At 35.9% G+C, this 65,000-nt stretch overlaps 3 protein-coding genes across 7 annotated transcripts in view; 1 reads left to right on the top strand and 2 right to left on the bottom strand.

Annotated features, from left to right (window-relative positions):
- Positions 1-10,611, top strand: part of LOC125679106 (uncharacterized) — a 27,333-nt gene extending 16,722 nt beyond the window's left edge. The window contains exons 5-10 of the mRNA XM_056153916.1: positions 366-547; positions 1,606-1,759; positions 1,991-2,047; positions 2,131-3,649; positions 3,742-3,833; positions 9,919-10,611. Coding sequence (XP_056009891.1) covers positions 366-547; positions 1,606-1,759; positions 1,991-2,047; positions 2,131-3,649; positions 3,742-3,833; positions 9,919-10,028 — 2,114 coding nt within the window. The 3' untranslated portion in view covers positions 10,029-10,611. The remainder of the gene's footprint in view (positions 1-365; positions 548-1,605; positions 1,760-1,990; positions 2,048-2,130; positions 3,650-3,741; positions 3,834-9,918) is intronic.
- Positions 10,612-14,637: 4,026 nt separating this feature from the next.
- LOC125679104 (PDZ domain-containing protein 8-like) lies at positions 14,638-40,032 on the bottom strand. Of its 2 annotated transcripts, none has more exons than XM_048918053.2 (22): positions 39,765-40,032; positions 38,776-39,042; positions 37,082-37,200; positions 36,060-36,138; positions 32,958-33,044; positions 31,887-32,144; positions 31,285-31,498; positions 30,646-30,755; positions 30,141-30,227; positions 29,976-30,058; positions 29,697-29,781; positions 27,820-28,197; positions 27,611-27,706; positions 27,105-27,248; positions 26,221-26,327; positions 25,838-26,059; positions 25,448-25,523; positions 25,209-25,303; positions 23,688-23,818; positions 23,036-23,289; positions 22,405-22,602; positions 14,638-19,619 (listed from the first exon to the last, which is right to left on the bottom strand). In XM_048918053.2, exons 2-22 carry the CDS (start codon positions 38,923-38,925, stop codon positions 18,885-18,887), a joined length of 3,708 nt encoding a protein of 1,235 aa, XP_048774010.2. In that variant the 5' UTR covers positions 38,926-39,042; positions 39,765-40,032; the 3' UTR covers positions 14,638-18,884. The 2 variants fall into 2 exon arrangements, with proteins under 2 accessions (XP_048774010.2, XP_056009890.1); XM_056153915.1 differs by having other exon boundaries at positions 39,522-40,026.
- Positions 40,033-48,671: 8,639 nt separating this feature from the next.
- On the bottom strand, positions 48,672-55,995 carry LOC125679108 (heat shock 70 kDa protein 12A-like). Of its 4 annotated transcripts, none has more exons than XM_048918059.2 (5): positions 55,827-55,995; positions 52,507-52,842; positions 51,306-51,527; positions 50,658-50,811; positions 48,672-49,942 (listed from the first exon to the last, which is right to left on the bottom strand). In XM_048918059.2, exons 2-5 carry the CDS (start codon positions 52,819-52,821, stop codon positions 48,888-48,890), a joined length of 1,746 nt encoding a protein of 581 aa, XP_048774016.2. In that variant the 5' UTR covers positions 52,822-52,842; positions 55,827-55,995; the 3' UTR covers positions 48,672-48,887. The 4 variants fall into 4 exon arrangements, with proteins under 4 accessions (XP_048774016.2, XP_056009888.1, XP_056009889.1 ...); XM_056153913.1 differs by having other exon boundaries at positions 52,507-52,920; positions 55,774-55,970; XM_056153914.1 differs by having other exon boundaries at positions 52,507-52,920; positions 55,781-55,970.
- Positions 55,996-65,000: the final 9,005 nt, after the last annotated feature.

Genomic DNA, 65,000 nt, shown 5'->3' with positions numbered 1-65,000 from the left:
TGTATGCTGACTGTAATTCAGATTATGATGTGTAGCTAAGCATGATAAACATACATGTAATTAAGAGTTCAAGTTTAAGAAAATCAGACGATAGTCTATAATGTAGAAGCTCTGAATTTGCTCAGGTCTGGTTATTTTCATGGTTTCTTGTCTGAATCAATTTTCTTACAATCTTTATTTCACGGTTTGTTGTATTCAGTCTGTGTGAATATGTTATTTTTCACTGCAAGTTTAATTTCACTGTTTTCGATTACAGTGAAAATAATAAAAATTTAATCGCAGTGAAATTAAAGCTGCATACAGTAGTAGCCAAGACCTTGACAAACTCACTAATTGTAATGTAATGTTGTTTACCTGAAACTTAGGTATAGAGAATGGTCTCACCTTGACTCTGAACATAGAACAGTACGAGTATATGCCAGGTCCTCACGACGCAGCAGGGATAAAAATGCTAATACATGACCACACGGATATCCCAATGGTCCACGCTCTAGGTCAAGCCATCTCGCCAGGATCCCGCGTCTTTGTGGGGATGAAGATCATTGAAGTAAACTTATTATTGATAAAAGCTTATTATTGATAAAAACTCATTATTTGAATGAAAATTATAAGTTTATATGCCCCCGGTATTGTTTTTCGCTCAGTTTGATCGAATTAATTATTTTTATGTAAATTATAGTTTTCTGATTTATTTGTGGATCCATTTAAAGATAGGAATTAATGCTGAGGGGATTGAAAATATCGTGAAACATTCCTGTTTTACTACATGTATATTCTAGTCAGTAATTGTTAATTCAGTAACCAGCAGTCGCGGGCGCTCGCCTCCAGACCGGGAGGTCCCGGGTTCGATTCTCGATCCCGGCGCTGCATCAAACCTAATTACGCTTAACATACAAACGCCCGACATTAGTGGTAAAAGTGACGGGTCTTTCAGATATAGCCTTAAAAAGAGAGGTCCCGTGTCACGACAGGCGTTGGCACGATAAAGAACCCTCACTGCAACGGCCTTATGGCATCACACCGGCCCAATCAAAATGAACTTAGTCAATTGAAGTTTCATATATTTAAAAGATTTTTTTTCATGCGCGATTTTTCTCATTTCCTCTTTCTTTTCTTTTAATTTTTGTACCCCTGATTAGGAAATTTTGTGTAATTTGTAGAAATGACCAAGTCTATACAAAGGAACTAATTGATGTAGGTACATGTAGCTGAGGCTACTTCCTGAGATGCACTCCGTCTGTTTACACACGTGAAAAACACGTGAATTTGAGGATAGTCTTGTTTGCGGGTATATATTTATTTTTTCGAAAATGCCGCGTAGGGTGTTGTTTTTCTGGTGTTGGCAGACGAGACGGGTGACACAGAACATTTCCGACTGCGTTATTTGGCATCAATTCTGCAAATTACATGTAATCTCTAATGAGTTTTCCCCATCTATAGTAATATGCAGTGAAAATAATGGCCAGTGTGATACCTTAAGTGCCATGTATAGGTCTAACTTTGTAGTACTTCACCTACAGCTGGTTACGTCTCAGTATCAGTAGAAAATTCTCGACGGGACGTAAAACAACGAACAACACATCAACAACTAATATTGTATTGCAGTTAGAAAATCTCCCAAAGCCTCATGGAACCTGTCAAGATAGATCTTTGGAGTACTTGGATACATATAGCGCCGAGGGTTGCCGTTTAGAATGTTTGACGAAAAGAGCACACCAAATTTGCGGATGCCGCGCTCTGTATATGCCTCATAGAAATGGTTCGTGATAACTAATTGTATTATATCATTTCAGTAATACAGTTTTAAACAAACAACCCAACACCGCTATGGTGTTGAAAGTCTGAAATTATTTTAATGTTTATTACATTTTAAAATTTTTCGTACATGTATGTTTTTTAATGGTCTTTCGTTATTGAAATGTCTTAAATCCGACCCTGTTTTAAATCGATCTCTACAACAAAATCTACATACTTTTCTTTTCAATTTTAGGAGAACCACCCGTATGTGATTTAGATCAGTATTATAGATGTCTCAAAAATATAACAGGTTTGTATATGAAATACTAAAACTTTGTTGAAAATATCACTTTAATGAATGTTTGTACCATAATGATTTTTTTTTCCTTTCAGAAACCTTCCCAACTATTTTCCATCGTATATGCTCCTGTCCTGTTTCATGCAATTTCCGTGTGTTCGAAACAGATTTATCATATGGCACCACATCAGACTATAGCCTGAGAAAATACCTTTCTTCAAATGATACTTCCAAATTGGCCGTGGATCTCTTAAAAGCAACTGAAGTTACGTCTAGATATGAAGATTCAAAATTCTCGAAAGTTAAGGATTTTTATGTAAAATTATCACAGAATACTGAAAGTTTATCACGTGTGTACGAAAGACTTGTGAACATGGTGGATTACTTAATAGACAGAACTGGTGCTATATTCGAAGACATAAAAAATCATTACGACTTCAAGGGGTATTTATATAAATTTCAAATTTACAATATGGAGAAAAATTTCATGAGGGCTCGTGATGCAATGGAAGAGCGTCATGTGCATATTGTATCGCTAGGATACGCAGAATATATATTAATCATCGAGAAAACCATTCGAAAGCTTTCTGATCCAAGATTTCAAGATAATTCCTCTCGGCTTTTTCTGTACGAAACACTGAAAGATAAGATAGACTGTAGAATTGAAATAATTGAGAGGGTCCTGGTTAATTACACGTCCTTAAAGAACGCTTATAGCTCAAGCGAGAGAATATTTAACTACCGGTTTATGGACTCACCTCGAAGCCATAATGGCCCTGTGACGCCGAAAAAACTGATTACCGATTCCGTATACCACAATGATTATGCGAACAAATCAACAGAACGATATGAAGAATATTTGAATGACACGGTAAAAGCGTTAAATTTGTGCAAGAATTTGGCGGAAATTGCGTATGTAAATGGCATGGTCAATGAGACGACGTTGGGTCTATGTGTGGAAGATTTCCGTTTCTCTATGCGTAATTGGGTGTACATAAAGAGTTTATTCTACTATGAAATTGTCGACAGGCCTAAGCGAATACTCCAGGAACGGCTTGAAAACTTTGAAATGATATGCAATGACTTTCAGTTGATGTTTCAAAATATTAATCAGAGTCTTTACTCAATACGTACTGAAAACACAGATTTTGGTGCAAGTATATTGAAGCCGATAGAAAACAGGAATCGCATTCTCCAGCGGTACCTGAATGCGACCGCAACAAAACTGGAAGTGTCCGAAGTGTTTCTGTCTAACACTACAGAGAGCATACTAGCGAAATTTCAACTTTATTTTCAACTGTTGAAGACAAGGCAGACAACTCTAACAGACTGGGTAACACAACTTCATTACAATGCTAAAGGTATTTGGGAAAGTATTATAAACGACGAAGATTCATTGGATTATTACAATTTTGTTAATAAAAGTGAATATTCAAGGAATATTACGGAGGTTGAAGTTGATTTGAATGACAGCTTCACAATGGTTATAGACGCCGTGAGATTTTCTGACGTCATAGGAGGAAGTGATGCCCAGCTCCTGTCTACTTTTGATAGAATTGTAGATCACATGACAGAATTCAAGAAATCCTTGAGAATTGATAGTAATTTTATCAGGTAAAGATCGTTAAGTATTAATCGACTTGTATAAAAATCGATTTTATATGATTTCTTTTGAAAGATTTTTATAACTTTCAAATTACTTTCAGGGACAATCTCCTACAGATAAACATTTTCTATCGAGAGATGAGCTACGAAAAAATAGACCAGCAAATTGCTTACAACATGTTTTCACTATGGTGTAAGTATAACGTATAATGAATACAACAGTCATTCACAAAGCATTTTCTGAGTAGTTTTTGAACTACTGTTGTTTCATATTTAGTTACCCGGTACAATCACGTGATACATTGACAGCATTCAAACGTTTATAGCGAAGGTAGATAATTTCAAGATTTACTTCATAATCAAATTATTGAAAATGAAACAAGATAATGAGCAGTTTTGTCGATCGTTATACCAAAAACGTGCATTTGCTTGAAGATGAAATATTAGTTTCACAGTTGCATACAAGCTTGACCATTAACGAGAATCAAATGACTCCAGATAAATATGTAGACACATACTGTACAGCTGAGAATACTGTAAGCTACATAATTACATTTTGATGGAAGATAGTTTGAGATGAAGAGTTTTATTTTTTTTTTTAAATTATCGTCCATGATCAATAGTATGATTTTGTTCTTGTAACCAAAGTTTCTGAGAGACTGAAATTATTGACCGATGAGTTTTTCAATTCTCTATTGTTCTTGAGTTATACAACTCATCGGAATACATCTAGTACATGTACATGTATATACACAATATATATAATTGTATAAGGTAACGAGTGAGTGGACAGGAGAAGGTGAGTGATGTAACAGTATCGAACAATTACAATGAAATCTGCATAATTACAAGGATTTTCTTACATAATGTGAATTTTCCTACAAATATATGTAATGAACAATTCAAACACAAATGAAAACCTTGGAGGATCATTCGAATTCAACCAATTACAATTATTCATATTACCCAATCACGTGTAGCATGATGGTCCTTGCGTTAATATATATGCCATACGAACTATCAGGAACACTTTGTTTTGGGGAAAGTGCGCATGCTCAGAGATAGCAGTTAAAGCATTGTATCAGCAGAAATCAGGGCTCCCATCAGTGTTATCCAGGGTCTGTAAGTTAACATGATGATGAATCAATTGGCTAAAAAATGAATGAATGCAGTGCAGATTACATACTGACACGCAATCTCCAATCTTTCGGTAATAATTTTATCATTTCATTCCAATAGATCATTTAATATTTACAATCGAAGATCCACACTTATTCTATTGGATAACACAATGAATTCGGAGTTAACCATCATGGTTTGGCAACAAATGCCAAGGCTAAAGAGCTGGTAGCCATTTGAATTTTCTTATTTCAATAAATGAATATTTGCTTCCTGTTAGAATCTGTTGCGAATTCTGCGATGAATAGACTTTGTTACACGATATATTTGTGCCATAGGGATGTTCTGCCATTCTTACAGAAGTGGTTGACGCAAAGCGGGTAGGGTCTCTGATGGATTTGGGCGCGTTCGAGTGCGTCGATCTAACATGTCCTACACGTGATATTGGCGAGAGACCGGACTGTATGGGGTTAAGGTAGCATGTCAACATTGTTTTGGTGAAGATAGCCCATTGTACGTCACGTCACCTAATGCTACATAGGAAGTAGATGGTGCCGTGTACTTATTCCTGAGCGGTAAATACTGAATCTCGACTCGTCAGGAATAAGTACAGGGCACCATCTATACTTAGAGAATATGCAGGACGGTGCCGACCCAACTATTGGAGTCTGACGTCACGTCGATGACATTTAAGGAGCATTTCCACTGCAACACGACGCAGCTTGATGCCATAGGAGCAGAGATGCTCAGCACAGTATCTCGACTTATTCTAGGATCATGTGTCCCTGGTGTCTCATTTATAAGTGCTGCAACCTTATGAAACGATCCCGACGTACAATGTAACCTTCGGTTAACCAGTTCGAGGGCGGTTGCAGGGGCGGATCTAGGAATTACGGTTACGGGGGGGGGGGGGGGGGGCACTTTATTAGGCAGGGGGTCTGGGGACCGCCTTGAGGCCCCCAGTGGTGGGAACCCAGGGTGCGAAGCTCCGGGATTTTATAGATTTTGTAGGGCTTGAAATATGTATCCTATTTAGTAATTTGTACTATTTTCTATCATTTCTAATAAGATGAAATTAATAAAATGACGCAAATTTTAAGGGTTTTGGGAACAAAATTAAGTTCTCTCAATAATGTAATGCAAGAAATCATTTGTTTATTTCTCCGGGAGTGGAAGAAATTATTGCTTCTTTTATCGTTTAGTACATTTTTCTAAACAAGATACTCCGATTTACCTTAAATTTGAAGATTTAAATCCGCCATTGGGTTGCCAGTTGTTCCATCAATATAAGACATTTAGAGACAATATATTTTGCTTTTGTGGACATTCAGAACACTTGACACAGGTATACATGTGTCTCCAATCCACAATATTTACATTCACTGAATCTTTTTTCTATTATTTCCTCTGAAATTGACATTGATTTCATTGACAATGAATACATGTTTGTTGCAAACCATTTAATACCACATGTTTGCGTAATCATGACCAAATATGGTTTATATGGAGCGTCATCAAGGTCAAAGGGTGCATTGACTGTTCCATTTAATGTGACGAATGAGTCCAACCATTTGATATTTAAGCACTTATATCTAGTTTATATCTTTCAAAAATGTATAAAAGTATAAATATGAATTCTTTGTTGTTTCATCGGGTGATAAAGGTAGCAATCATTGCAGGGGGGAAATGCATAACCCGCTTTATGGATTAAATAACTGTACATGCCCTATTCTGTACATCCTTTACGCGATTTGAGAATCGGACTAAACCGTTGTTACGTGTACATCCGTGCACGTGCTAGTCGGATTATGTATTAATGGGTGCGTTCAGAGTAAACCCAATGGTACCATCACCGATTTGCCAATGGTAAATATTTAAGTCATTGGTACCATTGAATCCTTCTGTACTCTGAACGAGTTTGGGTTAAAAATGGTGAGAAATCCAACAGTGGTACCATTGGTATACCACAAGCTGATCAATTAGTACAAAATGTCGAAAATTCCGCTCATATTATCTTTAATGTGAATAATATTGCATCAAGAAGATGCATTTAGAAATATGTTTTTAAGTCCTATTGATTACGTTCAACTGCAGATTATTTTCTCCATCTTCGCTAGCCAAGAGTTTTCGGTCAGTAAATGCGAAACGAAGTGGACCAAAACTCTTTGGCTAACGAAGATGTATTTTCTCTTGTAAAACATCATGAGCCACGGTATGGATCATCTGACGAAATGGTTAGACTGGGAGATTGCTACACCATATCACTTACAACTGATGTTTTTAAAACCCATTTCCGTCTATGAAGTAAACAAGTATGAAGCAATATGTCTGAAATTGTCTTTAGTTGATGCTTGCGAAGATCTATAAGGGGGAAAGATGTGATTCTGTCAGTGTGTACGCGATGCCCGTCATTTTGGATTACGTCATAAATAGAGTTACCAACGCTAACAGAGCTCTAGGTTGTCTGTAGAAATGTTTACCATTGGTAAATTTTATTGGCAAACATTGGTACCATTGTCGTACCAATGGTAACAAATTTTGCCAATGGTAACTTATGTCAACCAATGGTAGTACTCTGAACGCACCCACCGATGTCTCGCGGACACGAGAACGCGTAGTGTTATCGAGTTCCATAAACCATGATGTGTATGATGTCATGAATTTCCATTGCAAACAATAAATTAATTATCAACGTTAATTGGGTTGTGTTTCCTTTGCGTGTCAGTATATAATCTGGGATGAAGTAATTATATCAACCGAGTTTTTACTGCGTGTAACACTGAAGTGCCCTTTTTTGTATCTACTTTATGAATCTGCTGGTATTTCCTCTATTTTGGATTTATTTTTACTGACATTCACTTACAAATTATCGACAGGCAACATTTACTCTTCGTACACTTCGGTCTTCATGCAGGAACAGGCTGCAATAAATCAAATCACGACTTCAACACATGAAACCTACTCACACGCCTGTTCCAGTAGCCGTATCCCAGTATGTTTTCAGGGGTTTCATTGATTAAGGTGAAGCAATTTGCGATACATTAGTAACACAGTTTGAATCAAATTAAGTTTAATCTCATAAAGGAGTATTGCTGTGACAATCATACTCACGCTCCTCAAACGTGCTAAGTAAAACTCCTGATGAAGGTGGATTAATTTATAATTATCAATCAATAATAATCAAACCTCGCAGCACACCGACGAAACACTAAATCTGTGTCGCGGGAATACCTCTGAGGTACGCCGCTCTCTAGAGTCATTTTCTTTTAAAAACACAATTTGTCCCCACTTTTACTAATACTAAACATGGCATTTGATGATTGGTACATCGTATAATGGTCATTGCTACCAAACAGTTCAGATGTTTTCTCTTTTCTCCTCAGACCTTTGAATTTAACGAAATATTACAAACCACCATGGGGACTCCCCCTTCCATTGAGATATATAGGACATGACTTAAGATTTTTTTCCTTATTTGTGCATGCCGACCAAATAATTTTCCACAACAGATTCGGGGATGACGGTTTAATTTTATCTAATGGTTGTCCTGATAATAATTTTAAACAAGAGTTCCGCCAACGGTACATAGTACGCCCGTGAAAAACTAATATAGATCGTTTTTCTTACACCATGATTTGTGGAACTTGCTTCAAGTAGTATCACCAATCATCAGGGTGTGACATACTTTCTTTGCATCATAAAAACAGACAAATCATGTACTCTCTATGTAATATTTTTACTTGGCATAAGATGTATGTGTACAAAGTTTTATAGTCCTAACCCCAACAGTTCGGTATCCTGCTACTAAGACTTTGACCTGGAGAAACAATAGGCATCCTCCACTTGGCATAAAGTGTATGTGTACCAAGTTTGATGGTCCTAGTCCCAACAGTTCAGTTTGTATACTGCCTATAAGGTTTTCTTAAGTGATACTGCGACCTTGCCCTTTGACCTTAAAAACAATAGGCATCTTCCTCTCACGATGGTGATCAAATGTACCAAGTTGCAATATCCTGGAGCTTACAGTTCTGTTTGTATCCTGCCTACAATGTTTTCCAACTAAGTAATAGTACGACCTTGACCTTTGACTTCTGACCTTGAAAATCAATAGACATCTTCCTCTCATCATGGTGATCAAATATACTAAGTTGTAATATCTTGGAGCTTACGGTTCGGTTTGTATACCGGCCTCAATGTTTTCCTACTAAGTGATACTACGACCTTGACTTTGACCACTGATCTTGAAAAACAATAGGCATCTTCCTCTCATGTACCAAGTTGTAAAATCCTTAAGCTGTATCCTGCCCACAATGGCCGGACAGACGGACGACGCCATACCATACCGTTTTCGACGGGCGTATAAAAAATCAAAGTAGGAATTTTTCACCGAATGTACCTGTGATTCCCCTTTAAAATATCAGAGCCGCTATCAGCTTCATGGGCATTACGCTGTATATAAGAGAACTAGATCTTTAAAATTAATGTACAGTATAGATGAAAGATGAATGCAATTAGACATCTGGGAAATATACATATATTTTCACGTAAATTTGACCCAAGGTACAAAAGACTGCCGGTGTTGTACAGTAGCCTTTACCCTTAGGGAGAAAGGCAACTACATGTATATACATGTAGCCATTTCCGGGTAGGGGGCTATGGGGGAAATGCTACTATACAACACCGGTCGTTCACTGAAATCCATGACACCATTGGTTGATTCTGAATTGCATTATGTTTCATTAAATGTCGCTATAAACTTACCGTTACGGTCAGATACTTCATCTACAGTTGATGAAGTTCTCCGATGGCAAAATTAAATTTTCATTGAATTTTCTGAACATTTCAAAATGCAATCGTGAAAAAAAAATTGCATTGGTTCCTTACATTATATTACCTTGTCCATATTGATTAAAAGATAATACATATATAGTACTTGACAATATGCGAAATGTGTTAATTGCAGATGGGTTGATTACGTACAAAGCGCACATCGTTACTGTCTTCATTTAACAGAAACAGTTTTTCCATGCATGAAATCGTGACAAATTTTCCCCTCCGTATCCAAACAATTTTTCCAACGCTAAACAATTAGTTCTGAAATTTCCATGGTTTATCTCGTATGATTAAATACGTTCTTGATTTTGATTCATTCTTTGCAGGCGACATCGGCGGAACAATGGGCCTGTTTTTGGGTGCAAGCTTTTTGTCTGTGTTGGAAATTGTGGACTTCATCATTCACAGAGGAATTGCTCGTGGAAGAACCGCGTAGATAAAAATTATCAATTTAGGATATTCAATCACGTTGATAGTTTAATTGATGGCGCCCTAGTCATGTTTGTGAACGACTTTATAGTGTCCCGGTGTTACAGCTAATTCGATCTACCGCAGAGATTGTCAAATTCTCATCAGAGATGAATGACATCATTATTAATGTCCATTACGTATGTGCAGCTTGAAGTATGAATTTACTTCCAAAGACGATTCATCCAGTATAATTCAAGTCCTTTGTTGCCTAGAGCTGGTAATATTAACACTGCATGTATACCAGGTCGGGGCTGTATTGATAATATATATGTAGATTATGATACAATAATATGCGTCAGATTTTTGTTACACAGAGTAACGTAATTGTGTTGATACAGCAGCCCGGACCAGAACTAATATAATAATACCCGTATATTCACCAGACCAACGGCAGCAAGGATACGTTTATGTAGAGGATGGAACGTACATGTATCATAGTTGTATTTCATTCTAAAACACATAATTACTAGATAATTCATTTATCATGATTCTCTTTCATTTCATCTCCGTCAGATATTGATATGTACAATAAACAAGATTCAAACAAAGTAACAATTGTTCATTATACAGCGTATCGGGAATCTTTGATCAAGACAGGGGAGGGGGGGGGGGGGGGTGACAGGTTTACAAGGGACTTCTAGGTACCTGTGATTTCCTGGGCCCGTGTTTGTCCACCTTCAAAATGTGATCACGTACCCTCCACACAAACACAGAGTTTTGACATTGTGAGGATGGGGCTTACCTTACATTTAATTTTATATTCTTTATTAAAATGAGATCGATCACTGTTTGTTATCGTCACCTTTTCATTGTGTATTACACCTTCACACATTTCATCAAATTGGACAAAATCGTGCTTTTTCCACAAATAGTGTAAACTATGTTCTTTTTGTATGTAACCCACAGTCCAGAATTAAAAAAAAAAATTGTTCAAAGATTATGGATCGCACTTCCATGGAAGAGCCCTATACGAAACAGTAGTAATGACAAACCAATTCATTACTCATAGTCATATTTCTATTACTAGTATCATTAATGTAAACGATGTTTAGAAAGGGTCTGTGCCAAATGTTTTTGAAAATTTATATACCATTATCCTAAGCAATATAAGATGGAGCATGACTTGGCAAATCAAATTCATATATAAAAGGATTGCCAACATACATGATGAAACTAATAGCACATTAGAGGAACTTAATTAGAAAATGTTGGGACCATAAAAAAAACCCATTAGGTATCTGCACGGAAAACATTACGTAAGGTATATGTTGTCATCGTGCCAATTTGTCAACAATTTTCAAGAAACCACGCAGCTGTATAATTTCGAAAAACTCAAGTGAAGAAACTGACGAAAAGAAATTACATATTTGATCGTATTTTAGATTTTTAGCCGAGTTGCAACGAAGTTGAACTCGGCTATTGGTTTGGTGATGCGGGCGGGCGGGCGTCAACAATTGGTTTCCGGATGATAACTCGAAAAGTTTACAATCTAATCAAATGAAACTTTGATATATTGTTGGGTACCAGGTAAGGAAGACCCCTATTGATTTTGGAGAAAAATGATCAAAGGTCAAGGTCACAGTGACCGAAAATAGAATGAAAATTTTTATTATAAGTATTAGTAGCGTCGTAGAATTTTAGAATTTGATACTTTTTACTGAAATTCTTATCACAGATATCGTCAAGGAATAATTACAATGCAAGGGGAAATTTATCATACAGAAACGTGCACCCCATGCTTTCATAACGCAAATTATTTCTTGATTTCAAATTAAAAGGTCTATCATTTTGTCGAGAATATAGTACTATATTAATATATCAGAATAAATTACAATTCTAAATTTATTAGATATAGTATATATAGAAATATAGTATATGATAGAAAGGATCTCGTAATTACGAGAAAAGATCTCGTATAATTACGAGATAATCATTTTGTAATTACGAGAAAAGATCTTGTAATTACGTGAAAATATTGGTCACATGATACTTTCTTTACATGAGCTCTCCTCTCTTCATTCCGTCGTTGTGTCTTGGATCTGTTTTAAATATAAGAAATTACTTTCCAATCAAAACATGCCAAGTAGACCATTAGAAATCTGAATAGTTAGAAAGTTAACTTACTGAGTGAAAGTCTATTCATGCATTTTAAATACAAAGGAAATAAAACGACGACTTATTATTGAAGGCTTCTGTACCACGAATTAATTAAATTTTACAAATTGTACGATACTATAAGCTAATAATAAAGTTAAACTATTGTAATGCTTAGTGTAACTGTGTATGAAAGTAAGTACACACTGTAATGGTATATGTATTGTCGTTTGGCACATATTGTCCTCGGCGATGATATGCACGTACCCTCGTGGTACATACATGTATCATGTTCTATATATTGTGGCCAACGATAATATGAACCGAGACAAGGCGTATTTTTTACATCATGGTAGGGCCTACATACTGTTGTCGGAGACAATGGACTATAGGAATATATAGTCTTTAACGTTTCGATAAAATTATTCACATCGCACATTTTCCCGTTTACCAAATCAAATGCTTCCAAGACTGTAAGTCGGCTCTCTCTCTCTCTCTCTAGATTTTCTCGTAATTTCAAGATTTTACGAGATCTTTTATCATTACGAGAACTTTTCTCCTCATAACGAGATCTTTTCTCGTAATTTCGAGATAATTATTGAGTAATAACGAGATCTTTTCTCGCAATTACGAGATCTTTTTTCGCAAAGATCTCAATTACGAGATCTTTTCTCGTAATTCCGAGGTAATGGAATGTGAATTTTTTTTACACGATACTAATAGGCTTTCGTAAATATTCGACTCTTAATGTTTTTAAAACAATTTTATTTTCCAGTTTGTATGAAACATACACATGTAGATTTCCAGACAATGACAAATAGAATGTGAAAACGGCTCTTCTCAAACTGCCAGGCTCGTGTCCTAGCGCTTAAAAAACTTCCATATTTCCTAAAGCAACATCTATTTTAACATCACAATAAACTGATATTGTAGACTAAGGACTTTGTACATCAGTTTATTAATATACAGTTCCAATCTAATTTTAAAAGCAATAGGTCTATGGGTTCCAATGCTCACTTGAGTCGCATTGGCCCTACCCTTCTTCTTAATCCCTTTTATTCCCACCCCATTCTGCCCCAACAAGGTCCCAACTTAATCGAATCCACAAATCATAGGGATGCAACTACAACAATATTACGAACATGGTCTTGCTGTTGTGGTCTGCAGAAGAATATTTTTAAAATGAAGTTTTTGTCTATAAATTTGATCCCCGATTCAAGCCTCACTCTTAAACCCATGGTCTACAATTTGAAAATAAAATAAAACAAATCTAAACTTGTGAACGTTTCTGTATTTATAAGATGGTTCTCGACTCTTGAAAAAAGTTTTGCAAAATTTTCTCAAGTAAAACTTTAAAACCATCCTAGCCTCAAGGGTCACGATTTGATAAATTATGAATCTGTACCACATTGGAATGCTTGAATATTAATATAACTAATCGTAGCCAGTGGTTTCTATATTCCCATGAAAAATTTTAATCCCTTTAGTGCCCGAACTTACCTCCTGGAATCAAGGTTGAAACAAACTTGAGTCTACACTACCTGAGGGTGATTGCATGCATACTACTCATCATCCTGTTGTTCTGGAGAAAAATATTCCAAAATCTTATCCCCATGTACACTGTACATGTACCTACTCCATGGGCATTGATTTGATCAAACTTAAATCTGCACTACCTGCATGGAGATGCTTGCATATTAAAATTACTAACTCTGCTGCTCTCAAGAATAAGATTTTTAAAGATTTTCTTCTATATATTGTTATGTAAATCGTTGATCCCCTATATAGGCCCTATCCGACAACCTTGTTCCTGTAAAGAAGAAGGATTTTTGCAGTTTCCCCTCACTTTCTTCTCCTATTGTAGTTCCATCCTATCCAACCCCCCCCCCCCCCCCCCCCCCCCCCCCTCATGATATGAACAAACTTGAATCTGTACTAACTGAGGCTGCTTGCTATTTTAATACAACTAATCATTGCCCTGCAATTCTTATTGACAATATTCAAAACGATTTTTCCAATATATCCCAATGTAAAATTTTCATCACCTATTGTAGCCCTACTCAACCCCTGGGGACTATGATTTGGACAAACTTGAATCTTCATTATGTCAGGAGACTTCCATATAAGTTTCATCTTTTCTGGCACAATGGTTCTCGAGATTAAAATGATTTGTCTTTTCTTGATTATCTCCCCTCATTTCAACAAACTTCACCTACAGCCTGTAAGGATACTCTATGTAAAGTTTGGTTGCAAATAGCCCAATGATTTTAGAGAAGAATATTGTGAAAAGTTTACAATGCCAACGAAACCACCGACAGTGACAGACAACAACAGTTTTTACCAGAAAACTTCACAGGAGAATTAATGACATTTCAACATTCGAAACCTAAAAACAAATTAATTAATGAAATGTCTAAAATCTAAAATACCACCAAGTTCTTTTCAAAAAGAAAATATCTATATTAACAAAAAAAAACCTGTCACTCCCAGTACTTGTTTATTCATACTTATATAGAATATACACAGTACTTAAAAAACAATGTTTGTACAATACAAAATGCTTCTCTTTGGAATGTTCAGTTTCACATAAATAGGTTCCAACATAATATACTATAAAATATCAACTACATTCTCTCGGTCCTTGATAAAACAATAGTTGTAAACTTCACAGAACCTGTATCCATGATCACTTTCCTATCTACATGTATCAATCTTGACATGTTAGTATCAGATATCAAGACATATAATTAAAAAAAAAAAAGGCTTTTAATACTGTTTTTAAAATATAATTTTACTTGATTGAATATTTTCATTGTACTTAATGTTATAATTTTTCCTGCAACAATATCTCTTTTATATCCCTCTCCTAGTTATATCTAACACATATGATTACTCTGCCTTACATATAACATCACTCTGTTAGAACTCCATTATTCTGCACTTTTAAAATGAAAATAATGTTTTTAAATCATTTGTTTTGTAAATATTGACTGTATAAATTATTTTAAAAATCCAAGAAATTTAGTGTCAATTGGTACAACTTGCAGATTTGAGAGGCTGTAAATGTGATGACTGGTAAGTCTTCGATACACTACTTGTAAAATAGATTAGAATACATGCATATGTACAGGAATATTATCTGTGATTCTGACATTAGGATAAGCCCCCACCCCCCACACATAGAAGAGGGAGAAAACTTTGTTGGAAATAGCTTATAATTCACGTAGGAAATATAGGAAAAATTGTCCCAGAATGCTGTTTCAGCTTCACTTCCCCTCCCTAAAAACTTTTGCCTCCTGCTTTTTGAAACTGATTTCTACACGTTTGTATTTCACTGTATACTTGTATTCATATTGTGATAAAAATATTTCCACATGAGATACATGTAAATATCAAGCATGATATTTACTCACTTACACAGCTTTAATAAATGTGCCATTTTTACCGATCCATAATAAGCACCTGATTCTGATATACATGTAGGTAACATATAGATATGATAGTGAGGAATATACAACAATATTAACATATCACATGAGAAGTCATATTGCACATAATATAATATCAAAACAGGTGAAAACAAAAAACAAAAAGTTTTGGGTGATAAACTACACAATCTAAATAAAATTAGACTTGTAAATTCCACTTTTCTGTGATACACTCCATACACAAATTTAAAGTGAAATGGAAATTACAATACTAGTTTTAATTAGATTGACAAACCAGAATACTTGTCTTTAGGTGGTGGCACATAAGATATTATACAGCACAAAAGTAAATCAAAAACATATATATCTGAGATCCACACAATGTGTATAGTATATAGATTATTACATGACATTCGTGTCCTATATATCAGTTAGACATTGACACAATGCATCAGCTCAAAAGCCACCAGGCTTGAGGCACCCAGGGCTGATGGTAATTCTTTTATTATATGATTGTAGAAAATGTTATACAAGATATAAAAATATTCCATTGATTTAGCATGATTGCCTCTCATAAAACCCAAGACTGTTGGAAAGGAATGTATAATACAGCTAAAGATTGTTTTTAAAGAGGAATATATAACATTTGCTATCGTAACTGGGAAGTGTACTTCTGGTATTTTATTGGCTTATAAGGAATAGGGCACAAAACAGAATATTTTCTGTTAGTACAATATACTAGCATAAAGTCAGCCTGGAGTCTTATAAGCTGGATTAGTTTTTTTCTTTACATTGCTTTGACCCCTAAATAGCTAATTTAACGCAACATTTTTCAGATAAGAATTTGAAAAATGTGGAATTAATGGCTAACGCTAATTCCTCATCTGAAGCTAGTATTCTTGAACTACATTGTATATGATTATAGATTTAAAAGGGGGCCGTTATATCCTACAGTACAGTGTACTTAAAAGTTGCTCTACCCTAATGTGTTAATCCTTAATATCTCATGTTTGTAGTTTGTATAATACTTTTCATTGATTAAGATTTAAAATTTCTTTTTAACATCCACAAATTGTCCTTCAAATTGGAATCTTCATTTATACAATTATTTTTTTTACATCCATGGAACAGGTTCTTCAAAAAGATAAAACAAACATGTCATACAATTCTTTTTCCATTCATGAAATTGTAATAAATTGTCTGAGAGTACAAACAAACGTAACCAGATGAAGAAATAGGACTCCTTAAAATTATTCTCAATCTTTACATAATTCTTCATATTCATTGAATTTCGATCAAAATGGCAGTGAAAACAAAGGTATAGCAGTAAACTAAAAAACGAACACTTATTGAATAGATAGGCTTTACATCTGTGGCCATTCAGAAAAATATTCAAAAGCCCATGAAATCTTTTTGACAGTATTACTTTCATATTTTGAAAATTAACATACATGTAATAACCTTATGCTAAAACAAAAATCACAATTTAAGTACGAATTTAAAGGGTTTGATATCTAAGTACCTAAACAACCAAACACTAAATAAACAAATATGTATGTATATGCTTTCATATTAGCAGCAAGTGCATGTACATATACAAAATTTATGGCAATGTGAGTATTACTGGCTCTTGGCTATACACTCTCAATAAGTCAAATTCTAGTGATGTAAAAATAAACTATTAGAAAATTATATAATACTGACCTATAACTAAATACATGTACATTCAGTGTTGGAATTGAGGACCAATGCTTGAGAGGAGAATCAACTCATTTGAATAAAAAAAAAATTTCATTTGCAAGTATGTAGAATCAGTGCTTTTTTCAGCTATTTATAATCTTGAACTTGGAAAAAATATATGCATATATAAACCCCCTCCCCCTTTTTGATGGGGGAAGGGTTCAATTTATTTTTGTGGTTTTATTGAAGAGGAAATCTTGTAAATGTAAAATACAAAGACTTTCTGAGAATTATTCTGTACCTTCTCATAAAGCATTTACTCTCCATCAAAACTATATTACATAGGTTCTTTTTAGAAATATGCAAATTCACTCCCCTAAAAACTGCACTCTGAAACACTTTGTCCCCTACAGTCTCCAATAGTTCAGTGTTATTTTACTTCAAACCTCATCATAAATACTCACATAAAATGTAAATCTAATCGTGAACTTGAATTTTCAACATGTCAAAGTTATAGTGGAATTGTCACAGTTACACTTAGGAGAGAAATTGACAGGATGCACTCCAACTGCAGAGTAAATTAAGAACAATCTGAATCAGAAAAACATGGTTGAAATTCACTGAACTGTAGTGTCAGATGAACAGGATTAAATGTATTTTGTAATTGACAGAAAAACACAATAGACCAATAAACAAGTGCAATTCTCCCACCAGCATTTGGGACACACAACTGAAAATCACTTAAATATTTCAAAAGACTTTATGTCCAAAATCTTGCTCTGAAAAATATACCAGAAACATAATTTTTAGATATGCTCATTTAGTTCATAACTGTTTGTGTCTACGGACTCAAATTCATCATGAGAACCTCATCAATTCGGTGAAAAATAAAATTCTCATGAATGATATGCAATTTTCAGTACATGTAAGAAAGAAACTTGGACAGTAAATAATTATAACTATTGGGTCTTCTAAATGGCTACAATATGGCTGTCACTGAATCACATTTGATATATCACAATAAGCTTTCAAATTAATCACAAACACTGACATACATATACAAGCCGGAAAAAGTGTACGCTTTTACCTCCAAATCTTTAAGTTTGTATTTCATGCGTTACACTAAATATCTTTTGAACAACGAGCCTAATGTACAGCAAATGATCTCTTAAGCCTAATGTACAGTGAATGATCTCTTAAGCCTAATGTACAGTGAATGATCTCTTAAGCCTAATGTACAGCGAATGATCTCTTAAGCCTAATGTACAGCGAATGATCTCTTACGTCTAATGTACAGGGAATGATCTCTTACGTCTAATGTACAGTGAATGATCTCTTAAGCCTAATGTACAGTGAATGATCTCTTAAGCCTAATGTACAGTGAATGATCTCTTAAGCCTAATGTACAGCGAATGATCTCTTTAGACTAATGTACAGTGAATGATCTCTTAAGCCTAATGTACAGTGAATGATCTCTTAAGCCTAATGTACAGCGAATGATCTCTTAAGCCTAATGTACAGTGAATGATCTCTTAAAAGATATACATTAACAGAGAGACAGCAATCATTTCATATTGAAGAATTTTTTGATCAGTGAGACATATACTAGTACATGTATATCAATTGATGGAATGTGTTTCATCAACTTGTGCAGCATCCTCTGAATCACTTGAATCTGTTTCCCCTTCAGATTTTTCAATGATTTCTGTAACAGTATTAATAACATCTGCTAAAATGTCTTCCTCGTCCATGTACACCTCTGGCTGTTTAAAGGAAGTAGATTGATCATTGTATGAAGATAAAAGTCTATGTTTACCCTCCATATTTGTTGCCTTTAATGTCTCTTCCTCTTGCTTTCGATCAGATCTTGAAGGATCCTGCATCAAATGTGAGGCATCTTCGACTTGCATCAAATCATCCACCACCCCCACGTGTACCACATCATCTTCTCTCTCAGGAAACAGAGCAAAGTCCTCCACATTTTCCTCTGGAGAGCTGGCAACTTCCACCGAGATAGCAGGGCAACTAATCTGATTTTCTTCCCTAATTAGACTCTTTGGGGAATTAGACTCGCTGCTCTTAATCTCCTCTACAGGCTGTTTATCATAGCTAGCAGATGACGATTTAGTACCAGCTCTTCTCTGCTTTTCTTCTTGTTCCTGATCCAGACAATATTGAAGTCCTGCACAGTAATGTAACATCATCATCATCATGGCTTCCACTTTCTCATCAGATTTTGCAATCTGATGACGTAACAATTCTTTCTGAGCTTGATCGATGGTCTCTTCTTCTGCCTTTGTTAATTCATTCTTGTTTTCAGATTCTTCATCTATTTCCCTCTGTAGTTTGGAAACCTGAAATGTAATACAACAAAGGTCAACTTATCAAATGATTCATTATTTTGTGACTAAAAATGGGTTTACACCTACATGCTGTATATTAAAATGTTTGTCATAAAATTCCCAATCAGTATAGTGTGTTTTATATTTCTATGCCCCTTTTGAAAAAGGGGGGATATTGTTCTGCACCTGTCTGTCAGTCTGTAGACCAAGTCTTAGTCTTATCCGCTCAATATCTTAAGAACCCTTTGCTTGACAGACATCAAACTTGGTACACTGGTGCATCCCAACGAGTAGATGACCCTTTATTACTTTTGAGGTCACATGGTCATAGGTCAAACCACTCTGGACATAGGAAGAATTCCTTCCTTGACAGATATCAAACTTGGTACACTGGTACTTCATAAGGAATATGAACCCTATTGATTTTGGGTTCACATGGTCAAAGATCAAGGGTCAATCCACTCTGAACGTAGGCAGATACTGTCAACTCAATATCTTGCAATGTTTTGTTACTACTATCAATTAAATGATACATGTGTATTTGTACCACAAAGGGGGGGGGGGGGGGGGGGGATACATGTTTCAGAAACATTCCTTGTTTTTCTAAAATCGCAGTTTGTAAAGGGCACAGAAGGCACACATGACCCAAGGTAAAAATGATGCAAATTACCTATCTTGATTTTTATTGTACAGGTTAGTACTTTATAAAATTTAATTATGATGTAACCACAACAGTTGATGTCATTTTCATATGTCTTTAATATCTGTTATAAGACCAGTAGAGGATTTATCAACACCAAAACTACAAGGAAATGTTCTTGAAAATGCTAGAGAAAACAACATCGGCCATCTGCATGAAACAGTGTGCCATTCTGTGTTAATCTAAGGAAAATGCTGACAGAGACCAAAAGAATGACCGAGGAAGCCAAAAATAATCAGAACATTTCTAGATCCTTAATCTACAAGTGGCATAAACATTTTTTTTCGATGGGGCATGTTATTTAGCTGACGCTGAAAGAGGTGGAAGGCCAGTGTTATGCAACAAGCAGATGAAGTCCCGTATTCATGACATCACCATGAAAGACAGACGTCTTATGGTTGTGTTGATGTGTTACATATACAAGTCGCTGGTTCACAATATTCTCACTGAAAACTTTTGTATGAGTCACATGTGTGTTAGGTGAGTAGTGAAACTCCTACCTGATGACCACAAGACAAGAGACCCACAGGCCTTATTGGTTACCTGAGTATTACTTAAAAGTATCACTTGCCACAAGTGTTATGAAATCTATAGCAATTCAACATTCAAGCAAAGGGTTCTTTAGATATTGTGCGGACAATATCTTATGTCCAGAGAAGTTTCACCTTTGACCTTGAAATCAATAGGAGTCATCTACTCCTTATGTTGAACCAGTAAACCAAGCATGATGTCTGTCAAGCAAAGGCTTTTCAAGATATTGTGCAGAAAATATTTTACTGTGTCCAGTTTGACCCTTGACCTTTGGACATAAAAATTAATAGGAGTAACTTCTTAGGATAAGTCAGTATACCAAGTTTTATATCTGTCAAGCAAATTGTTCTAAAGATATTGAGCAGACAATACTTTATCATGTCCAGTATGACCCTTAACCTTTGACCTTGTGATCTCAATTTGGGTCATCTACTCCTTCAGCAGAACCAATGTATCAAGTTTGATGTCTGTAAAGCAAGACATTCTTAAGATAGTGAGCAAACACTATCTTACAATGTTGCATTTGACCCCTTACATTTAACCTTGTGACTTAAAAATCAATAGGGGTCATCTATTATCTAGTAGTAACTACTTCACCTTGTAGTAAATGTCAAGAAAAGGGTTCTTTAGATATTGAGTGAACAAGACTTGGTCTATAGACAACAGACTGACCCTTGACCTACATGTATGTCCTTGTGACCTCAAAATCGATATTCTAGGGGCAACCACTGTGCCAAGTTTGGTTATTGTCAAGCAAATGTTTCTTTAGATATGGAGTGGACATGACTTGGTCTACAGACCAACAGAACGATAGGTGAAATGATATGCCCCCTCTTTTTCAAAAGATAAAAATGTTCAATTGTTAATGGAGGACAGATGATGACAGATGCAGACCAATAGCAAAAGGTCATCTGAGTTACTCAAGTGACCTAAAATGGTAGATGCCGTGCCGTCAAGTCAGGCTTTTTTTTTTGCTTAAAAATTCCAAGCTGGGGAGATGAGTGGCTTGACAGAATCCTTTCCACTAACAAAACTTGGTTACATTATTTTGATCCAAGAAAAAAAATAATCTAACATTTCAAAACACCAAAGAGAGTAAAGATCTCAAAATCTACTGGAAAACAGATGCACATATTTTTCACTGATCAACACGGGATGATTCTAATGCATGCTGTACCCTTCAGCCAGACAGTGAATGTGTCATACTACTCCCTGTTGGGTCGTATTTATAAAATAACTTAACTTCAAAATTTGATATTTTGAATTATTACCTAGTATATAACTATCCTTTAGTTTAAGAGACTTTCTTTATCATTCTCGCCTTTATCAGATTTTTCATACGTTAAAGTATGCTAATCTATGTTCCATGATGATAACAGAACTGAATCCATGACTAAACTTAAGGAATATGTAACTTTCAACATCGTCGGATACCCACAGCTGATTTCGTCTTCTACTCATCACAAGTAGAAGATGAGATCACCCGTGGATATCCAATGATGACTTTCAGTTCAATTTTTCTTTCCAAAATTTTACATTTTTATTAGGAAAACAGAGCAAGGTTACCATGGCATCTAGTTTAGCTTTCCTCTCCTCTAATGACAATTCTGCATACAATTCCTTCCCCATTTCTTTAGCAGCCATGACCACCATTTCATCCAAGTTCTGTCCCTTCTGCTTCTTTCTCATCCCACTGAGAATATCCTCCATTTCTAAATCTGAATCATCCGAAGTGTCGTAGTCTGAATTCACTGAACTCCTACTCTGTAAACAAAACTCTCAATTACTTTCATCATTTCAAGTGCATTATCTAAAATTCAAATACCACTACTGCAGTAAACAATAATGCTTTTTTGAATACAAGTACAGAAAAGCAAAGCATTTACTTGTCACTGTGTTCCCTAACCATTTTTTTGTTAGAATTTTGTAGAATAGTATAAAAGGATTCAATTGTGTTGGTCTCCTTAAATGTCTTTTGAATCACACAGTGTAAATTACAGAGTGTGAAACACTATGTCCATAGTGAGTAGCCAATTCCATTTCCAACTCCCTATTAAATTTTCCAAACTGCCATTTTATATTTTGCATTATATAATGTAGCTCTGACCAGTGTTATTTATTATGTACATATATTGATACTGTTCCTCATGTACCATTAATGGTTCGAGAGAATAAACTGAACTGGAAAAACATGTACCTTGATGCTAAACTCATCTGACTGAGGCTTGGGTAAAGTTGTGACAAAGCTTTGAAGTGACCCAGCTGAATGTGTCTGTGTCACTGAGGTGGAATCAGCAATATGTGCAGCAGTGCTTTGATTGGTCAGGCTGTCTGTGTTGGGTGCTGAATTGCGCCTTCGCCCAAAAGTGGGGCTGATGTTTGGAGACAGTGTATAGGGAAGGACCTGGGTTGGGGTGGAGGGTTTGTGAAGGGAGGACTGTGGTTTTGATGCTGAAAAAGCCCAGAATGAATTACTAATGGATGACTGACATGGACCCATCGTTCACTTCTTCTTTCTGTGAAAGTTAAGATGATCCACTTTTGATTACAATATTTCAAATTTAAATACATGTATAGAAAATCATAAATTGATGAAGATTGATTTCCTTGCACCTATTATTGAAAGATCTTTCAATTAATCATTTGTATATGTGCTGCTAAAAAAAAATAATTTCCAAGATAAAAAGCAATTTTTGTTTAGTATTTGTCAATTAGTCCAAAAGACAAAAAGTCTCCATTTTTACGTAGGCGATATGACATATTTTGAAAAGTGGTGACATTCCAACAGAATAGCTGATCTTTTCGCAAATCAAAATTACAACTACCACTACCACTTAAAATAGTCTTACTTGTCTTTTTCTGTTTAAATTTACTCAGAATGCCTGTGCCTCTCTCTGCAGTTTTCACTTTTTCTCCTTCTGCCCTGATCATCAGTGGTTTCCATGGTGCCTTTGGATCTGACCTCTTCATTGGCCCATGCCTAGCATAATATACATGGACTTGTATTTTATCAGTACTTAGAGGTACATGTGGAACCATTTAAAACTGATTTTTTTCATTATAAAATTGATGATTTATGGTTTTATGAATACCATAATTTTGAAACTGTCAGTGGGAAATATTCATGTAATTCAAAATGCCCATTTTTGACAAATGTTAGTTTAATTAAAGTAATGACACTTTCTCAAAGTTGTACTGCCTTCCAAAGTAATCAATCAATCATCATATCAATAGACAATTTCTTGTACAATTAACTCGTTTGGTAGAAAATACAAGGAATTTGATAATACCTCACATCTATTAAAGTATATTTTCACTCGCATTATTAATAAGGTAAGGAATCAGCACCCTACAAATTATTGTCCTACGTCTTTACACACAGGATACGCAGGCCAGCACATTAGGGTGCACTGCACGGCATGCTTGTTACATGATCATGTTGACCAGGGATATTACGATAACAACTCTCAGCACCTGATTTAGACCAGTGACAAAAATTATTGATCAGTGTACTTCATTATGTTAAAAAAAACCAACTCAGGTTTTGTTAATTAACCCCATACAACCCTGCATGTTGATTACATGTTAATCAGTTGATAGCTTGGGTATAATCATTGATTCAGAGTGCCAACTACGAAAGATCACAGTCGAACTAGTACCTGTGCATTTTAAAATGAAAGTGTTAGGGATGATAATTCCAAGAATAGCTATGCTCGACCGAAATCAAAAGTAGGAATCACGTTGTAATTGAAAAATGTAGTCGTTGAATAAAGGTATTTCATGAAATTATACAAAAATTTTGTAAAAATCATGGTCGTTGGTTGCGTCAGATAGGTGGTTGTCTAATACAGGTACAATAGATAGGGTAGCGCCTCAAGGTAATTACAGGTGCTAATACTGACTGCTAATAGTGATCGAATGCCAATTTTTACATATTTAATGCAGTTTCGTGTTTGAAAAATGAGATAACAAAATGTTTTATATACATGTATGTACTGAATACCTAATGAATGTACATAATAAAGATTACTTCGTCCATCATAACCTCTGTCTTTTGAATAATAAACTTCAGCAAATTCAATATCAAGTACAGTAAATAGACGAAGCTAGAATCATTACGTTAAGATGAACTCATACCCCCAAATACTTTGAACAGCACTTTGTGATGGTTAAATTTTCGTAATCATTGATATAATCCAAATATACCGAAAATAAATTCACAGCAAATATTTCCACCTTTACAGTATTTCAGTCTGTATTCCATAAATTGTCTCATATTAAATGAGAAAAAATTACTTTCATTCCTTAAATCAAATTTCATCAGTCATATATTAGTACATTTTAAAACCTTCAGGAAATCTTACACTTACTCAGTGCAAATTGTCTCCATTTGATATTTGGCTGCACATTTCTTGTGACACTTCATTTCACACAGGCTACATAAAAATGCTTGTTTAAACCAGATCTAAGAGAAAAGAATTCAGAGAAATATGAAAATTTTCAAACAAATGTAATTGCAGTTTCTTCAAATTTAACTTTTTTTTTTATAAATACACATGTACATGACAATGTAGTCCTTTAATCTAATGTATGCATGTGTATAATTTACCTTCTTCCCACAGTAGTTGCAGTATGTTGCTGCATCAAAGTTTGTAAGCATCAAGTCATGTTTTCCCTTCACAATTCTGCCCATGTAAATAGATAGAAAAAAGTTATGTTTTCATCAAAGAGTATTAATCTACACTTTAATACAATGTTTTCATAACAACTGAAACCCTGTAGTTCATTAGGAGAATATTTGCAAAGAATGTTCATATATACATGTATCTTCCTATGTAAATCTTGATATCCTAATGTGGCCCAACCCTATACCCCAGGCTGCACGGTGTGAATAACTTCAATCTACACTACATGTGGACACTTGCATACATGTGCGGCATGATTTTATCCCTGTGGTTCTGAAGATTTTTTTTTAGATTTCCTAAATTTCCTTCCTTACTCTTTGATGGCATCTCCCAGGATTCCCTCCTTACTGACAGTCACTGGTTTTTCCTCTTTCTTCCTGTTTATTGGGACTGGTTCTGGGAGTTTCCTTGTTAACTGTTTGAGATCTTTGTCATTGAGATTATTAGGACTGTGAGAAAATTCCATAGTTATGTCGCCAAAACACAGACTGGGGTCAAATCCTGGATGTCCCGAGTAGGAGGAAAACTTGTTCCGACTGTAAAGCATTCAATTCAATATTTTTAATAAAAATTATCCACAGCTTTAGATATAAAATGCTTCACTGTACCGGTTTTTTGAGGGTCGTGTCTTTTGAGGTAATTTTCATCACTAGAACATTCATCTGACTGTTACTGTCCTCTGTGAAGAGTTTCTCACCTGGCCCCCGCCCTAGCCTCTGTAGGTTCCAAGGACACAGTTTGCTGTGTATCACCCTGTAATGTCATCAAGCAGTCCAGGCATATGTCTAGCAGAGAGAGGCTGACCTACAAATACAGGATACAATACAATGTAGTCATCATTTCTCTTTACCAGGGTACACCTTCTGACTTTATGCAAAGGGTTTTTACACGTCTCCCTTTTTGTACGCTGGTAATTGTATTGCTTTTGTTATTATTGTCTATTAGTATTTAAGATGTACCGCTACGCAGAAATAAGATGTGTTGGTCAAAGGTCAATGTTAAGGTCACAAGGTCAAAGATTTTAGTGTCAACGGAAAGGTCTTGCCACAATGTTCGTGGGTAGGCATAATTTTGCTGGTTCGTGGGGACGTAATTTCGTGGGTAGGTGATACAATATCACTAGGAGAGATAAATCTATTTGGTTTTAAAACAATGTTCGAGGACACATAAATTCATTAGTAAAAGTGACCCACGAAATCCACGAACATCAATCCCCCACGAAATCCACGAACATCAATCTCCCACCAACAATGATGATTCCACAGTAAAAGATATGTCCCAGGTTAAAGTTTTAGCTACAGATAGACACACATACAGGCCAAGAACTAGATTCTCCCAAATCTTCGATTCCGGGGGCATAAAAAGAAAATACATGTAATACATAATATAGAATCAAACAAGGGCTCTGCAATGATGACATCCCACTGCAAATCTCAACATAATACAGCTGTCTAAACTAAAAAAAGAAATTCTAATTTGGCATATCTTAAAAAACAAAATTCTCTTCCAGCCACACCAAATCATCTCCACAGTGGTATCTAAATCTTTCTCTGATAAAATACTCTCTTTCTAAAAAATTACCTGTCCTATGGCAAAGACCTTAGATGGTTTGATGGTTTTGTTCTGTTTATCCGTTTTTTCTGGTATTTTACAAGATACACAGACATTCAGAAACTTCTCATCAGCACGAACATTGAATGTAAATGTCTCATTCCACACAGGGTCCTACAATAAATGTAACACGATCAATTCATTACAAGTTTATCATGCAATGGATTTCCAAACATAATCTTTCACTGGTATAATATCACACAATATTAACTTTCCACAAAACAGGTTCCAGATGAAAAACCTGTATCTATTGTTCTACAATTACTTGCTAAATCACAATCCATATTGCAAAGTAGAAAAAAATTATGTTCTGTTTCTGTAAAACCTTTCTACAATAACTTTGTCACACATACAGTAATTATGAACGTACCCAGTAGTCCTCTAGTCTTACTACATGTACACAGATCTTGACTGACACACGTGTAAGACTGTAGCATACAGTGATTTATACTGCTAATGAACAACAGAAAGCTTACACTGCAGGAGGGAACCTCAATGGTTTGAATGACATCGGTGTTATCATCTTCATCTTCAGGTTCTTCATTCATCATTATATCAGCTGATTCCAAAGACTGTGTGGAGAGATGATTTCAGTATAGTGTATTAATATGCACTCATGTACAATCCTGTTGATAAGTTGTTAAATCAAGTTTCATTACATTTCTCATACAGTATGCCAGCATACCTTTGCAGATGATACATCACTCTGACTCCGCCCCTTGAGATCCATCCCCCCATTCAGGGATGATCCTGAGGGTGAGGTTCCAAGATTAGACAGGTTCTTGTCTGACACATTCCTTCTGATTGGCTTAGGACTAATTTGTCCTGCTGGCTGTAAGTTAGCAGGTGCTTCGTGTATGGTGTTACTTTTCTGTCTCCCTCTTAGAAGAGTCTTCCCTTTTCCAAGGCCAGTGTTCACAAAGTCTAGAACTCTTTTCTGTGGACTACTGGAGGGGGATGGTAAGGTATAGGAACTTTTTTCCCCTTGGTGAGTATTTATACTGATGTTGACAAAATCTTCTGAACTCTCGGATGTTTTAGTTAAGTCATTCTGGGTAAGATCCTAAGAGACAAAAAAGGCCTACCAATATATGTATATATAATCTACTTTTATCAAAATGAATGCAATTCCATCACAAAATTATATCAGAGGTTAGAAAGATGGGGAAATGTATATTATGTCTATAATGCTTTAAGAAGTAGTAGTAAGAATATCTACTTGATGTTGAATGTTAGAGGAGTGCAACAAGACCAATGATATTCCAGTTCAATGTATTCAGTAATACAGTAGTGTTCAAAGGTATGATTAGCTTTTAAATAAACCAATCTTTAGTAAAAAAAAAAAAAATGGCTCAGCTCTGACAGTTGCAGATTATGTGAAAATGAAATTTAGCTAAAATATATCACTGCTAAGGTACATGTACATGTTTAATATGCCTGTCTGGAATTATATGTACATGATGCATATCTCTGTTTCAATACTCGAAGTCACAAGCTGTGGCATTGTCATTTGCGATTACATTGGAATAAATTGACTGTATGATGCACGACCTCACTAAGCACATTGAATCTGTTAAAAATTGAGGTCAACTTTACCTACTTTTGGGCTGTGAAACACTGTTACCCCAAGATGCATTGACTTATAAGATTTGATGATCCTGGGTTACACAGTGTGTAAGATACAAACCATACATAACTTCACTGTAAATTCAAAATTGAGGTCACCACGACCAGCCTTTAGGCAGTGACACACCGTTACCCGATTATGTATCAACTGATCAAGTTTGATTATTATAAACGATTTGACCTAGAAACACTCTGATTATGGATATAGTATCAAATTTCAGAAGTTGGTCACAACCTACTTTTGGATTATAACACACGTTCAACCAAAGATTCATCGGCAGACCAGGCTTGATGGAGCTACGCTCGGACACAATTGTATAGCCATAAAATTCCAAAACGAGGCAAAGTGACCTCCTTTTAAGTTGTGACACACCTTTCCCCAAGATGTTTCAACTCCCAAGTTTGATCGCCCTGGGCCTCACAGTGTGAAAGATATGATTTGAACACAACTGAATAGCCATAAAATTCCAAAATGAGAAAACAGTGACCTCGTTTTGGGTCACAACACACGTTCTGCAAAGATGCATCAACAGACCATGTTTGATGGCCTTAGGTCTCAATGTGAAAGATATGATTCGGACACAATATGAGTATGTATAGTCATAAAATTCCAAAAGGAGGCACAATGACCATTGGCTGATCAAGTTTGACAGTCCTACTGGTAGGCCTCACGGTGTGACAGATATGACTCCAACATGAAAACGCTAACAGAGAGACAAAAAAAGGGATGGGAAAGGCCATGCTATAATACAGTCCAAAAAACAGGGACAAAAAACGCATTTCATACCAACAAAAATTAGCCTTATACATGTACATGTAAGTACTGTTTTTGACTGGCCAGCAAGATGCTGACAGGCAGGCAGATAAATCCACTGTGCTATAATAGATAAAAATACAAATTCTTTACATTTTGAGGGGACTGTAAAATCAACTGACCTTGAGACTGACATTATCCTCTGTAATTTGAAGGTCAAGAGGGGGGTGGTTTTTTATCTTTGCTCTTTCTATCCTCACTGAAACCCTGCAAAAATACATTTACAAGTTGATTCAAAATACAATTAAATTTCAACTTTGATTTATCTTAAAGTTATCTATTATCCGAGTTACATACAAATGTATTTTTAAGATATAATACTGTGTGATGTACATGTATATATACATGCAGGTTGATGCAATTATATCAGTGAAACATCAGTTTTACTCTATTTACATTACCTTTCTCCAGCACTTTTGAATAATTTTGCAGCTTGCTTTGAAGTTGTCACTTTAACATTGCTGATAAGGGACAAAATATCTCCCTGGAAAGATAATTTTAAATTTAATGTATAATCTGACTGAATTGGTTAGAAATGTGATAAAATAATTGGTTGTTACATGTACCTTTCTGACGTCTGATTGGTCAGCAGGAGAGCCTGGAGTTACACAGTCCACCATAACAACATCCTCATATTTATCCAATAAAAATTCCTAAAATCAAAAAGTTTTCATCATTTCTAATATTCAGGATTTTCTCTCTCATATTTTCCATATTTTATCTTTTTCTTTACTAAAGAGGCACTTCAAATTGATATTCTATATCTAGAGTTTACGGACACTACTGTATATACAAAGTCTATGGACACTAGTTGGTACTGTATATATACAGAGTCTATGGACACTAGTTGGTACTGTATATATACAGAGTCTATGGACACTAGTTGGTACTGTATATATACAGAGTCTATGGACACTAGTTGGTACTGTATATATACAGAGTCTATGGACAGTAGTTGGTACTGTATATTTAGAGTTTATGGACACTAGTTGGTACTGTATATATAAAGAGTCTATCTTTTATTTAGAGTTTATGGACACTGGCGAGTATATTCCACATTCACTTTATTACCTCCTTAAATATAAGTCCTATAGATTCCGAGTTGCCTTTTATGATCTCCACATCTTGAATTATCCACACCTTCTTCTTCTTTTCCAGCAACTCAAGCCATGGGCAGCTATCTGTATAAAATTTAAATTATGTTTCACAACAAATGAACTTATACAGGCTGATGTACGGCAAGGTTTATGCATGTCATGATTGATGAACAACTGTAGGCCATCCAATGGCTGTATGCTAAGCTCACTTTTGCCTTCGACTCAAACTCAGTTACGATTAAAAGGCCTGAATCTTCAGTTTTCTAAATATAGATACAACTCACTGACATCACTGATATTCACCAAGTTGTTCAGTGAAATTGGTGTATACAAATTTACATATATGTACTGGCATTCATTCAAATTACCAAGACTTTTTAAGAAATGAATTTTCTGAAAATAAATGGGGGTATGAACTTCACATCAGCATACTTATGAAGCATTCTCAGTCCTTAAAAGAGATGTATCATATTTGCCATGATTATATGCACATTGTTTACAACTGCATCACATTCATGAGGAAATGACTTTCATTAAAATTGGTATAGATATCAAAGGCAAGAAATGTAAAATACATGTACAGTGTATATGTATATAAAAATGTCTTGCATACCAATTGATAATGTGCAGTAGAGAATGGAATCTGATGGAACATCAATCAAGCGTGAACAGCATTTAATCGTCACAGTTAGCTTCCCATGACCTATTTTGGTGCCATTTATGAAGAGATCTTTCTGTGGAACTCTGGATGGTGGGGGCGTAAAGAATGGCTTCATCCTGAACTTGTAGTTAGGCAGTGTGTGCTTCTTCCGAATGGTTCTTCTAATCTGAAACACAACCAGCCTGATCTGTCACGTTATGAAACTTTCAATCAACAAAATTTGTAAATTATCATTTTAATCAAAAATTTCCAATTCAATAAAAGCCAATGAAAAAAATGCCATGCTAATTTTCTGAACAAAGAAATCATGGCAAACTTCGTTTGTGCACATAAAACACAATGCACTATATACTCTTAAAGACATTACACACATTAGGTCTTTTTCATATACACCTGAACTTTGATAGATGGCAATGTTTTAAGAATTTCATTTCATATTCACTCTAGACTTTGCAAGACAATGACTGTGTCCCTTACAAAGTGAAAAGGCCCTGTAAACAGAATATAAAAAAAGAATAGATTAAACACGATCACATCTTTATTGGCAAACCCACCTGTTTAATAATCAGGGAAGTCAGTTGTGGAGTTGCCCTCCCTCCATACTTTGACTCCACTTGGAAATCAATATGCGGCTCCTCGTAGAAGGAGAAGGACCAGTGACTGTAGGGTTTGTGTGAGAACTGCAGCCTGGCCCTCCCCTGAAGGTTTGTGACCGTGACAGACAGAAACACATGCTTTCCCAGAACTAGGTCGATTCCTAAAGACAACTGGAACCCTCCCCGATAATCTAGGTCAACTTCTATATCTAATTTCTGTAAATTATAGAAATATGTATTTACATGTATATCTTTATAACTATAGGATGCAATTTTTCATTGAAATAACCGGGTTTATATTTTCTAAATCTGATGGCAATATTTTCCAAAGTAATTTTTTTTATCAATCATTCAGGATCAAAATAATGTAGTATATATATTGATTTTGAATGATTAAAAAATTCGAAGTATTCAGAGCATAATCCTCTGTGCTTTTAGAAAACACTGCATGTGTACATCTACTAACAAGAGTACCACAAATGATAAAATATACGCCTGTCGGACAGTGAAATTCAACCTGGAAGCATATTGTGCACTCTGACTATCCAGTTGAAATGCAAATTGAACTTGTATTCCTCCAAGAGGAAGCCTGTAACTAAATTTCAGGGCAGTATCTGTACCCTTAATATAAAAAAGCCACGAAAAATGTTTGCCTACTTTAAAGTCCTAATATTAGTAGGTCACAGACAGACAGACCAATCCTGCTGAAATGCACACTAAACTTGTATTCTTCTGAAAGGAAGCTTATGTGTAAATTTCAGGGCAATATCTGTATCTGGTAACGAAAAAAAGTCCAGAAGACTGTTTGATCTACTTATAGCCCTAAAGTAGGTCAAGGATGGACCAATCCAGCTGAAATGCAAATTCGCTCTTACAATTCTTGAGGGAAAATTGACAAAGTTGTACATGCATCCGTTACGAAAAAAAGTCTGGAAAACATGACTACAGACGGATAGCCAGACAGACAGACGCACGGACCGCGCTATAACATAATGATGGGCATATAAAAACTGTCAAAAGAAAACTTACATCTATTGCATCATTTTCTATTTTAGTATCTTTGACTGCTACAGACTTTATGACAGGAAAGGATGGTCCTAAATTGAATTCCTGAACCTACATTGAAATAAAAGCAATATATGATCAGAAAACAGTCAGAATACCATGAAGACTAACAAGATGGTGCATATTCTTATTCTGTCTCGTTAAATTCAACCCCGACCTCACCCAGTACTCCCAGTCTATCTCATCAGGTTAACTAACCTCAAGGCCAGCCTAAGTCAGTACTCCCTGTCTATCTCATCAGGTTAACTAACCTCCAGGCCAGCTAAGTCAATATTCCCTGTCTATCTCATCAAGTTAACTAACCTTCAGGCCAGCTAAGTCAATATTCCCAGTCTATCTCATCAAGTTAACTAACCTTCAGGCCAGCTAAGTCAATATTCCCAGTCTATCTCATCAAGTTAACTAACCTTCAGGCCAGCCTAAGTCAATATTCCCTGTCTATCTCATCAGGTTAACTAACCTTCAGGCCAGCCTAAGTCAATATTCCCTGTCTATCTCATCAGGTTAACTAACCTCCAGGCCAGCTAAGTCAATATTCCCTGTCTATCTCATCAGGTTAACTAACCTTCAGGCCAGCCTAAGTCAATATTCCCTGTCTATCTCATCAGGTTAACTAACCTCCAGGCCAGCTAAGTCAATATTCCCTGTCTATCTCATCAAGTTAACTAACCTCCAGGCCAGCCTAAGTCAATATTCCCTGTCTATCTCATCAGTTAACCTTCAGGCCAGCTAAGTCAATATTCCCTGTCTATCTCATCAAGTTAACTAACCTTCAAGCCAGCCTAAGTCAATATTCCCTGTCTATCTCATCAGGTTAACTAACCTCCAGGCCAGCTAAGTCAATATTCCCTGTCTATCTCATCTAACCTTCAGGCCAGCCTAAGTCAATATTCCCAGTCTATCTCATCAGGTTAACTAACCTCCAGACCAGCCTAAGTCAGTACTCCCTGTCTATCTCATCAGTTAACCTTCAGGCCAGCTAAGTCAATATTCCCTGTCTATCTCATCAAGTTAACTAACCTTCAGGCCAGCCTAAGTCAGTACTCCCTGTCTATCTCATCAGTTAACCTTCAGGCCAGCTAAGTCAGTACTCCCAGTCTATCTCATCAAGTTAACTAAACTCCAGACCAGCCTAAGTCAGTACTCCCTGTCTGTTTTGTCAGGTTAACCCCCAACCTTAGCTAGTTCTTTCAACCTGTTTTATCGTACTAACCCTAAACTAAATCAATACTTTCAGTCTTTCTTGTCAGGTTAATTGCCAAACCAAGCCAGTACTCCCAATCTGTTTCATCAGTTCAAACCCTAACCAATTAAGCCAGTCCTTTTTAAACTTGGGAAAATGGAGACAACATGAAAAAGGTCCATTGTCCTAGGACACAACTAGCAACATCATGTGATCATGCTGGGATTTTAACTTTATTTTTTCTTACAGGTATACTTTCCATGAAAAGCCAGTGTATTTGAATCATCAAGATGCTTAAGATCTACAATCCTGAAATTTGTGCAGGGCTTTGTGTTTATCAGAATTTCATTTTAAAATCATACATAAATTATGTACATGTACTCCTTAACTGTATAATTTCAAATCCAACAAATCTTGATATGCTGCACTATGTATAATATGAGAAAATATTTTGCATCCAGATGGTTAGAAGAATAGAAATCCTAGTAAAATTTTCTCTTTCAAAGTGGTTTCTACATGTATTTGTGATTTCTTTTTCATCACAAATATATTAATCTTTTAAGAATGACACCACAAATTCTAAGGCTTACATATTAAAGATGTTAAAACCTAAGTTTTACAGTAAATGGAAGTACATTTTTAATTTCTACACTGAAAAGGAATTATAAAAACAAAGAGAACAAGAGGTACTGTGAGCAATGCTCACTAAGAATACCCCCCGCTTACCCCAATCTCCCAAAGGGTGTTGGTAATAGGTATAAACTACCTCTTTTCTGAGTGTAAAAAACAAATGGCATGACAAACCGAACCATATTGCTACTTCGATGTCCAGTGCGTGTGACCTTTGACCTTTTGACCCCAAAATCAATAGGGAACATCTTCATCCCATGGGTAGTCCATATGTATGATATGGTGACTGTAGGTGGAAAGGATAACGCTTTAGAGCCCGGAAACCATATTGCTACTTCGATGTCCAGTGTGCTTGACCTTTGACCTTTTAACCCCAAAATCGATAGGGAACATCTTCATCCCATGGGTAGTCCATATGTATGATATGGTGACTGTAGGTGGAAAGGATAACGCTTTAGAGCCCAGAAACCATATTGCTACTTCGATGTCCAGTGCACGTGACCTTTGACCTTTTGACCCCAAAATCGATAGGGAACATATCTTCATCCCATGGGTAGTCCATATGTATGATATGGTGACTGTAGGTGGAAAGGATAACGCTTTAGAGCCCGGAAACCATATTGCTACTTCGATGTCCAGTGCGTGTGACCTTTGACCTTTTGACCCCAAAATCGATAGGGAACATCTTCATCCCATGGGTAGTCCATTATATGATATGGTGACTGTAGGTGGAAAGGATAACGCTTTAGAGCCCGGAAACCATATTGCTACTTCGATGTCCAGTGCGCTTGATCTTTGACCTTTGGACCCCAAAATCGATAGGGATCATCTTCATCCCATGGGTGGTCCATATATATGATATGGTGACGGTAGGTGGAAAGGATAATGCTTTAGAGCCCGGAAACCATTGCGTCTACAGACGGACGGACGGATGGACAGACAGACGGACAACCCAATTCCAGTATACCCCCCCCCCCACAACTTGTTGCGGGGGGGTATAATAAATAGGGTCATAGTGTTTGTAATTGAGCTACAGTGTGCTAATCTTGACCTTTTTGCTCTTAAAATAATTCACATAAACTCCATTTGTAGGTCTCAACATTAATAAGCATATATACCCCCACTTTTGTCTCTGATTTTGTAAATGGTCATGCAGATTTATAATGAATATTATTTTCTTCAGACTTACAATGTACATGCTCAAGACATTCAGTAAAAATGCACCACAGCATGTAGTAATTAATCAAGCTTACTGATATTTGTTCCAAAATTCTGCCAGCTGTTTTCTGCATGAGCTCTGCAAATTCTGTGTTCATTTTCTTGATTACCCATCTGTTAAAATCAATATAATTAATATGATAAACTAAAAATTACTATTACATAAGTACCACTGAAAATATTCAACATTTTTCCATGTGTCTATCAAGAATTGTTGATTGATTGTACATTGTTTAGTGTCCCTCTCAGGAATATTTCACTCATATGAAGACATCACCATTGTTGGTGAAGGGCTGCAAAATTTAGGCCTATGCTCAGTGCTTATGGCCATTGAGCAGGGAGGGATCTTTATCATGCCACCCCTGCTCCCTGCTGTGACACGGGACCTCAGTTTTTGCGGTCTTATCCAATGGACTGCCCCATTTAATCGCCTCTTACGACAAGCAAGGGGTACTGAGGACCTATTCTAACCCGGATCCCCACTGGATGTCAATCAAGAATTAGTTTGTCAATCTATTTAGCATTCTGGCATCTGCACATATCATTCAAGCAAATCAACATATACTGTAGTTTCATATTTCAGCAGTTTTAATATCTGTTTACTAAAAAAAATCTACTTTTGTCTCTTAACATCCAAATATAAACCTTCTGGTTTGAACAATAACATTAAGAGATCACAAGCTGCTGGAATAACAAACATTCAGCAACTAGAAATCCTACATTCTCCATCAACATCTCCGTAAGAATTGAGTCTCTTGTCACGGCCAGTCATTGCTGGTATTACCTTACATGTAGCTAAGAGTTTTATAACATTCAATCATTATACCTTTTTCTTTTTCTTTTTATAACGAAACCAAAACAAGCAAACAAACAAAAACCCACACACACACAAAGCTTATTACATATAACCTATTTGGAAAAGGTATTGGTAGATCTTGTCAATAGAGCTTATTTTCAATTTCAAAACACTAAATAAGTCCTTAAAACCTAAAGGCATAAGATTGGTTTCCCTCTGTTATTCCTTCAGCTTCCAAAAGATTCACCCAGTAATTATTACCTTCTAATGATTTTTTTATCCTTCAGTTCTCTGAACAGAAAGCTGATGATCAAGTTCAAGGCCAGGCAACTTTCTCTCTGATCTTTCTTGAGAGCCTCTTTTAGTGCAACCAATAAGTCCTTAAAACAAGACAATATTATATTAAGCAACCCAACACCGCAACACCATATTAATGATATTATATCACAACATTTCAACACTAGATCACGTATGGTAAATAAATTTGACCATAAAGTAATGTCAATCAGCTTTCACTGCTTTTCAGGGATGGTAACTCTTCCATGCCTATATCAATGACGAGAATGGGACATACTTGTATTAAGGGTCCCTATACAACAATTATTACAGGTATGAGAAAAATTCAGTTACAAATAGTTTTTCTATGCCACAGTCTTGCTTATGATTAAAATTAATTTTAAAGAAAGAAAATATTATATTGCTAAAGATTCAGATCTATGATATTGGTCACATATATCAACTTCATTCATTTTTACACTCAAAACTGTTAGAACTGATTTTGGATTCCAAATTTCCTACATAATTGTTTGTTGTTTTGCCATCTTTTTAAAAAATACCTAGTACAGTACACACATTTAATTTGACATAAAATACATAATTTATTATATCGGTAATGCCTTTTCATTTAAGGCCAATTCAACTTAATTAGTAGATTATCATCCAGGGTCACGAAAATGTATGGGGCGGGTGGGAGGATTTTATTTTTTAATTTTTATTTTCTGAGAAGAATATGAAAGACAAACGAGTTCTTCAAGATTTACGCCTGTAAGAACGCGAGAAATTAAGAAAACCATATAGATCTATTTGCTAAACCGGAAATGTCAAGAAGTGTAAATACCAGAGTCGGACATGAAAACTTTCCGGAAATCGCAAGTTTGGCAAAATAAAAAAAATCAGGGCGGGTCAATTTTTGAGGGGCGGGTGGGGATGATAATCTATCAATTAAGTTGAATTGGCCTAACAGTTAAACTTGAACACAGTAAACATGATAAAGTTCTCTAAATAACATTATGAATATATTTTTTTAATTTACAAATTAAGGTTTGAAAGTAATATTTTTATCGAAATTCAATTTCACTATTCATTAAAATCCAGCTGTGACGTCACCCTATTGTAATAGCACTCCATTATTTTTCAGGAATGGAGAGTTTCAGACAACAACTTAGTAATGTTCTATGTAGCTAAATTTGACTTTTAATAAACAAGTTCCCCCTAATCCCCTTGGCCTTTGTCACTGTTTTAACAAAATGTAAAGAAAAATATTCAAATCAAAACCCAAAGGCACAGATGGGAGTCGAACCCAATACCTTCCACATTAAAGGCAGAAGTTCTATCCACTGAGCCAATGCAGACAATGACAACTTTTAAAAATTAAACAATAGATGCTTCATATGACAAAACTCTGTACTAGTATTATATATAATTCTGATATTAATAGTATTTTTATAATTTATTGAAAGAATTTCCTAATATGAGTTACAATTATAGTTACATTCAAACTGGGGTGGATTTTAAGTAGGTCAATGTCCTCTTTTATCTCCATTCCATCAAACAATGGACCTCGGCCCCTTCAGGGCCTGGGCCCCGTTACTTTTAAGGAATGGAGAGATACTCGGACATTAATCTATTTGTAAAGGCTTAATTCCAAGTTCTGAATCTTTGTGGTTATCTTGTACCTTTGGCAGCTTGAAATCTGTAAACTGTGGCTTGTGTTTGATTTCTTCTTCTGGAGTGTGGTTCAGCTGATATTTGATGAAGAGGAACTGAATGATCAGCGTAAATACGACTCCGAGAATAAAGGAACACAGAATAGCCGTCACCAACATACTGCTCTGTAATGTCTGCCCCTGGTAACCATGGTCTGGGTTAGCTCCGGATGGCAAAATCTATGTGGTGTACATTTTGTTAGGAAAAATATTGATACACTGCATGATCATCAGCCTCTGAAAAATAAAAAAATTTATATCTAAGAAATTTTATCTCCCAGTACATTAAATAATACAGTGCTAGACTATAGCCTATATTATAGAAAATGTGTCACGCTGACAGCTTTAGACCCACGTTATAAATCAATGTGATGCCTTTATATTTATATACATGTACATACTTATATACATGTACATACAGTAAAAGTGTAAGATAGTTATTTCCATAATAACAGGTATATAGCCTTTCTTCTACTATATGCAAGTTATATGTCCCCAATAGTAAATGAATTAAGGTATAAATATTACTTCAGATTACTTACTTTTGAGGAACTGAACATTAACAATGTTGTTTATATAAAACTAACATATATGAACTTTCCATCTTATTTCCTATATTGATTGAAAGTTACAAGTAGAAAGTGCAATGTCCACATATAAGCTTTACCATGTTGTTACAAGTATTTACATAAATATTGAGACCCTAAGTGACTTACATCATTTGCTGGACACCAGTAGCTACTGTTTGAGTGTATGAGTTCTAATCACGGAACAGCTTTAAACAGGAGGATGTTGAAAGCTGACTTCACTGTATTCACTTATTATGTAATGAGCATATCGACGGTTGGCTAGTTTCAAGTTAAACGTTCACAGTATAAAAACATTTCATGAATCGGACTGATAACATATCATGTATCGTATCATGTTTCATTGTTTACTACTTGATATAAAACACTTACCCATTCACAAATAAATCGTGTGGGCGGTTTACTGGTGGAGATAATTCGGGTTCCATTTTTAATAACAATCAAGTGCCCGCGTTCTTAGCAGGGAAGTATCTGTTAACAGTCGGAAGCAGATTACATTATTACGCTCATGAATTATTGCACAACGTTCAATAGGAACACCCTCAGATTCTCTTTGTAGGAAAATCGATCGTTTAGCATGTTACCACCACCTCTAGTATCTATAGTATATTCTTGCAACTTGTTTACAAAGGGAACTAACTCAATCTTAGTATAAAATAGAATGCTTGATTCCGGTGGGGGGTGGGTATTGTTTATATGACTGTTTTTTGTGGGGGGTTTCCCCCTAAACACGACTTATTTTTAAAAGCAATGTATCTTTTAAAATGTGAATATCTTTTTTTTAATTCAAACTCTAATGCTGAAACTGGTCGTCGGTCTCGGGTAAAAAAAAAACTGGTCGTCGGTCTCGGGTAACCATGTGGAACCTGTGCCTGGAAAGTCAGTAGGTGCTGACAGAGGAACAGCGACGGATGTGGCTGTAGAGATCACAGGCACTGAATTATATCGAAATTCGACCGAAAGCGATACAATTGCCTGTGGTAGAGACCGATGTGGGAGCAGCGTGAATGCCCTGTAACAGTTGGCAACTTGCATGAAAGGTGAAGATAACGAACAGTGATCAATCTCATAACTCCTACAAGCAATACAAAATAGATAGTTGGGCAATCACGGACCCCTGGACACACCAGAGGTGGAATCAGGTGCCTAGGAGGAGTAAGCATCCCCTGTCGACCGGTCACACCCGCCGTGAGCCATATATCCTGATCAGGTAAACGGAGTTATCCGCAGTCAAAATAAGTGTGCCAAGAACGGCTTAACAATCGGTATGAAACACGTGAATGTGGCATCTTCTAGCTGATGTTCTCCTCTGGCTGTTCTTGCGACAGGTGCGTCTGTCTATGCTTTACTTACCCTCTTCAGCGTCTTCTACCAAGCTCCTGTCTCCATCTGTCACGGACACTGGCGATCCCCTCCCATCAGTCTGTGTCCATGACTAGAGACTTGAGGTCGCGTTTACAGACATCCTTGTAGCGGAGAGGGGTGCCCTTGGGCTCTTGCGCCGGTCGCCAGCTCCCCTTACAGCAGGTCCTTGGGGATCGTCTGAAATGCCGTGGACATGTCCGACATTAGATAAAGATTATTTGATGAGCCAACGGAGGCTACGTTGCTGTAACAGTATGAAGATACTGTGAATCTGGGCGTGAGACAGGACCGCATTGTTGTCGCTGTTCTTTGCATTTTTCTTGCAGCTAGCACAAAGAGAAGACCAAGTCGATGGTGGAGCGCTCCGACCTGAAGCCGCACTATGATTCGGAATACACCCAGTCAGCGATTTTTTTCAAGTTTGTTCAGCAGCACGCGGGCGAAGACCTTTCCAACGATGTTGAGGAGATTCCGCGATAGTTGTTGCAGCCACTCCTGTCTCCTTTGTTTCTGTGCAGAGTGACAATATTGCAGTCCCTCATGTCCTGCGGTACTGCTCCTTCTTCCCAGCACTGGCACAGTACCTCGTGTAGCTGACCTAATAGGACTCCCTTTGCGCTCTTGATGACCTCAGTGGGTATCCGATCAGGTCCTGTCCCTGCAGGCAGTCTAGTTTTTTGTTTGCCTTGCTGAGTTCCATCACGCTGCATGGGTTTCTCATCCATGACTGGTAAACGCCCAACGGCTTTCAGTGTGGCATCGGAAATTATGCTTTCTCTGGAGTACAAGCCCGGCGTAATGTTCCACCTACCTCTCCATCTGCTTTCCTTTGTCTTTGATAGTCTCACCAGATTTCAGTGGCCCTGACTTGCCCTGTTTTGGTTTCGTCGTACACTTCATGGATGTTGCTTACATCGGCTGACGACTGAATACTTTCGCAGAGTCAAAGCCAGTAGTCGCTGGCGCAGTGCCTTGCTATCCTCTGGGTTTTGCTTCTGGCTGAGCGCAGAGTTTGTAGTGATGACTGGGTGGGTTAACGTTTGTGCTATAGGAGTGCTGCTCGTTTTTCCTCCAACACAGTTAATTGTTCTGGAAAGGATTGGTTGAATTTAATCATTGTCTTCTAACATGATACTTCTGTGGTGAGTTAGAAGAAAGAAAACTTGGAAACATCTAGGAACGTGCACTATGCTTCATGATGACTATGCTAGCTCACAGGTACAACTTCAAGATGCCTAGCTTAAGATTACGACGTGTAAGAAAGATTGCACTTGAAATGTTTAAAATCATTAATAAGGAGACGTCCCTGTACATTTACATAATCTTTGTTAAAACTAAAGTCAATCCTATTTTAGATAGCAAGATAGTTGAAATACCTCAGGTAAGAACTACAAACTATATGGCATAAGCTCGTTCCGCTACTAACATGTTGTAAGGAACTCGCTCTCAAATAATTCTGCTTTTTAGCTCGCTTGAGCTTTTCTGATCACCCGTATTCCGGCGTCCGTCCGTCTGTCTGTCCATCCGTCTGTAAACTTTTAACATTTTTAACTTCTTCTCAAAAACCACTGGGCCAATTTCAACCGATGTTGGCACAAAGCATCCTTAGGTAAAGGGAATTCTAAATTGTTAAAATGAAGGGTCAGGCCACCTTCCAAGGGGAGATAATCAAGAAAAGGTAAAAATAGGGTAGGGTCATTAAAAAATCTTCTTCTCAAGAACCACTGGGCTAGAAAAGATGAAATTTACAGATACGCTTTATTAGGTAGTGCAGATTCTAAATTGTTAAAATCCTGGCCCCCGGGGGTCGGATGGGGCCACAATAGGGGATCAAAGTTTTACATACAAATATATAGGAAAAATCTTTAAAAATCTTCTTCTCAAGAACCACTGAGCCAGAAAAGCTGAGATTTATATGAGAGCTTCCTGATATAGTGCAGATTCTTAATTGTTAAAATCCTGGCCCCCCGGGGGTCGGATGGGGCCACAATAGGGGATCAAAGTTTTATATACAAATATATAGGAAAAATCTTTAAAAATCTTCTTCTCAAGAACCACTGTGCCAGAAAAGCTGAGATTTATATGAAAGCTTCCTGATATAGTGCAGATTCTAAATTGTTAAAATCCTGTCCCCCGGGGGTTGGATGGGGCCACAATAGGGGATCAAAGTTTTACATACAAATATATAGAAAAAATCTTTAAAAATCTTCTTCTCAAGAACCACTAAGCCAGAAAAGCTGTTATTTACATGAAAGCTTTCTAACATAGTGCAGATTCAAGTTTGTTCAAATCATGGCCCCTGGGGGTTGGATGGGGCTACAAGGGGGGATCAAAGTTTTACATACAAATATATAGGGACATTCTTTAAGAATCTTCTTCTCAAGAACCACTGAGCCAGAAAAGCTGATATTCACATGAACAGCTTCCTACCATAGTGCAGAGTTAAGTTTGTTCAAATCATGGCCCCCTGTTGTAGGATGGGGCCACAACAGGGGATCAAAGTTTTACATACAAATATATAGGAATTTTTTTTTTTAAATATTCTTCTCAAGAACCACTGAGCCAGAAAAGCTGATGTTTACATGAACGCTTTCTGATATAGTGCAGACTCAAGTTTGTTCAAATCATGGCCCCTGGGGGTAGGATGGGGCCACAAGGGGGATTAAAGTTTTACATACAAATATATAGGAAAAATCTTCAAATATCTTCTTCTCGTGAACCATTGGGCCAAAGAAGTTCACATTTACATGAAAGCTTTCTGACATAGTGTAGATTCAAGTTTGCAAAAACTATGGCCTCCAGGGGTAGGTTGGGGCCATAATAAGGACTATGGTTTTACATGCAAATATATATAGAAAGTCTTCTGATATGGACCAAGGTGACTCAGGTGAGCGATGTGGCCCATGGGCCTCTTGTTTAATTCCTGACTATCCATGTACAAAAGTCATTATTTTTTTATTACAGTCATACAAAACGTATGGGTACAGTAGTATACAAAAATAATAAAACCAAACAACAGTATGTATCAAGATATTTATGTTTCAGAATACAAGAGCAGATAGACTATGGGTGTTTCTTAAAGATAATCATCTTGTGAGGGCGAAACCATTTCCTTTGTAAGGAAACCGATTAATATCAAGGATTTGTTTTAGTATGTCAAGATAGTATCTCGTATTTACGAATTTCCTTGATACTACATATAGCCAGCTTTCTACGACAGTCGATTAGTACCACCAAAGTAAACAACAAACAAGAGATGTTTGTAAAACATATATGCCACCCCCCCCCCCCCCCCCCATTGGTGCAAAATTGGAAAGGGTTATACACATGCATCATTTAATTGATAGTACATGTAATATCATCAATTCAAAATATTGAGGAAACAATATCTTCCTATGTCAAGAGTGGATTGACCATGTGATCTAAAAATTAATAGGGGTCATCTACTTTTATGATGTACCAAGTTTGGTGTCAATCAAGCAAATAATTCTTGAAATATAGGAGGCAATATATTACTATGTCCAGTTCAACCATTGACCATGTGACCTCAAATCAATAGGGGTTATCTTCTTCTGAAGATGTACCAGTATGCTAAATTTGATGTCTGTCAAGCAAAGGGTTATCAAGATATTGAGTGGACAGTATATTACTTTGTCCAGTTTGACCCTTGACCTCGAAATCAATAGGGGTCATCTTCTCCTGAAGATGTACCAGTGTACCAAGTTTGATGTCTGTCAAGCAAAGGGTTCTCAAGATATTGAACGGACAATGTATTCCTATGTCCAGTTTGACCTTTGATATCAATAGGGGTTATCTTCTCTTGAAGTTGTACCAGTGTACCAAGTTTGATGTCTGTCAAGCAAAGGGTTCTCAAGATATTGAGCGGACAGTATATTCCAATGCCCAGTTTGACCCTTGACCATGTGACCTCAAAATCAATAGGGGTCATTTTTTTCTGATGATGTACCAAGTTTGATGTCTGTCAAACAAAGGGTTCTCAAGATATTGAGCGGACAGTATATTCCTATGTCCAATTTGACAATTGACCATGTGACCGCAAAATCAATAGGGGTCGTCTACTCCTTAGGATGTACCAGTGTATTAAGTTTGATGTCTGTCAAGCAAAGGGTTCTCAAGATATTGAGCAGACAGTATATTCCTATCTCCAGTTTGATCCTTGACCTTTGACCATGTAACCTCAAAATCAATTGGGGTCATCTTCTTCTAAAGATATACCAGTGTACCAAGTTTGATGTCTGTCAAACAAAAGGTTCTTTAGACATTGAGTGGTCAGTATATTCCTATGTCCAGTTTGACCCTTGACAATTGACAATGTGACCGCAAAATCAAGAGGGGTAATCTACTCCTTATGATGTACCAGTGTACCAAGTTTGATTTCTGTCAAGCAAAGGGTTCTCAAGATATTGAGCGGACAGTATATTCCTATGTCCATAGTAGATTGACCCTTGACCTTTTGACCTGAAAACAATAGGGGTTTTCTTCTACTCATAACCAACCCACATATGAACTATCTTTATGATCAAGTGAATGATTCTCAAGATATTGAGAACAAGACAGGTGCAAAGCAATATGGGCCTCTTCTTTGAAGGGGGGCATAAAAAGCTCGTAAATACGAGTTAATATTTCCGTAATCATTAGCAAAGATCCCATATTTACGAGACAACTATCTCGTTATTCCGAGGAAAGAATTCTTAATTACAAGTTATGATTTCGTAATTACAAGTTGATTTTCTCGTAATAACTAGAAAACAAACAAAACAAAATAAATACAAAAAGACATTAAAAGAATAAATATTTGTTTTCATGTTTGTCTTAATATTTCAATTCTTTATTCTAATGAGAACAAAAATTATCCCATGTTATAACCACACCGTAGCCTCAAAAGGTCATGACTTAATCGAATATGAATCCACACAATATACATGTACGATGATTCGCAATCTGATTAAAATCAGCTCACGTAGCGACATTTAAAAAAAAAAAAGGAGCGGATCGAGGAGCTGATTTTAATCAAATTGGACGATTCGCTATCAATATTACTAACATGCAGTGATCTTGAAATTTACCAGTCCGAAGGATTTGACTGGTTAGAATTTCCTCGGACCGATAAAGTTCACAGTACATTTCATTATTTGGACTGATAAAAATCTTGAAATGTCTGATACCACGGATGTAGATTTCAAGAACTCTGAACATGGCCTTAATATTCTGGAAAAGACTATATATAAATATATATATATTACCTAGGGGTAAACGTAAGGTTGGGTGTTATAATTGTTTGTTTGTGCTTTATATATATATATATATATATATATACACATGTATATTGTTCGTAACATCATGAATTTGCAACGTTTCTATGTACACATTCTTATATTGTTCCTTATTCTTTCACGTAATACAGTAATTCAACGCATATGTACATGTACAACTCATCATTATTGTGTTGTTCCGAATTCATTCACGCAGCAACATCTAGTACTTCAACGAACACTTCATCTAACTTCGTTTCAAGTCATACCATTGTTTCGAATTCTTTCACGTAATTTTGTCTTCCAGAACTCGCTTAAATCTAATTTGTTTAGTGGTAAATATAATTTAAGGTATGACTTGTCTTATCGGGCTTGAGACGGATGTGACCGTTCAACAGGTTTTGGGCACCTGATCCCACCTCTGGTGTGTTCAGGGGTCCATGTTCGCCCGGCCCTTAATTTGTATTTTATTAGTAAAACCTTTACATTTGTGCTGAGGAAGGGACTGGTCGTTCCTAGGATTTATACTATTGGAATTCTCATGGGCAAGAATTGTGCTCCTTTGTTAGCTGACCTGTTTCTATGTTTATGAAGCAGAATTCATTCAAAAACTTCTTCGTGCTGCGACCTTCAATTTGACATTTAGATATATCGACGACGTTTTATCTATTAACAATGATAATTTTCATTCATATGTCGATTCGATATATCCCTTTGAACTCGAAAATAAGACACCACAGAGTCGTCCACTTCTGCTTCATAATTAAATATTTCATTGGAAATAGATATTAACGGCAAACTAACAATTCAACTTTATGATAAAAGGGATGATTTCGGCTTCTCCATCGTCAACTTTCCATATTCCATTATCACCTACAGGTGATGTGTATATATCTCAACTGATTCGATACGCAAGAGCTTGTTCTGTTTATGGTCAGTTTTTAAATCAAGGCAGGCTATTCACAAATAAGTTTTTGGTACAGGAGTTTCAACAGTCTTGTTTAATGTCAGCATTTCGCAAATTCTATGGTTGTTATAACGATCTAGTTTGCCAATACAACCTATCAATAGGTCAAATGCTGCCTTACGTGTTTCATACCTATTGTTAGTCCGTTCTTGGCACACTGATTTTGACTACGGATAACTCCGTTTACCTGATCAAGATTTAGGACCCACGGCAGGTGTGACCGGTCGACAGGGAATGTTTACTCCCCTCCCCCTGGTGTGTCCAGGGGTCCATGTATGCCCAACTCTCTATTTTGTATTGCTTGTGGGAATTATGAGATTGATCACTGTTCGTTATCTTCACCTTTCATAGAGATCGATCCCCGGTATTATTCCTTTATGTAACTCAAGCTTTGTGCCATAGCTGAATTGATTAAACTTCTTCAGTCAGCTGTTTAAAAATAAGTTATTATGGGGCGAAACTTGATATGATATTTTTATACAAAACGTTGATTTTCTATTGTGGTCCTACCCTACTTTTGGTGTCGTGACTTGAGTAAACTCGATTCTGCATTACCGGAGGAAGCTTGCAATATAACCAATTAAAGCCCTGCTGTTCTTAAGAAGATTGTTCCTGTACATCCCCTATTGCGGCCCCACCCTACCCTCCGGGGGTGGGGTTAAATTGATTTGTACAATTTTAAATCTACATCGGGTTACAATTAGTCCAGAAGTTCAGGAGAAGTCAAATGTGTAAATTTTACGGACAATAGCTAGGTGATCAGAAGAGCTAAAATGAGCTTATAACTCAGGCGAGCTAAACACAAAATTGGTTATACATATTGCCAGTACATAAAGTAATATGAATATTTTGCATTTATTGCATTCATTACTTTAATTCAGTTTCCAAACTTACCTTTTCTATTTTCAAATCCGAAATTAATGCCCTATATAGAGAAGACCTCCAGTATGGCTAGAACTGGAATAATAGAAAAATCATCAACTCCGTTATGATGATGAATTCAATAATTTCCCTATGGCTATATAGCTCTTTAATAAAATCAGACATGGAGATACGCTTTGATATAATAGATTATATAGGACAAGAAATTTCAGAAATATATAACCCCCGTAGTTAATACTGAAAAGGATCAAATTTGAATTAAATTTAGAATGTATGAGCAAACTAGATCTATTTTCTTATGTCTAGAGTAGTTTAACCCTTAGCCTTTAGATATTGAACTGAAAATATCTTTCCAGCCGATGTTCAAAGTAGATTGACCCTTGACCTTGTTGCCTCAAAATCAACAAAAGTCATCTACGTTTTGGGGGAAACCTGTTCAGCAAGTTTAATGTCTGTCAAGCAAAGGGTTTTCAAGATATTGAGTGGGCATGTCCAGAGTACATGTAGTTTTACCCTTGAGGTCTTGACATTTGATCTCAAAATCAACAGGGGTCATCTACTTCTTTGGTAGAACCAGTATACACAGTGTTATGTAGAATACCTGTCATTTGGATTTCCTCCCGTCTCTATAGGTTACCTCAATCTGATTAAAACCAGATCCCGAGATCCGCTCACTTAGATCGCTACACTATTGTAGCAATTGTGTGCGTATTCTAGGATCTGATTTTAATCAGATTGTAGGTTACCTTTATGTATATTTGTTGTTCTTGTATGCCCTTAATGGTCCCAGAATTAGAAATAAAACATTTATTTTTACTTACTCACGATACAATGTATGGTTACACACGCTACCCTACATTTCCTATCTTACAAATTAGTGAAGTATACATATTTGCTGTGTGACTATCATTATGGTTGGTGCTGAATGCATGGTGCACCATTTTAAAATATCGATATATACATGTTTTGGATACTAGAAGAATTTAAATAAAAAGATCTTTAGCTTTATCATTCCAAAAAGTCAAAATTGGCGGTAGTAACTTCTCCCGTGCTTTTCACAATTGCTTGAACTTTTAGTTCGGTTCCACCAAAGATGAAATTTGTTGACACTTCTTTGTCTGAACCATATTGTGGAAGATCAACTGTTAGCTTCCCTAGATAACTACAGCCAGCTTCATCCACGAAGTTTGGGTTATCCATTGTGGACGAATATACGGGTAGCGCTACTTTGGTCTGGTTTGAGTAGAGAGGGAAGTAGCTTTTTTCACTTTGAACTTCGTCTACTTCCAACTGTTGTCCGATCGCCACGTGCTTATCAAATACTTCTTTACATTTCTCCTTGCCTTCTACCACTTTTTTCTTCGACTGTGGATGTTTTCTAGCATCGAATGATGTGTTGGTTTCTATACCGTACGTGCACTTAGCTATACGTGCCGCAATGGTTGCTGGTTGATGACCAAAAATGACGGCACCTTTAAGGACGGCTAATCCAGCCTCTTGCGGAATGATCACTCGACAATCGCTAAATTCATCACGAATTCTTTTCTGTAGTAAGGGTGATTCCGAAAATCCCCCAACCATGAGGATGTTGTTTGTACCTCGGACTTTGGGCGAACGTAGCAATTTCTTGACGTGATCCACCATTCCATCACAGGCCGCAGAAAACAAGTTTACAAAACACGGTTTGTTAATGCGCAGACGATCGCCGACCCAAGTGAGGTCATCTTTGTATCTGGTCTGGCGAATTTTCTTTTTAATTTCCTCTCCCGACCTTTCCTCGTACAACTCTTGCAGACTTATCGGAATACGAATGGTGATCTTTCCCGGAGCATCGTCTTTCACATTGCGCTTCTTTGTCTCGAAATCCCGAAACAAGTCGATGTAGTCTGCCGTGTGCGACAAGGCAAACTCCTCCAGCATACCCGGTCCCACAATCTCTTCTAGCATTTCCTTGAAGGATTCATCGACTCGAGTACCTCCCCATGCCCCACCACTGGCCTTATCCAATTCCTTCAGAGTCCCGTTGAACTGAACTTCGTGGACTGTGATATCGACCGTGCCACCTTTGTAACAGAAACCAAATTAGCCTTTTAATAGTATTTCCTTAAGTGTCTGCATATTGATTTTAAGAAAAAATTAGTGGCGATATGACATTTATATGGTGACATATATTCGGATATATCAACTTGTCGGAGGATAATTTTTTTCCCTCATTATCACGGCGACATTTTTCTACCATCACTGGTCAAATAATTATGTCGACTTGTAAGATAATTATGTCGACTTGTCAGACAATTAGGTCGGAGTGTTCAGCAGGCCTAAGCTAGACTAAAATAAAGAGGTATTTTATTTAAAATATTGATTTGGATAATTCAGGAAGTACTTGACTATTTTGGGTAGAAATATGGTGACAATCTATATTAGTTATATGCAATTCGAAAGTCACAGAACTTCTTTATTTGAATAATTATTTTTCAATCAGCGAAATTGGAGTTACAAGCCTTTCTCAATAATACACGTCAGGGGTACTCAAGACATTATGAGGGCATGTAAGATATTCTTTTTAATGGATTGGAAATACGCGTGTATAGCTCCTATATGACAGGACAAAAGATTCGCCGTTCTAGAATCATGTTCGCACCATTGCAATTAATATTTTCCTTTTCAAATTACGTATTCATTCGTCGTTTTTAGAATATAATGTTAACCTAATAGAATCCTTTCTATTTATACATTCACAGGGAAACAAAATATATAGTTCTATCGTGTTTTCCTTACCCCCAGCATCTAAAACGAGGTATCGGCTACCCGGTTTGAATGCGCCGATTCCTTTATCTACGCCCTGTAACTTCTCTATGGGTAGATATTTACAAAACAGCGAGGCTGCCTCTGGTTCCAGCGATATCATTAGCTGAGCTCGATTAATGCCTGCCTAGTAAGCAGAAAGAAAAAGTACATATTTACGTACAAAAACAAAATCTCCATATAAATTTACGTACCGGTACAAAATATATAACGTCCCTATTTACGTACCAAAAACGTCCATATTTATAAACGTAATAGAACACACACACCCCCACCCCCCTAACAAAGGTCCATATTTACGTACAAAATGTTGGAATCACAAGTACTAGTTTTGCTATTGTAAAGTTCTTTGAAGAAAGTGCTTCCACACTATGTATGATCATTATTGCCCATGGCCTAAAGGTGCATCGACTCAGCATACAGAATACAAACTCATGTTCAATGACAAAATTTATTTTTAAAGGTTATTTTTTCTCAAATTCGACTTAATTAAAAAAAAAATCTTTTAATGTCGTTTAGAAAAGTAATAAGCTGTTAATAATATTATCAAAATATTGAAATGAAAACATTAAGAATCTTTCTTCTCTTCAAGAAGTGAAAAGAAAATCCTGGAATATTTACCTCCTCTGCAGCTTCACGCATGAACTGTTTCGAGGGATCATCCCAGATAGCGGGAACCGTCAGCACCCAGTTGATGTCCCTGGCCTTAATTCCGGCCCCTCGCTGGTCCAGAGTTTTCAGCATGTGTTCTTTTAAGTACCGGATGGCATGAGCAAAAACCGTGATGGCTCTCATCTGTTTTCCTCCCGTTATGTCTTTTAACATGGTGTCTCTAGTAAGTCTCTATAAAGATATCAGTTAAATAGCCTGTTAATAAACTTCTGTTAGTCTCTATAAAGATATCAGTTAAATAGCCTGTTACTAAACTTCTGTTAGTCTCTATAGAGATATCAGTTAATTTCTATAAAGATATCAGTTAAATAGCCTGTTACAAAACTTCTGTTAGTCTCTATAGGGATATCAGTTAATCTCTATAAAGATATCAGTTAAATAGCCTGTTACTAAACTTCTGTTCAACTGCATGGTGATGCAATACATTTGTACAAGTTAACTCCCATTATGTACCATATGCCGACTAGTCTAGTATCTTTCCAAATACATGTACACTCTTTTCCGAATATGTAATAAAATTTAGATATTAAAATTATATGTACATTGTTTAAGTACTTTAAATCGTACTTGCATTGTATGTCTTCTAAAAGCAAAATTTATTTGACCCTTTCCCCTATATCAAATATAACTTAAGTTTTTCCATTCAATTCTTTAGAGTCCTCGAGTTATACAACTCATCGGAATACATGTATATACACAATATTCCTAATTTCATAAGATAACAACGGGTGAGTGGACTGGAGAAGATAAGGTAGAACTTAGTAACACATCGCGATCAGGCTATCATCTGAAAGACATATCGTAATACAAAGCGATGTGTCGTGTGATGAAGAAGAATACAAAGCGATGTGTCGTGTGATGAAGAAGAATGCTTTCCTTCTACAATTTATAAAAAAATATTTACAATTCTTTCAAAAAATACATTCTTCCCGTGCGGACTTACAGTACATCAAACGTACTTACGGCTTAAAAATACGTATCTTCTATTACCAGAAAGTACCTACGACACATGGTATATTGATGTTTCAAGCATCTAGACATCGCGATGTGTTGATAAAATACATGTACTAGTATATTGTGACCACGCTAGTGGATCACGTGTACACTGCTACCGTCATCAATCTTAAAAGTATACAAAGCTGCAACTTACTGACGATGAATTGAAAAGTGTCATCTTAAACCGCCGGAAATAAAAATAGTCTCCGTGTTCCTCATCGTCTGCTAGCTCGGAGTAGCGATCTTCTGCTTCATAGCCGAATGTCACTAATTTTCCATCGCCGTCCAGGAGAACCGTGGTGGGCGTTTTTAGGGACACGAGACCAGCAGTACCCGCAGTCCACGTGTTGGCTGACACTTTGAGCGGGTCATTCTCGAAGTCATGTCGAAAAGAGAAACAGTAACCTGAATATGTCGTGCCAAAATCTATGGCGGCCGTCATAAGGCGATCCTCTTGGGCGCATGCCATTGTAGTAAATTTAACACCCTCCTGTAACAAATCAACAAACATCACTCATTAAAACTGAACAGAATTAAAACGTCTTACAATGACTTTGTCGAACCCAATCTGGCATAATTTTTGAGTTGATCTTTACCTAGGATACCGATTTATGTTTCATTAAAGACAAGGAAAAATATCTCAGAGGGACAATTTTGTATTTGTTTCGTAATCAAATTCTATGGTGCCACACTTTAAAACCCCTCCGATATTAGATTTAAAATGGATACATATTTCAGAATGTTTTACAAATCATGAAAATTCAAACAAAAACATGGAAATATTGTTGAATTACAGGTGGGGTGGGCCAGAGGGACTAGGGGTGAATTTTCCCTGCAAAAACACCTAGATCGTTCCCATGCCCTGGGACATGTTTGAATTATTATGAATATTCCTTATGTAAATACATGCAAGTCTAAGGGGAAGTCAATACTTTTCGATTCAGTGTTTCTTGACTCTGAACTCTTAAAGATACATTTTTCAAAAACACATATTATTCTATACATGTATTTAGAAATTCTTAACTCTCCACTTGAACAAATTTGAAGACCCTTTGGATACCAAAGTTTACGGAAATTCTGTAAATTGAAGAATTCATATGAAATAATGATAAAATATTTGTATTATGAAAAAAATATAGTTTTTACATGTTTATTATAATGTAATGAAGGAATCAAGGAAATATTGCATACAAATCACGGACAAATGTTTGTGAAGAAACAATTACGGTGACGTCACAATGCACTGAAAAATTCCGTGACTGATAGATTCTAACTTACATATTCCCTGGGGTGTACACAAAACAATTCAAAGTATATTCGAAGTCACAAATCAGCTGATTTTATAAATCAAAAAATGCACGGACAATTTTATTATCTGTGCAAAATGAATCCGTGATTTGTACTATTTTTTTCTATTTCCGTGCATCCGTGACTTGTCCGTGTTTTGTAAATGGCGACCTTCAACCTAGTGATTACCTTTCATACCATTACAGTACAATGTAAAAAAAAAACTTCAGCATTTATAAACTTTTGACACACAGTTATTAATTCAGGGGCGTAACAATGGGTGAGCCTATGTCAGACCTGTTTACCCCGTGCAACTGATGTCAGTATTCTAGAACCAAGTTGTCAGTATTTTGAGCACTTTGTCAGTATAAAAGTTGAATATAGCAAAAAATGCTACGCGGGTTGTTAAACCCTTTTTTATATGAACAACTCCTTGTTGTCATATAAATAGGATGTTGTTGTTTACTGTTGCTTTTGTATTTTGCAATGTGTAATTATCATGGTTTTCCATCATTCTTTAAATCTGTCATATTTTATAAAATACCACAGCATTTTGATAAAATATTTTTTTTATAGGGTCCACGAGGTTATCTCCTTGTAGAAGGTTGCCGGTTGTAATAATTTTGACCTTGCTCTTTGTTCAATAAATTTCGTTTAAATTATATTCCCTACATCCATACCATTTATCCCTTAATTTCAAAACAATTTGAACTTAATAAAATATGGAACGAAAATAAATATTCCATATTGAATTAATGTTAGAAATATCCATGAATCTTGTCATTGACTTATTAGACACTTTCAGCTTCGATAGGTCTTTAAGTTGTATACTGAGTATGTGCACAAAAATTAGGGCAGGGGGTTTGGAGACTGCATGTCTTAACACACACATACCCCTCCATGGTGCAAAACTTTCTGTGGGGCGGTGAATTTGGTGTTGAATCTGAGAATTTGCTCAAATTTTGACAGCCGAAATAAAGAAAAATCAATCTTATAATTTTGAGATTTTTTTTTGAGAAATCCGGGTCAGGCCGCTAATCTTAAGGGCTTACAATATATATGATAATATCTGAATTTTTGCTCCAAAATCTCCGTTTCTTGCCCTATATTCCAGTACACTGAACTGCAACTTATAAGCAATTTATTAGTACATAAACTGTTGGAAGTCATCCTTACGGAAATTCCCAGCAATGCACTGAAAACTATTGACTACCAGATTTAACATCCTTCATATTGTGTTTGTTCATTGTTCTGTATTGACGATTTATTGCCGAACAAATTCGTGATTTTCTACTACATTCTACTACTACTGTTTTTGAAACTTCCTGGTTTTTTCTTCTTCATTGTTTTGAACCGAATGTTACGCAGAGGGTGGATAGATCTAAGAAGTGTGATTTTAATTAGATTGCTGCACTTCAAAGTTTTAATTTTACTGTTTATTTGTTTACAATTATTATCTTGACAGTTATATATATATATATATAGTGTGTGTGTGTGTGTGTGTGTGTGTGTGTGTGTGTGTGTGTGTGAAAGCAGGCACGTCCTTGCACAAGAACCAGTGGTCATTGAATGCACGTGTCTACGTCCCTTATACTATAAACTAAAAGAGCTAACTTCAAGTAGAGTGTAATCTGGTCTGACCGTCTTTTAAATAATCTAAAGTGTACCAATCAGATTAGTTACACAAGTTTTTTTGTTGTCTAATAATTTAATGGCGGTTTTGTTGTGAAAACGATGAATTGAATTTTGAGATGGTCCCTGAATTTCAACAATCAATGAATATATATTCTGTGAAAATTTAACAAATCTAAGAATCTAACTGCCTTCTAATACAATGGGTCATATCGACCAAACCGCGGTCAGAGTTAAGTTAATGAAGACGGTCATAGACCAAATATATTAGTATGGAATGGATACAAATGCAGCTGCAGCTACAAATTGGATTCACATATGAAGTAAAAATGATCGCTGTACACTAAATAAGAACTCCTGTTACAGTTTTTGAATGAATGTACAATTTGTTCGCAAGTTTCGTGTGTATTAATACATGACTCTGTTTTACGTATCGTGTCCAAAAGATAACCAAGTTTAAAACGAAAGTAGAAAGGATCCTGTCAAATTAAAATCATCTCACTAAATACGCCCACATCTTTTTCTTTTAAAACAACAGTACTCACTAATACTTACTGTCACATACAATCACACAGTGTAAATATATAGGGCCTAGGCCTTCAATCAACTCAAACAATTTTGTCCGAAACTTGCAGAAAGTTGTCAAATAAACAAACATGCGCATACGGCGACCTTCTGTACGGTAGCCAATGAGGAAAATCTACGGTAGGCGGTAAATCTAGTACTGCCGACTCCCGATGGTCCCGGATTGCGATGTCTATAATATTAAAACCGGCGAACAGCATTACTTCATACTTCTCGGGAACAATCTTTATGTCCAAATTGAATCACATAATTAAAAAAAACCAATAACAATAAGTATAAATTCTTAAACTTGAAATGTTGCCTACTCAAAAGCGGTAAATCTAGTACTGTGTTATAAATACAAAAACCGAAAACGGACACTTTTCATTCAATGCATGATTTTATAAAGATACTATAAAAAAAAACAACAACAAAAACAAAAACAAAAAAAACCCGATGTTGAATAAATCTTCATGTTTAACTAGAAGTATTTCTTCTTTTTCACAGTTTTAATGATTCCAAAATATACATGTCTCAGGAGCAATCTTTATGTCCATACAATAAAAAAAAAAAACAACCCTATAATATAGATAAATTCTTAAACTTGAAATGTCGCCTACTCAAAAGTGGTCATTTATAACCAATTTTCCACTTCGGGTGAAAGTGAAAACCTTTACATAGAAAATTAGCTTAATTACCATCTAATGCGAGGCAAGCCGCATTGCCTGTAAATTTTGAACAAAAAATCCTAGGTGTGAGTTAAAATTTCCCGGGGGTGGGGGTGTTCAGGGGGCAAATCAAATTAAAAAAAAAATGACATTTCGAAATTCCAAGGGGTTGTTCTATTATTGAAGAGAAAATTTATTATCAACAAATGTTGTTTTTTTTTTTTTAAATATTATATATGTATATCTAAAATCAAATATTATTATTATATTTTCTAAAATCGGGTTTGAATTTTCTTTCATCCCCAACAAAACAAAATCTAATAACAATTTTGAAGGATAAATTTTACAAAAAGAAATCAATTCATCTTGATTTTCTAATGATTAAAATTTACATACATTAAAGCTCAGAATTTGTTAATTATAACTGTTAATTAGATAATCAAAACGTTGTTAAATCATATATCAACAAAATCACATACATTTTGAACATTTTCTATTATCATAAAAAAAAATTAAATACCGTATCTTTTATTTTTATTCTTTAATATAATTATTTTTTGCGATAAATAAACGTACATTGAACCAAAACAGAACACATAATTTAGTACGTTTGACTAAAAAAAACCATGCATAACAAATCGGCCAATATGTAAAATGGAATATTTCTTCAAGACAATTAGTAACAAATGTGTAATTAAATTCAGAAATTCATCAAATTAAATTTAATTTGTATTGAGGGCTCTGCGGTAGAACTACGTCCACGTCGTAGAATCGGGGAAACACATAATTTATGTGGCTAAGAATTCTGCCATAATATAGAAACACAAAGAATGCCTAATAATGGTAAATTTTTATAAATTTTTAAAAGTAATTTGTTTCCATTTTAATGGTATTTTCCTTTGGATCATATTGTATTATATATCTCTGTTTGTTAACCGTACCTGTATCGGTGTCCGTTTTCGGTTTTTGTATTTACAACACAGTACTAGATTCAAGCTCCGGTCAGCTCAATATATTCCGTTACAACTCCAATATCATTATTCGTAGGGGAAAGTAGTCCCGGAGAATTGACACTGTACGGAGTTTGTACTAGATTTACCGCTTTTGAGTAGGCGATATTTCAAGTTTAAGAAATTACACTTATCATTATTGTGGGGTTTTTTTTAATTGTGTGAATGAATTTGGACATAAAGATTGTTCCCGAGAAGTATGAAGTAATTCTGTTCGCCGGTTTTAAAGGTCAAGTGTAATAAAAATAGATTTGAAAATAAAGTTTATAATTCATTAAAACCCGTTTTGAAAAGTTTATTGATGTGTTTATTTTTTTTTTAAATCCAGGTAAATGCGCAAAATACCTATTCCAAAATCGTTGTTTATAGAAACGAATGAAGGGATTGTCACCCTTTCTTATGACGTCATCTGAGACAATTGTAGTTTACGCCTGTATATCATCGTTTTAATTTCTGTGAGAAATTGCCAGTTTTAGCAACACCGTGGATAGTGACGATGAAATACCGTAGATACACTTGAGTTTAGGGATTCAACCTTTATAATGTTTGTACCTACACCCGTTTCGAAACCATTAGATAGTAATATTTATATGATATATACATTTATATGTTCGACAAATATCTCATTGGAATCTCATTTAGAAATTATTTACCGGGCCAGTCCATAGAAAATTGGGAATAATATTGGAAAAAAATGTTCTATCAAAAGACAACCTTTGTATTTTACACAATCGAGGCTAATCAAATTCAGACTTCATAGATACTCGCCGTATACTCTATTGTATCGATTGTGAGCGTATTTAACTAGATTGACTCTCGCGTTTGCATTTTTTTTAATTAAGGGATTTATTTGTATGAGATTAATCAGATTCAAATTATAATGTGTTTAGCTAGATATATATTTAACTGAAAAATGCCTTTTTGAAAAAGAACAACAAAAGACAAAAGAAAAAAACTTATTGTGCACAACGTTATTTGTACCCCCCCCCCCTTATTAAAAAAAAAACATCTACATGTAGATACAATATCATAAAATGTAAATTAGGCCTATTAGTACATGTAATTTCTTCACAACACACGTCAAATGCGAAATTGATATATTACGGCAAAAAGTTAACGAATTGTAGCATTTTGAGGTGTGAAATTTTGCCTTAATGATTCAAGATATATATGTAGCACATTAGGAATGTAGCATATTAGGAAAAGGAAAAACTTGTACTTGTTTTCATAATGAACTTGAAAAAAAAAAAGCTTTGGAAATTGGACTGACCTCGCAATAAATACGGTTTTATCAAAATGGGTTTTTAAAATTAAATTCATTTCCATTTTTACAATATTTTATTTTTTCATCATATATATAGTGAAGAAATGAAATGATGACGATGAGTCCCTTATAAATATAGTATGAGTACCACAATATTCGAAAGATATTTCATTTAATAAAAGAAATAAAATCAATTCGAACTAGGTAATGGGTGACATTAATTTTTATGTGCAATCGCAAACCCATTGAATACAATGTCGCATTAAAGCATTCAGTGGTGGATGTAGTGAGGGGTGGATTGCGTGCATCCCCCCTTTTTGGGTTGAACTTTTTATATAATTAAAATACATCCCTCCACTTGTTTTGTAGGACGTCCAGTTAATCATCACTTTGCACTTTGTTTGGAGTCAAACAGAATGATGCGTCAGGGTTGATGGAAACCTTACTTACTTACTTAGGCCTGTCGTTCCGTGAGGAACATAGGCCATCTACGACAGTCCTCCAACGAACACGATTCTGGGCTGCAATCTGGCCCAGGTTATGTTGATTTTGGTTTGTCGTTGATGCTTCTGTAACTTGACTTTTTTTATAGGTAGGGTTGTTGGCCCTGCGCAAACCTCTAATAACCTCGAGGAAAGGTGGTTTAATTTTGGAATTTCCTTCCTAGACTGCTTTCCATCCCTGGATATTGAGCACAGTCCGCCCATTGGTTTTTATATCAGTGATTTCCTTCACCTAGCCTTTCCCATAAGTGGGTATGGCCGCAAGGCAGCAGAGGTTTGGAATCAGAGTTTTCCTTCTCTTAGATGAGCTGTCCTCCCAGACTGATGAGCACCATCTACCCAAAGCACTGGTTTTCAGGCGCCAGGTAACCCGCCTTCACCCCTTCTCCTATCAGTAGTAGCAGTTCCGCCGGGCTTGATGCAAATCACAGAGCAGGCTAGGAGCTGGACTTGGTTGTCAGAGGCTATTAGAGGCGCACGCCATGAGGAGCATTTTATAGACAATGGGAGCTTATCCCCATCACCACCCCTCGGCTATGACAACTTTTGGAACCTTGATGGAAACCTGATCCTCGTTAATTAAAGTGTCACTCACTGATCCTCGTGGCTTGTCACAAATCTCAGTGTCTCTTTTCAGTTTCAGTATCCAAATTCTTCGAAATTTAGTATCTTTTGGGAAAAGAAATATACTTAATCCCTGTCCCGATTTCACATTGCAGTTCAAAGCAGCGCATTGTACCATAAATACAGGACTTTTCTATGTAAACACTATAAAACCCTATCAATACAGTCGAAAGTTGTCTCAGATGACGTCATAAGCTACGAGCGATAACTCACGTCACAACACATTTATCGATCGCTCAGGTAAAAAGTTTGATAGCGCCGTGTAATTCACGCCAAGTGATTTTTATCAAAATTGCCATGGAAATTAATCCATAAGTGTACGACAGACATTTTTCTGTATAAAACTCAAGTTTTAGGAAAATCACCGTACTTGACCTTTAATTTAATTTATGTAATATGCAATACTAAATTGCATACATAGTCTAATATCACAGGTACATATCAAATATATACTTGTATTTACATATATGTAAATGAACTGTTAGTAATTAGTTTATTGCCATTATATATCTCATATTGTGTAACATGATTGTATGCCAACATGCTTGGTGAATCAATAAATAATTGAATTGAATTGAATAATTGAATATTATCTATAAAACATCGCAATCCGGGACCATCGGGAGTACTAGATTTACCGCCCACCGAAATCTACTGACTTTGAATATACAATGTACAAAACCTGACGAGAAATCACGTTTTCGGTCATAAATCGTTAGCATTAATTTTGTCGGGGGACGTGCATTGCATAATGCTCCATCGAGATGGATTTGGTGGGGGGTTAAAATTTAGTGTCTGCTTGTGTTTTTACACGGGGGGGGGGGGGGGGGGGGGGGGGGGGGGGGGGGGGGGGGGTAAAGAAAGTTAAATGTGTATCGGCTGATTTTGAAATATGTAAATACAAATACGACCGATCGTAGATCTATGCGTGACCTACTGTCACGTATTTGCCTGCCTTTCAATACCATGAGATTTAAGCATGGATTGCAATAAAATAAATGAACTAGCTATAGCCTATTAAAGAAAATGAAAGAAATGTATTCTGTCTTTGATCTTTGCAAAATGTACACATTTTTATAGCATCATTGTCACCACCAGCACATACAAAAATGCTACTTCATGTTCATTTGAGCACTTGAAAGTTTCAAAATTCAGAATAGTCCATTTGTCAGCAGGGGCGGATCCAGGAATTGCAGTTAAGGGGGAGAGGGGCACTTTGTGAGCCAGGGGGCGAAGCCTAGCTGGTGGGGGCCGAGAGGACGAAGCCCCCGAAAGCTCCTGGATTTTACAGATTTTATAGGGCTTGAAATATGTCTCCTATTTAAGTCATTTGTACTATTTTCTATCATTTTTAATAAGGTGAAATTAGTAAAATGACGCTAATTTTAAAGGTTTTTTGGAAAAAATTTTAAAAAGTTTTTCCAATAAAGTGATTCAAGAACTCAAAGATTTTGTCATTTATTTCACCATGAGTGGAAGAAATTATTGCTTCTTTTATCGTTTATTATATTTTTTCTAAACAAGATATCACGATTTACCTTAAATTTGAAAATTTTTGGGAGGCGCGGGCCGAATGTGTCCCCCCCCCCCCTTAAATCCGCCACTGGTCAGTGACCTAAATCTAGAGATTCGGGATTCCCGAGTTTCAAGTAAATTGCAATTTGTACCCATTTCAATGCACCTTAGTTGGTTTTTTTTTTTTTTTACTGTTGCGGGTCCTAATATTACAACTACAGAAGTGTTAAGCTGAAATAATGTATAGCTCTCTCCGATTTTAATCTGACATACACACACACACACACACATATATATATATATATATTGTATATCAAGAGAGAGAGAGAGAGAGAGAGAGAGAGAGAGAGACGCAACTTGTCTACTGAGTTATAGTTATGGAATGGATACCAGGGAAATAATCACTTTGCCAGGATAAATGCTATATAGCCCATAGTCAATATCGAGACTATTGGCCTAATACCCATTCGAGAAATGTACATTCGTATTTTCAAAATTGAAATGGTGTACTATAAGTTAAATTCAACAGCAAGGGTACATGTATAGAAAAACATGTACGTTTGTTGGACACATTTCGAAATATCATGACTACCGATACTTGTACTTCGCTATCATTTCAAAAAGCGAAAAATGCATTATATAATCCTATGGATAAATCTAAGAAAAACGTCAAAATGCCCTACAAATGGTATATTCTCAAGCCATATGTCCGATTCCATATTGTCATCTGCAATTATTTCTAAGGAATCAAACACTTGACTTGAGAAATGCTAGTCAACAGGAATGTGGGAAATGCTAATACACAGGAATGTGGAAATGCCAATAAAAAGGAATGTGGGAAATAATGTCAATAAACAGGAATGTGGAAAATGCTAGCCAACAGGAATGTGGGAAATGTCAATAAACAGGAATGTGGGAAATGCTAATAAACAGCTGGAATGTGGAAATGCCAATAAAAAGGAATGTGGGAAATGCCAATAAACAGGAATGTGGGAAATGTCAATAAACAGGAATGTGGAAATGTCAATAAACAGGAATGTGGAAATGCCAATAAACAGGAATGTGGGAAATGTCAATAAACAGGAATGTGGAAATGCTAATAAACAGCTGGAATGTGGAAATGCCAATAAAAAGGAATGTGGGAAATGCCAATAAACAGGAATGTGGGAAATGTCAATAAACAGGAATGTGGGAAATGTCAATAAACAGGAATGTGGGAAATGCCAATAAACAGGAATGTGGGAAATGTCAATAAACAGGAATGTGGGAAATGCCAATAAACAGGAATGTGGGAAATGTCAATAAACAGGAATGTGAAAAATGTCAATAAACAGGAATGTGGGAAATGCCAATAAACAGGAATGTGGGAAATGTCAATAAACAGGAATGTGGGAAATGCTATTAAACAGGAATGTGGGAAATGCTAATAAACAGCTGGAATGTGGAAATAACAATAAAAAGGAATGTGGGAAATGTCAATAAACAGGAATGTGGAAAATGCCAATAAACAGGAATGTGGGAAATGTCAATAAACAGGAATATGGAAAATAAAATGCTAATAAACAGCTGGAATGTGGAAATGCCAATAAAAAGGAATGTGCATGTCAATAAACAGGAATGTGGAAAATGCTATTAAACAGGAATGTGGGAAATTGCTAATAAACAGCTGGAATGTGGAAATGCTAATAAACAGCTGGAATGTGGGAAATATCAATAAACAGGAATGTGGGAAATGCCAAAAAAACAGGAATGTGGAAATTGCTAACAGGAATCTGGGAAATGCTAATACACAGGAATGTGGAAAATAAAATGGTAATTTACAGCAGGAATGTGGAAAATGCCAATAAAAAGGAATGTGGGAAATGTCAATAAACAGGAATGTGGACTTTGAACAAATCATACACCCCTACTTTTATTTTTTCAAGTTTAAACAATTTCCAATATTTTCTCTTGCCCCCTTGAGTCCTCACTTGGAAGACAGCCCAACCTTACCTTTCTGCAATTGCACAGTCTTTAAAACATATCATTTATCAGGAGTACATATTTTATATTACAATAATGATTAAATGACTTTAGTTAATATGTTCAATTAATTAATACTGAAATTTTGACATTGTCATTCTGTATCAACTGAAAGTTTGACACAATTTTTTGTAAACTAAACCTTCCCCAAAACAAATGACGTCTTTGCTGATTTCAATTGTTTCTTAGAATTCTAAGATGAGGGCCTATAACCTACTGTAACGTTATACTTGAAGTAGAAACTTAAATCAATGATGATAAGCTTTTGAAAAAGAAACTATTATATCAATGAACAAAGGACGTTATTGGCCAAAATTGGCCGCGCTTCAAAAGCCGACCATATTTTGCAGGTAGAAAGGTGATAATTTACTCGTTTCATTCATATATAACATGTACCATTTACTTGGTGCTGGTATTGAGAAAATAATGTTGCATTGTACAATATTGCATTGTTAACTCTGACGCTGTCTTTCGACGGTCGCTTTTCGGAATGACGTCACCAACATTATAGGATTTAGAGTCCCCTGATTCTTCTAGAATATTTTTCTAAAAATTACAAATTTAATAACTTTATATATATATATATATATATATATATAAAAAATACTCATTGAGATCAAGGACTATTAAAAACTGGTATGTTATGGAAAATACATTATCCATTTACATGTCATTTAATCACGTTCATAGACATTTTGCTGAAGAATCTTGTGTTAATTAGAGTGAGGAAAATAATGTGTGTATACATGTAATTTGCCAAAAATTGAGTAGAACGCAATCATATTTTCGAAGGCGCTGTTTGATGTCCTCCTATTTAAATGAATTATGGAAAATAAAATGTCTCTTGAATTTTAATTTTTTTTTTTTGGTCATGAATATAAACACTTTGATTAAAAACGTCGATTGAGTTGGATAAAATTATTTATTATGCCAAGGACTATATAACAGGTCTGCTTTCATGTGTATATGATATACATGTTACGGTACATACAAATAAAATATGTCTGCCTGCTGTGGGTATTTACAAAATATATTGAATAGAGCGTGATACTAAATGTACGTTGCATGAAGGGGATATCATTTTCTTGGGTACAGCAAAACACGTCAAGTAATATGCATGTAACTTCAGATGGTATAATTTATATACATGTAGCAATCAAATATATTTAAAAACGTAACAAAAATGCGTTTGTGTTTATATCTTTACAGTTCTAAAACCAAAACTCCCCATCTCCCTCCATTTAGTGTTCAACTTTGATAAATGAAAATTTCACCAGTCAGTGGGCATGTAATTGCATACACCGACATTCAGTCTAAATCTAGCATTGCTTAGTTTTACTGATGTAAACATATCAAATGTGTATGTATATATCCGGAACAGGTATCAGTTATTCTTCAAATGGACTCTGGGAAGTTGTTTGAGTACGTGTATAGACAATGCGGTATATCTAACTGCTTTTCCTAGGCACATAGAATCGTAGGGGAGGGGGGGGGTCCCCCTTTATTTGTTAATGATCAATATCTGTTATTTTCACAGGCGAATACAGATATATTGGGTG

The sequence above is a fragment of the Ostrea edulis genome, chromosome 2 (assembly GCF_947568905.1).
Source record: "Ostrea edulis chromosome 2, xbOstEdul1.1, whole genome shotgun sequence".
NCBI lineage: Eukaryota > Metazoa > Mollusca > Bivalvia > Ostreida > Ostreidae > Ostrea > Ostrea edulis.
The sequence above is the reverse complement of the archived record's forward strand: the minus strand, read 5'-3'. Positions and strand labels throughout refer to the sequence as shown.

Coding starts and splice junctions, on each gene's coding strand:
- LOC125679104 (XM_048918053.2), bottom strand. CDS start 38,925: ATGTTGGTGACGGCTATTCTGTGTTCCTTTATTCTCGGAGTCGTATTT. Junction 32,145..32,957: donor TAGAAAATGATGCAATAGAT/GTAAGTTTTCTT, acceptor TATAATTTACAG/AAATTAGATATAGAAGTTGA. Junction 23,819..25,208: donor ATGGAGACAATTTGCACTGA/GTAAGTGTAAGA, acceptor ATATTATGCTAG/GCATGGGCCAATGAAGAGGT.
- LOC125679108 (XM_056153913.1), bottom strand. CDS start 52,863: ATGTTTGTTGATTTGTTACAGGAGGGTGTTAAATTTACTACAATGGCA. Junction 50,812..51,305: donor TGCGTGAAGCTGCAGAGGAG/GTAAATATTCCA, acceptor TCTGCTTACTAG/GCAGGCATTAATCGAGCTCA. Junction 49,943..50,657: donor CCTCGTTTTAGATGCTGGGG/GTAAGGAAAACA, acceptor TCTGTTACAAAG/GTGGCACGGTCGATATCACA.